At 41.8% G+C, this 72089-nt stretch overlaps 3 protein-coding genes and 1 long non-coding RNA gene across 7 annotated transcripts in view; 2 read left to right on the top strand and 2 right to left on the bottom strand.

Moving 5' to 3' along the window:
* Positions 1-1758: 1758 nt before the first annotated feature.
* On the bottom strand, positions 1759-35869 carry trit1 (tRNA isopentenyltransferase 1). Of its 3 annotated transcripts, none has more exons than XM_051389463.1 (11): positions 35667-35869; positions 22650-22793; positions 19784-19879; positions 19299-19453; positions 17442-17584; positions 17153-17264; positions 13412-13524; positions 13185-13262; positions 4397-4506; positions 3493-3610; positions 1759-2579 (listed from the first exon to the last, which is right to left on the bottom strand). In XM_051389463.1, the coding sequence occupies exons 1-11, from the start codon at positions 35823-35825 to the stop codon at positions 2350-2352; spliced, it is 1458 nt and encodes a 485-aa protein (XP_051245423.1). In that variant the 5' UTR covers positions 35826-35869; the 3' UTR covers positions 1759-2349. The 3 variants fall into 3 exon arrangements, with proteins under 3 accessions (XP_051245423.1, XP_051245422.1, XP_051245424.1); XM_051389462.1 differs by having other exon boundaries at positions 19299-19456; XM_051389464.1 differs by lacking the exons at positions 19784-19879; positions 22650-22793 and having other exon boundaries at positions 19299-19456.
* Positions 35870-36539: 670 nt separating this feature from the next.
* On the bottom strand, positions 36540-43370 carry myclb (MYCL proto-oncogene, bHLH transcription factor b). Its single transcript, XM_051389466.1, has 3 exons — positions 43064-43370; positions 41610-42307; positions 36540-39910 (listed from the first exon to the last, which is right to left on the bottom strand). The coding sequence occupies exons 2-3, from the start codon at positions 42259-42261 to the stop codon at positions 39114-39116; spliced, it is 1449 nt and encodes a 482-aa protein (XP_051245426.1). The 5' UTR covers positions 42262-42307; positions 43064-43370; the 3' UTR covers positions 36540-39113.
* A 21182-nt stretch (positions 43371-64552) lies between these two features.
* Positions 64553-65677, top strand: LOC127357344 (uncharacterized). The gene is made up of 2 exons (XR_007882238.1): positions 64553-64618; positions 65574-65677. It is a non-coding gene; the product is annotated as an uncharacterized LOC127357344 (long non-coding RNA).
* A 6149-nt stretch (positions 65678-71826) lies between these two features.
* The window catches only part of mfsd2ab (MFSD2 lysolipid transporter A, lysophospholipid b), a 16838-nt gene continuing 16575 nt past the window's right edge, over positions 71827-72089 (top strand). For both annotated transcript variants that reach the window (XM_051390467.1, XM_051390468.1), the window contains exon 1: positions 71827-72063. In XM_051390467.1, the coding sequence (XP_051246427.1) occupies positions 71974-72063 (90 nt within the window). In that variant the 5' untranslated portion in view covers positions 71827-71973. The remainder of the gene's footprint in view (positions 72064-72089) is intronic.

Below are 72089 nucleotides of genomic sequence, written 5' to 3' on the forward strand. Positions count from 1 at the left end.
ACTCCATAGCAAACAGGCCAGAAAAAGACAACAAGCATCTATAGGCTGCAGCATGTGTTACATAAGTCAGCCGGCAATCCCCCCACAGAGGGCCTCCTGTATAGGACAGTGGGTGCTCTGTGAACATACACAGCTTACCGAGCTGCTACATAGCAGCAATGGACTGAGAGGGAGAGACAGAAATGGAACACTAAAACTGGGTGAATTATTTTGCGGCTCACTGACTGATGCAGCTATACATATAAACACATACACACACATATATACATGAATACAAAGGAGAGCTTTAAGCAATCATCAAATCAAATACTCAAGAACGCTGAAAACTCCATTTTCAGAGCACTTATTATTGTGTGTGTGTGTGTGTGTGTGTGTGTGTGTGTGGGAGGCCACAGTTGCAGGTTTCCCATTTCAAAGCTGGTTTGGTGTGTTGATTCTTTGTGCTCATTGTCTGCAGCTAATGAGTTCACTCTGTGCATGTATGCGCGCGTGTCCATAGATGATCCACTGCATCGCTGTGCGTAAATCACTAATTAGCCTTGTGACCGTGGATGCTGCCCTAGTTCTCCACTTCTAAGAGTGTGTGTATGCGTGGTTCAAGAGGCTGAAGCCTTATGTCATTCTGTTGCGCAAGCTTCCTTCTTTAAAATCAGAATGATTCAGCAGTGCCTGGAGGTACCAGACCAGACTCACTGTGGCACTCAAGATAAGAACACAACACACCTAAAGTTTCCAAAGACAATGTATAAGATGACTGATTATATTTTTTTCATATTCACAGATCCTCTCGTTGTTTCTGTTTGTTTAATTACAGAGACAACAGAGATGAAAAAAAAATCACCCGAAGGGAAAAGAAAACATTAGTAAGTCTGATATAAAAAATGTGCAACAGAAGGAAAGAAAAACAATCCATCCAAACACAGAAAGGGTTATAAAAACCAGACACCAGTTGCAGAGTGACCTTTACTATCAGTGTGACTCTTATACTGTATGGTAAGCCCCCAGTGAGCTAGAGGCCTGACCCAGTTTGGAAAGAGAGAACGTGGGACACTTGCACACACATACACACACACATACACACACACATTTCCAGCTATTATATGGCTGGAAATATTTTTAGTCATGTGGATGAGGTCAAACACTGGGAGCCTGTGAACTGAACTTGCACTGAAAGAATACGTCTTTGACTCGGACTGAAAGCTTAAAGAAAGAGATGATGGAGTGTTAGCCGAGAATGCGGAACAATTGTCCAATTCTTAGGAACAGGGGTGAGAAAAAAAAGTGGCAGGTAAGGAGAGGGAAAGGGAGCGCCAAAAGAGGCCTTTGGAGCGACGCCAGGTATTGTGTAAGTGGTTTTACAGCAGGCAGGCACACCTTGGTTGGAAAGGGGTACGACACGCCGCTGGATAAACAAAGAGCTGCAATCACTGCTGTGAAAACACACTCTCTCCTCACAGCCTGAGCCGGTGGTTTATACCACTGTCAGAGCAGAAATGAGCTCAGCTAAGCTCCACTGAAAGACAACAGCACAAATCAAGTGACTAGTCATTATCAAACAAAGAGCTGGGAAAAACGTATTTATGACAGTAAAACAAGGTGGCAGCAGGCAAACAGTGCACAATACTCTGTGCTGTGTAAGCATGCCAGCGAGATCGGTTAGATAAAGGTAAAACTAGCGCTAATGATGTCATGTGAAAACCTCTCAAATCCAATTTTTTTTTTTTTTACTTTTTCACTTCAGTGACACAAAACACATCATTCTCTATTGTTTGAGAAACTTTAAGATCCTTTGGTTTATTGAACATTTTTAAAACTAGTTGGATGAAGTTAAAAGTACATTCTGGTTAAGCTAAAGACGAGGCAAATAAAGTTAAATCCTGAAATGCTAACAGTATGACGGACTTAATTTAAGGCATATTCTGCAAAAACAGAAAAAAAAAAAAAACCTCTCTCAGTTTAATTTCAGGCAGCTGCACGCGCCATGAAAATTACTATAAAATTACTACAAAAATGAGTCTCTTCAAGGATACATACTCGGAGCACATTAACAACTGCGAATGAGAATAAAAAAATATTTTGCCTGTCCTTTGTTATCCACATTCGGCAAGGATCGTTGTTATTAAATCCTCTATCTACAGGGCTGAGAAGGTCATCCCATTCAAAACAGGTGCTCCAACAAACAACAAATAAGACGACTGAACAGCAGGATCAAGGAGAAAATATAGTTCAGTTCGACTCTATGGGAAGGAAGACAGTAGCCCTATAAGGACTGTAAGGAGACATTCAGCTGTTAGTGCAGAACAGTGGTGGACATCTGAATGAAGATTTATGTAGTCCAGAGTCTGCCTCTTAAAATGTCACAGGTACTTTCTTGTGTGTTGTCCTGGTGTCTGGGGATGACTCCAGAGAGGTTTCACTGCAGCCCGGGGCAACGGCAGCACAAGAGTCCTTTGAGAGGTTCTCCTCTATCACTGCAGCAGAAGCAGGAGGTGCAGTGGTTACCTGGGATTGGTCACAGGCTGGATCAGACTTCCTCTTCTTCCTCACGTTATAGTGATGCTTTTTGGACTTCAGGTGAGCTGCAGGTGAAGAAAATAGGGAAACTGATGGATACAGTTGGTGTGAGAAAAAGCTCTTTTCTCTCAGTGAAACTAGAATTATCGCCCCGTGGCTTCATGCCTCCACCAACCAGTCAGTGTAGTTTACATCCATGTCTTACCAGACTTATATAACATATGTATTGAAGACTTTGGATGATTTTAATAATAGGTATTAAGTGTATTTTTTGGCTAAATAGAAGATATTACATCATATTGATGGTAAATATGTAGGATTTCAGTGAATATACATTTTTTAACTGACAAATGAAGTCTTATCATAGATGTATTGGCTAAACAGGTAAGTAAGTGACAAGGGCAGAACGGATGAGATGGAGAGATATAAGCCTGGACAATGCTACTTATTGTTTACTCAGTGTGTCATCCCAGTCAACATGTATTTGGAATCTCTCAATTCATTCCTAAATTATGACTAAATACCTATTTTTAGGTCACAATGATGTTTGACCTTTGAGCCAAAAGTGTCACAAATTCAGTGTCCATCCAACTGTGAAATAAGCTCACAATCTCCCCTTCTGTTCCTGAGTTATGGTGTTGAATAATGTTTAAAAAAAGTGTTTATCAAGGACATTATGAGTTAAGTTCACAAGAAGAAGTCATGCACAAGAAAAAATAAGTAGAAACTCGGTGTCAGAGCCGACGCCAGAGGTGAGCAGGTTTGTCATCACACCTCAAGGCAGTAAGGCTTTTGAAGTAGTTTGGATGGCCTCTATTCAGGTAATAACAATTGTGTACTGTCACTGAGAGATTTTAGTGTATACTAAAGACCGATTTTATAGTGTATATATTCTTATGGCTAAATATAAGCACAAACGAATTGCAAGTGATTCTGTGTGTCGTTATCATATTGCACACTGTGGGTGGACAGACTCACCTGTCCACTCCAGGTCCCCGATGATCACTTTGTCACACAGATCACATGAGTGGCGGCTCCGTTTGTTTCTCTGCTCTGTGCCCTGTACTCTGATTGGTGCAATAGCTGGCTCCTCACCCTGATTGAATGAGCAAAACAGGTTTAAGTTTCAGGGTTTGGTGCTTAAAGTTTCCCTGTAGAGTTTTCAACAATGTCTTTTTACACTCAGTGTTATTCATCAAAAGATATTGTACTTGAGGCCTGACAAACGTGTTTCATGCATTCCTTTCCTCAAAACTTTCACAAAGCTGACAAAAAAAATCAATTGTGCATTCTTTATATTGTTCATTGCTGCCTTTGTTGGCATGTAACTGCCACAAACGGTCCATCGGCAAATTAGTGTGAACAACACAAACAAAACAGAAACCCAATTGTAAAAGCACTGCTCCTACAAGTGGTCCAATACTCAACAGGGTTCCTTCAAGTGTTTATGAAATTCTGGATCTAACTATTTAGTAATAGAGCAGGGCATAAAAGCAAGATGACGCGAAGCGAGGGTAAGGAAGGACAGAAAAGAAGGAGGGGGGTGGATGAAGCAACAAAGTAAAAGAGAAAGAACAGAGAGAGATTAAGATGGAAAAATGATGAAAAGGAAGGAAGAGTTGGTCAGGTCGTAAGGGGCTGAGATAGGAAAGGGAGAAAAATGAAAGAAAGGAAGGAATGCAAAAGAGTGGAGGAAGGAAAATTGCAAGTAAGTAACACATGGAGGTAAAAGAGGCAAGTAAAGTGATGGAAAAGGATGAAAGAAATGGAGAAAGCAACAAAGGCTTGAAAAATAGAGGGTAAAGGAACAAAACAGAGTAAAGAAGGAAGCAGACGTATGGTTGTGTCCCAACAGCAGGTGAAAGCTGCTGACAGGCCCCACCTTGCTCAGACTGTCCAGTATCTGCAGTGCAGGGTTCAGCACCATCTCCTCCCACCTTGACACGTCCGTTACGTCCAGGCCATACACCACCGGCACGTTGTCTCCCGGTCCTACACGCACACACACGTCAAACACAGCACGCATTATGCATTTTACAAGGCCAGCACAGGCTGCTAATAAATGTAATTAAGGTTGTTTTTTTTTAAAGCAAATATTTTGATTCAGTGTTTCCACTATTTATTTTTAATGGACCTGTGGAAAAGCCTCTGACAACAACACTTCAACCAACAGCTACTACGATTACTAAGTTGTGTTAGTCACAATAATTCTTTAGTGTGTTTGAGATAAGGTTTTCTCATAGACAGCCAGTGTGCTGATACATTTTACACTCAAAACCATCATCCATGATATCAAAGAAGTTTGACGCTGACATTGAGTCTTAATATGGTGAGATATATTGACTGGCTAATTATATAGCTGATTATTACCTCTAATAATAAACCAAAATGAGTGGCATTATTTTAGGGAGGCTGAGGTAGAAACTCGTACAGACGGGGAAATATACAGTAGCAGTGATGTGCTGGAGCCGCACCCTGAAGCTCTGTCAACCTGCTGACTCACACTGGCTCGATAATGTCTCTCCCTCTCTCCCTTCTTCCTCCCACCCTTCTCTCTTGCGCACCATCTCTCTCTCCCTGTCTTGCCATCAGTCTCGCTTCAGCTTTCACTCACTCTCTCATTCTCTCTCCCTCCCTCTAACTGTTCCACCCCCGTGTTTCTATTTTGCATCAGTCAGCAGTCTCCAGGCCAGGCCTCAGCACTAAACAGCAGCACCAGACCCTGCCCTGCTTGCCTGCTTGCCTGTCTGTCTATCTGTCTGTCTGTCTGTCTGCCAATCTGCACCAAGAGCCACTGCCCTGCATTGATTGAAGACACACAGACGCACAGGGAATGAAGGTGTCTGTACATTGTAGAGAAAGTGACTTCAAACAACTGCATCTGTATGCAAACAAAGTCAAATTTTAGGCACACATAAATACATTTATACCTAGTAGAGTTACAAATTAAGACTTATACAATAACAGACTAAATATGTAACCAGAAAATACAAGATAAATAAAGAAGAGTCAAATTTAAAGGGCATATACACAAAATAATTTTAATGAAAACAAGCAAGGTGTGCTTCAACGTGACTTACGCTGCTTAAGATTAATACTGTTGAGTTATGCCGTACCTATAGCGGCCATGTGTGTAGGCTCTGAAGCAACGGCATATCATATCATGTATGATACACTTCTTTAGTGTTGCGGTGGTGATACAAACGAATGAAATACAGGGCTGAGCTATAAATCAAAACCCGCGCCGTCGATATCTACATTAAGCCTGTCGTCAACCCCTCGAGTCAAGCATAAATCTGCCACAAGAGTTTACAGCCAAGCTAGCGACTCCCCGAGGCTGTACTCCAGCACAGTGGTGCTTTGAGATAAATGCTAATGTAAGCATGCTAACATGCTCTCAATGTTACCCTAGCAGGTATGATGTTAACCATCCTTTTTTTATTGTTAGTATAGTAACATTTGCATGTTCGCACTAAAAAACTAAAAGCAGGGATTTTGTCATAAACCACAGTATTGGAGACATTATAATGTTGACCTGATGATGGCGCTAGAGGAAAAATCAGTGGATCACTTTAGTCAGTAGGATTCATCCTGTGGGGAACATCAATGTCTGTACAAAATATCAAGGGAATCCATCCAATAGTTGTTGAGATATTTCAGTCATGGCCACAGTAGTGAGTCACTGCCAGCATGGCTAACTATGTAAAAAAAAGACACAAGGCTGGATAAAGTCAGGTGAATCTTTCTCATAAAATACCAGCATAGAAAGCACACACACACTTATGTAAATGAATCCCATTAACCTGTAAGACACAGTTAGCCAACTCAATTATTTCTTAATCCTTTCCACACACAGACTGAACTGTGGCGTTGAGGGCAGCAGACACCCTATAGACTGAAGTTACTAAGTCTGCTGGGAACTGTCTGGGACTCCATTATTACAGAGGAGTACAGAGTGGTAACTGTGCAACTGGTCATCTGTACAACAAACTGCATTGACTCTGTCAGAGGAATGAGTGTGTGTGGGAAACAATGGGAGTCTTCACACAGCCCCGCCTGAAAGCTCTAAACTTTGGCCTGGTCCTTGGCACACGCAACATTTCAACTCCTTCTGGTCTACATTTGCATACTGTTGTTGGTTTAATGTGCCGTCAGCCACTTAAACATTTGATGTATTTCACTCATTTCCTGTCGAGGCCGGCTTTGCCTTAATTGAATAGCTGACAAAGGGGCGTAAAAGCAAAGTAAACACAGAGATCCTTAATGGCACCGTCTCAGCACCCCTGCACCTGCATCATTTGGCTTCTCAGTGTGTGTTTTCTCCGCTTTATCTGCGCACACTACTAATCCCAAAACTCTGCCCAGCATGTGTGTTCATACAGATGGACAGTAGGTCAGTTTGTCAGTGTGTGTGTGTTTTTCTTTTTTAAAAACAGCAGTGACTGTTAATCAAAGCCTCAGGTTTCACTGGTGTGGTTACTGTGTGTGTTTCTGTGTTAGAGGGGGAAGTCTTTTGTGTTTGTGGCACAATAGCAGGCAGGTGGTGGCGGACAGCGTCACCTGGCATACCTATACCAGATGCAGAGTTGGAGCACCCTCCCTTAGGTGCTCTAATAAATACTCCCCCTCGCCAGCCGCCCTCCTGTGCCCTGCTGTTGCCACTATCTCTCTCCTTACTTTGTTCTTTTATCTCTCTCAACATCACCCCCCCAACCATTCAACTACGAACCTCCCACTGGGCAGAGTGGAGTGGTGGTAAATAAAAGGGAGATAGTGTATGGTAGGTTGCCAGATGCTGGATGGAAACCCCCCCCTCCACCCAACACCCCACCAGCATTCTTGTTTGGGATCTGGTGAAATTTAACTCTGCTAATCCACTCTGTAGTGAATGAGGGTGGATAAGAAATGCTGAGGGGACAAAGAGCAGGGTGGTCGACACGCACGCACGCACACGCACGCGCACGCACACACACACGCACACACACACACACACACACACACACACACACACACACACACACACACACACACACACACACACACACACACACACACGCATCGTACACCACACACTGTGAGCGTTGCCTTTCAAGCACACAGGGGAGCCTTGCCAACAAGAAAGAGCATCTCCTGTCGCTGGGCAGCTGCTTGCCAGTGTTGAGTGTGTGTGTTGAAACAGTAGTCCACCTGTTGCAACAAACGGGCCAGCAGTCATTTGCTGCGTTATCCCTGTGTTTGCTGAGTGAGGATGTGCGTCCGTGTATGCTTTGCTATAAAAACTCCACTACGGTAGTCTCAGTGCAGCGGCCCCCCGGCCCAGCTGTGCTTCTTTGGCTGTTGTCCACACTGGAACACGACAGCTGCCTCTATTCACTCAACAGCCTCCTTCCTCTTTCCTATAGTTCCTTTTCCACTTTTTGTCTCCCTTACCTTCTTCTGTTGTTCATGACATATCTGCAGTAGGTCAGGTATAGGTCAAGGATATTTCTGTAGATTCGGCCAAACTGATAACAAAAATATGGATTCATTTTATCTGGCTGTTTGGTGGGATACAACAGAAGGAATCTAATCCGCATATCCATTATCTGTACTTTCACTCCCCCCTCCATTATGGGGTTTCTTCTCCTTCACTCTAGCTCTATTAAAGCCGCTATAATCAATATGTCTATGTTAACAGTAGCCATGTTTCCATGAGCCTGATTTGATGAGCATTTTGAAGTATCGCATTAGAAAAGGTTGATGGAAATGGAAACGTCCTCAAAAAAGTTTTTGCCATTTAAAGAAAAGTTACATGTACTTAATGGGAGATGGAAACACAGTCCAAATAGGTTCTGATGTAGTGAACATTTCAGTCACATGACTGATTAGCTTGCTTCCACTCTGACAGTCTCATCACTCCCATGGTTCTATAATATGGCTATAAACTGATCTAACCTTCCTCACGTTAATACATGAAACTAGCAGAAATTTAATTTTTCCACCCTGTTTTCTGAATAGTTTTTCTCCATTTGTGGTTCGACTGGCACTCTTATAATTACACCATCTTCTTGGGGCCTCTTCTTGGGGTTTTTCCCGCTGAAGAAGTGGCGCCACCTACTGCTTATTTTAATGAGCCCACTCATAACAATGGCATAACGGTAATGGATGGAAACAATTCATCAGCATTCATTCACATTTCCTTTTACCGATTTACTTGAAATTAGTTTAAAATTTGTGAATGGCAGTTCCTTTAATCTCTAATTCAGCATTTAAGCGTCTTTTAGCTCATTGTTTTGGTTTTGTGGTCCGCAACTTTACTGTCTGGGATCATTCTCACCACTTCCATAGCGCTGGTTTCGGACACAACGGGCCGCTGCTTTTAGACAAGAAGTTCTGGATATGCTATATACCTAGCACCAAAAGTCCATCAGACACAGTAGCTAGCTGGTGAACATAATGGAGAATTTAGCTTGAGTTCGTGGAGACTGAAAAAAAACTAAAGAGCTAAAAGATGAGGTGGACGGAAACTTGACTCAAAATGAATGCTAATGTCGCTGCAGAACTGCTGGATGTGTAAATAAACAATTTGCTAACAATAAACCCATATTTATTTAAAAGGTCATTTGTCAATGTTACGTTCAAACCTTTTTTGTGCTGCCCCCAAGTGGCCAAAAAAGTCAGTAATTGCAGGTGTAAGTTTCCATTAAAATGCTGCTGAAGTTTTAGGCAAATGTCATACCTTTGTATGAAAATATCCAAGAGAATGTGACGAGATTGCATAATTAATGCAGCAACAGTACAATACGTCAAGCTGCTTTTCACCTGCGATGACAGATGTGTTTTTTAATGAATGACTTTGTCTCTTCGATTCACATCTACCCTGGGGTGTTTTTATGAACCGCTATGGTGATAGAGAGGGGGGAGATATGCAACAAGGGACCCTTTCGAGACTCGAACCAAGGAGGTTGCAGTTCCATACCCTTATGACTGCTATTTTTATTTTTATTTACAGGTTTAGTTTTATTTTTATGGTTTCTCTTGGAATGGTGGACTTTCTTCTCTCTCTCTCTCAATTTGCCAACTTTTCCAGCTCAGCCAACCACAAGCTTTTTTGCAATATATATATATTTTCAATTTCTTGTTTTTTCACTCAATGCACTGATGGATTTGTACCTACTACTGTATCTCCTCTAACCCCCATGTGTCATTCTCATCTTCTCCAGCCCTCTCTCCACCAAGTGGATGTGACAGGGAGGTCTTTGTGGCAACAACAACCCTGGCGCGAATCCACGGGAGGAGGTTGCATTTGTGTGTGTGCGTACATGAAAGCTTCGCACTTGCTCAAAGACAAGGGTGTAAACTCGCCCCACACCTGTTCCCGCGGCTGGATCAGATTACCTTCACTTTCCATCCACCCAGCTACCCATGTGTTGTTCCTGCCTCTCCCTCTCTGTCTCCCTCCATCCATCCTTCACTCACTCATACATTCACTCTCTTTCTCATGTGACTAAAAGATACCTACACCCCTGTTACTTAACACTCACAGGACCTCAGTCAAACTACACCTGCGTATCCTGGTTACAGGTAAAGCGTGTGTGCTTGTTTGCATGTCTTTGGGGAATAAAAAAAAAACTCTAAGGGCATCCTCCGCATAAAATGTGGCACTTATTAAAATTAGTATAACCTCAAATTACCATTTTCTTTATGGGTAATTAAATCGACTAATTAAACATTCCCCTATAACCACACAGACACACAAGCGTCCTATAAGCGTACTCCCACATACGCACACACTTAAAGACAAGACAAATTAAGCTTGATTTAATTTGAGCTGGCTGACCTGGTGTTTAAATCCCCACAGCAACAAAAGTTGAGTGCACCAAGAACTGCGTATCCTGCTGAAAAGTATTTAAGACACTGAACGCCCACCTGCTCCCTCACTGACAGTCGCTGTTTAAATCTGTGAACTATAAAACTGGGTTAAACTTGTGTCTTCGAGGCATGTGATTCTGTGTCTCTCTCTGTATATTTACATGAACGTTCACCAATCAGGTCATTTTCTAGCTTCTATAACCTACTTCATTCTCTGACTGAGGCTCTCTGTCATGTCCAATTTGTCTTTCCCTTTGACCCACTAGTCTCCGTGTGCTCGGGTAGGTCTGCATAGCCCCCAGTGACCCTGTTGCCCGAGTTTGTGTGGTCGGGGCAAATTCCCGGCAGCTCTGTAATGCTTCAAGAGATTAGCCTGCTCAGCTGAGGCCTGCCGGCATCTGTGTGTGTGTGTGTGTGTGGGGCTCAGACGAAACAGAAAAGAGGTCAGCAGTCACAGCAAGAGAGCAAGGAGAATAGAGACAATACAGACCGAAAGGTGGGAAGAGCGGGGTTAAAGAGCAAGGCCCTGGGTTAGGACATTGCCAGCCAGGGCTGGACACAAAGACAAGGTTGTCCTATAGGTAAATACGGCAAGGCTCTGACACTAAAAAAACATCTGAAATAGATATTAACATCAGGGACTATAATCCTGGTAAGATATTTTTACAGGAAAATTACGGCATTTAGAGGTTTGGGAAACATGGACTCCAGTAAGGATAATGTCTGTTGAGGCAAAGGAGCCGAGCCTCTTACTGCTTTCCAAAACATTGAATACAGTGGCTACATGGATTTTCAGGGGACTACTTTCTTAGTTTACTTTTAGTCAGACTCAAGACTAAGTGTTTGAGAAGATTACTGCAAGTCTGAAGCTTTTTTTCATGCTTCTTGGCCAGATCAACACCATTCTTACTAAAGTCTGCAATTACCGAACAGCCCGCAGGGTGAAACCCAGGGTGGTCGGGCAAAGAAACTCAACCAGACTTACTTTTTACTGCAGCGCAACGCAATGACATCTGGTGGGACACTGTGTTGGCAAACAAATATATGCAAGCACACGCTCCTACAAGATAACCTACAAACCTGTTGCCTGTAAAATGAACCCAGTATTTATATGGTCAGGAGACCACAATAGCAACAGGTATTTCAGGGGACAACATGATTTCTGTTCAATTGAAATGTTTGGAGAACTGTATGAGCCCTGGTTGATGTTGTTTACCAGAGGTGGTAAATAAAACGTATTATCATCAGCAGTGGTCATAAAAAAAATGGAAACTAAAAAAAAAGTTAATACAATCCAGGTTTACAAATATCAGAATTTCCCTTTAAGGCCAATAGACTGATTTTTGTGTGTGTCTAGACATAACATATCATAACCAACAGCCAAATCAGACTCAACTGTCTTGCAAATTGTTCTGAATGGAGTCTAAGCAGGGTCTTCGGGAGGGGTGCACATGCATGAGCAAAAGCACAGACAACTTCAGACAGATTATATATCATATGTAAAAGCGCAGGAACACAAATACACACACATGTGATGACGACCATATGGTGTGTGCAGCGGGGAAGGCAGGCGGTCAGAAAGAGGGGTATTGAGGTTTAGGGCCTGGCGTGGCCTAAGCCACTCGGACCTAACAGGATTAGGAGGTTGGGTTACTGCAGGGCATGCTACTGGTGGGACACAGAGGCCAGGTTTCTGTTGGGGACAGGGAAACACACTGAGCCTTCACATATGTATTAAAACACGTCTGACTTCCAGCAGTTGCGACCAGGGTGGGAAATCACCACCTGCCAGACACTGGTTGATGTTGGCTGTGGTGGGTACATTTATCCACTCTGCAGTGCCAGAAGCAACTGCTGCAGTTCACTTATATGCATTTGCTGCCACAAGGGACTTACTGCTGGGAAAAAAGCATTCAAGGGTCTTAGCTGCAGGTGTATACTGAGGATGTATCTTGAAATATTAGACCCTTTATAACGTCACAGCAGCTAACACACGCTGCATAAAATCAAATGTGCCAGTGAATAAAGTAACCTGGTGATTTTCAAATATATACTGCTTCTAAATGCTCTTGTATTTCTGAAGAAACATGGACATACTTTCATACAACATGTCATTTTGAACGTGGAAGTTCCTGCTGCAAAAAAACTAACGAGAGAGGCGTCAATCTTCACATTTAACTCTTGGCAAGAAAACAAAAAAAAGCACATTTCCCAAAATGTTGAACTATTTACTTTTTATGATATGAATATATTATTACGGAAATAAATCTTTTGTAGAAAATGACTCCTTGGAAAAGAAAAACAATTACCGGTTTCATTTTGAAGTTAAAATTGTACATTTAAATGTGCCTTACAAAAAAGGCTAAACTAAAATAGGCATGATGAGTAACTTAAAAATACACTATTTACTACAAAACTGTGCTGATGTTTTTTATTTTTTAGCAAATTATACAAAGAAAATCACCACATGTAATGATTGTTGACATCACCTCAATCCTGCTGTACACACAGACTGATGAACACACACACACACACACACACACACACACACACACACACACACACACACACACACACACACACACACACACACACACACACACACACACACACACACACACACACACACACACACACACACACACACACACACACACACAACCCTGGAACACAATACGGTGTCTGAGAGGCTTATTGTGTGTCTAATGGAGTGCATGAATCTCATCTTGTTAAAGAGAGTGCTGATTGCTATAGAACTCGACTGTGGAGGACAAAAACACAGGAACACATACTGCGTGAAGCGGGTGAAGGGTACTCACTTTTAAGGAAGCGGCTTCTGACCCATTTATTCTGTTTGCGTGCGTAACGTCTGGTAGCAATCTTCAACGCTTCTATACCTGCACAGAGTTTAAAAGGAGGCTGTTACAGATGAAAGGGGAGGAAGAGAACAATCTTTAAATAGATTCTTCTGGTTGATCGGTCAACCAGTCGGCCAACGGGAGAATCTTTATCCATCTTTGTGACTGTGATCGAGTATTCCTCTGACCTTTGTCTCGTAGTGTGTCTTTCTCCTGCTTGGTGCTGCTTTCAGGAGCGGTCAGGTAGTCATGAAACTCCTTAAAACCGATCGACTGGAAAATCCCATGTTGATAGTCCTGACTGTAGAAGAGAAGAGAGGAGAGGAGAGGAGAGGAGAGGAGAGGAGAGGAAACATTATCCATCAATTAAAAAGAAAGTTGCCGTCTCCTACTTGACATTTCAAGACACCCGGTGGTGACTCATTTCACCTTCTCCTCCTCCTCTATCTCTCCTTCCCTGTACAAAGAATATCAGTATGAGCAGATGGAAGGCCCTTCGGGGTACAAAGTGACAGAATAACATTAAAAAAACTGAATGGCACTGGCAGAGGGACCCACGGGTGCCGGGACTCAGTTGCCTGACCGGAGTGACATCAGGTTGGGGCAAAAGCCCAATGGTTAGCTTGCCAGACAGTAGAGACAGAACATTTCCATCACTGTCAGACCATATCACCCCAATCTAACCATTGCTGCCTGTTCTAGTCCGAGCTGTACCTTTCTCAGATCTTAGTAATAGCTCCACAATTTACGCGTGTCCAGTTCAATCACCTGAACATTTTCTGAATTTAGAGTGATTGCATAAAGAGTAGAGGTCAGCTGTGGTGGCATTTTTCTTTCTACCACTACAAGAAAAGTTTATTTTTTTTATCTTAACAGATGACTTGACAGTTGAGAAATCATGTCTGCACCTATTTAATGGAATACAGTAGCGCTGTTTACAGTATGTGTAATGGACAATATCGTGTACTCAAAAATATGTGTCTACTATTTGTATCTGTTCATTTTGGCTTGTACCTGCCAGGCTTAGACTGCGTCATTCTCTGTGTTTAGTTGTTTTCTGACCTACAAAAAAATGTATTTCATTGCCTTTACTTCCTCTGTGCTCATTGGCCCTATTCCCATTGTACCAGCCTTGTCTGGTTTAATTTTATTTGTAAAGCACTTTGTAACATTGTTCAAAGTACTACATAAATAAAGTGTATTGTTATGATTATTGTTATTATTATGATTATAAATCAGAGGTATTACTGGAAACATTTGGATGCTGCATGTATATGTTCCGAGTATATTCTCTGTTAGTATCCAAATACTGTATTCATATTTGCTTATAGCTCTAATAAATACTAAAAGTTTAATTAATCTGCAATTTTAGAGCTTTCTGCCATGTTCCCAGAGGTCTGATTAAAAGAAAATAGCACTGTTGAAAATTGTAGTTGAATTGCTCTTCTTCAGATGATATCATCCCATTCACCACTGCACAATGATCTGTACAGTTTGATAATTCTTAGTTGTTAGTGATTTTTATTATGGGCGGGATGCAGTTTTTGCAGATGACTTGTATTCTGTTAATGCTAACGTCATCACACTTGAAATCTTTAAAAACTTTTCTTTGAACTGACTTTGATTTATAGACTTATTTATCTTTTATCTATTCTATTGTTTTTATCTTCTCTGGTTCACCTTTTACCTATAATGCATTGTTCTTGCTGTCAATTTTGTCTCTTTGAAGATCATTTTAATTTTCTTTTTAAGACACTGTTTAACAAACATTATAATAATTTAAAAAAAAGACTATTTTTGGTCCATAACTTACACTTGTAACTGAAACAAGGAGAGGAAATAACAAAAATAAATCTGGCTAGACGGGCAGAGACAGAAATTTGAGAATAGCGACAGAGCACAGGAAATGTAGAGTCAATGGAGGGAGAAAAAAGAAAGACAGAGGAAGAGAGGGAGGGAGGAAGAGAGGGAGGGATTTGACCTTGATGTCTGGCCGCAGCAGCCAGTCGGGGATAGAGACATGAGGGTAAAGGAGAGAAAGACAGACGGACAAAGGAGGGGGGAGTAAAGTGCTCGGGTGATCAGATTGCTGAGAGGGCAATAGTGGCTGAGATGGAGGGAGACAGTGAGAGAGGGGGGATAGAGAGAGAGAGAAAGAGAGAGACAGAAGAGGAGGAGGCTGCTGGTTGATGAGGTTGGATGGGGTGATGGGGTGATGAAAGAAAGGAGGGACGGAAGAAGGGAATTGGCAGCTTCCTGGGCATCGTTCCACCAATGCATCAACTCCCCCCGCAGCCACACCCCATCACACACTTACAATATCAATATCTGCTGCCAACAAAGGCCCAACAGCAGTGTTCACATATCTGTTTCAGCTATTAGTGAAGGACACATACACGTTTATACACATTTCATGTTGCATACGGAAATCACTGTAAATTTGGTCCTGTAGTTGTAATTATTAACACAAAAAACTGCTCAATTTTATGCATCATGGTAACCCAGAGACATGACTCAGAACAGGAAACAGTGGATCCATACCACTGACAGTGTGACATTGCTCCAGTATGCTACCGGTCATGTGGTTACTGTTAAGGAAATGTCAGGGACAACTTGGTAATTGTAAGAAAGACAATATATCAGTCTTGAACACATTAACAATATCTTCAAATAGCATCTTTACAGACAACATAGCGCTGTAAGTAATTTGTTCCAGGGCCACCAGGATGTCCATTCATTGTGGGATAAAATTCCTGAGGCCCTGAGGTAATAAGCACCAATCACCAGACTCCCCTGGTAGTGCTAATGTCCTACAGAGGGGGCTTATCTCTGCAATTATTAATAATCACTGGACATTGTAAAGAAATATCAGTCCCATCTGAACTAAACTCGCAACAGTGTGGGCTGTATCTAAATTGGTCTCCAGGCCATTGGGAAACAACAGCATACAGAACAGAGTGACCTGTCAAGACAAGGAAATAGGAATAAATAACTGCTTGACCGAGTTCACTTCACTCTTATTGCCCTGGTTACATGGAAGAGAGGACTTAAGTCTGGATCCAGACTGAATGTCTGGATCATTAATTAAGATAGCAGGATGAGAATGTGCTTTTGAACTTGTTACAGAGACACTGCACCCTCAGACCAACCTTGTTGCGTTCAATAGCAGTGACGACAGGGCCAAAACCAAGAATGACATATGTTTTTGGCCCACAAAAGATTCATTATTCACTTCTGTATCTTTTAGGTGGAGTTTGGTTGATTTTTCATTAAAAAAAAGAAGTGCTAGGAACACAAGCCACATGTAGCCAGCATGTCTTTGCTTTGTGAAGGGAGGATAACCCATCATTTCCCATGGGTGTTGTACACACAGATCTATTTATTGTAAATATTATTCCAATTTTATCTTATTCCATTTTATTCTTGAACTACATTCCCTTGTGCTGCTGTGTCAAATAAAATGTTCCCTGCGGGGGATCAATACAGGTACATCTTATCTTATCTTAAAGGGGAAATGTGCTGATTTTACACATCAAAGTCTGTTTACTGCTCCAGATGTGAAACGAGTTGTATAAAATCTTTTGTGGCTCCAGAGAGAGTTGTGCATAGTCTGATAAATTGCCTCAAGCGATGTCACTTGATTCAGCATCAGTTGAAGATGTTTGAGAATGAAAATCAATCTGGAGGTTTGTAGTTAGAAAGAAGTGAGCTTAGCAGACCTCTGTAGCCCTCATCTCTGTTTGAGGCTAATGACTTGAGGCTATATTAGCGTTACTAGCATAACACACCTGAATTTCTGCAAAAAAAAAGCCAAAGCAAAAACGAAATTCCAGACAGAATGTGAAAAGAAAGTTAATTCAGGATGAACAGGATCTGGTTGATTGTGTTCCTTCAAGAGGGTGCACGTGTTTTGCTGCTTATTTTGCTACCTGTCATCCTGGACCTTCTGCTGATTGTAGCGCACATGGAAGTCTCTGAGCTCCTCTATCAGTCCAGCAGACAACATCTCATCTACACGAGCATCCAACCGCCTGTCGAGAGCTGGAGGGGAACAGACAGGGAGAAAATAGAACAATTGTATCAGCAAAATAAGACGGACGCATGTAAACAGTTATTTCGTGCCAGCACTGAAGCTCCCGTATCAACATGTCCCGTTGTGTTGTTTTGATAAATAGCAATAACAGCCAAATGAAAATCCATACAATGCTCCCTCCGTACCGTCCATGTTGGCGTGCAGCCAGAAGATGCATGGGTCTGGGTACCTCAGCGGCCCCCCCAGCCCGTCGCCTCCCTCCTGGCCCCTCTGCTCCTCCAGCCAGTGACTATGGGGGACGCCTGTCTCCTCATGGATTTGAAGACTCCTTGAGACAACAAACAGGCAGATGCATTGTGGTTAAATAAAACACATGTTTTTCACACAACCAACAAATCATTTTCTAATTTTTTCAGTTTAGTTCAAACTGCTCCACTATACTATGAGTTTACATCCCACTCCCTGTATGTCAGGCCTCGGGGGGGAAACTGAGATTAGATGAGTCAACCATCCACTCATCCGTTAAATCCAATGTAAATGAAGGTCTCAAACCCCCCTTCTGAGGCACAAATTCAGTTAGAGTTTGAGTGTAGTCTAAATGATTAACACACCAGCAACAATTATTTCAAAAGACAAGACAGGAGTAAAAACAAGGAGGAATATAAATCATGAAATGAGATACAAAACTGTATGAAATCACACTTTTTCTCACCAGCACACAGTAAACATTCAGCCAGGGTTAAACAGAGATTTGAGGTGTTGCGATTCAAATCTGAACGTGACTCTTTAGCCGTGCCTCACTGCAGTCTGAGGTTATGAAGAAAATATGATTCCTGTCGTCTCCTGTCATCGGGAAGAGCAGGGTAACCTAACCTGCTAACACAAAAGACCAGAGTGCACTGACTGCTACTCATCAAGCCGTGTGTGCGTGTATGTGTGTGTGTGTGTGTGTGTGTGTGTAAACAGACACTGGTCCTGTCAGCGTAGATTGGGTGGAGGCCATATACTGTGACTGTCAACCTGAGACAGAGCAGGAGCCCTTCAGGACCTCACACAAAACATGAGGAAACTAGAAAATATTGGGAGCCACCCACAAACAATATACCCCACATTATCCCAAAGGTTTCCCATTCTTTTCCTATTAAATGTTTTTCTAAATATGTGACAAAATAGTTTTATATTAGACACTAGAGCCAATATACATGTTTTAATTTTGGCAAAATTCGTTTTTTGTTGTTGTTTTTTGGCTATAACACAGTTGGTGGCCGCCCTCACTGTTACATTGGTGTGTTTGGATGTTGGGAGGGACAATGTATTTAGTTACAAACGTTATTGCATTATAAAGTGAATTTAAGATCTGCAAGGTTGTGCTAAAGTTTAAAAATCAATCACATCGAGCAGCAGGAAAGAAAGAAACAAACCAAGAACAAGGACAAACATGAAGACATTAACTTGCCACAGCGCTAGCGGTCACTTGGCTAGCTTTGGCTAGCAGCTAACCCTTGCACTTTTTTGTTGTTCATTAGGAACCACAATATGTATTTTAAGGGACTGAAAAACCACAATGTATTTTAAGGGACTGAAAAATCCCCCGCTGCATTTTCCACTAATGTTATTGTAGTTTTTCTTTTGCTATTAGCTGTCTAACCAGCTAGCAAGGGCGACAAAGAAGCAACTCAAAACATGGCTAACACGGACCAATAACAGTGTCGCAGCAAAGGCTTATTATTAATTCTTGAATGGTAACTAAAGATAAATAAATAATGGCCATTATTTCATGTCGGTAACTTTTCCTAAACATGCTTGTGCTGTTTTAACATAAGTTACACGTTACAAGTACAAGTAAAAGATATTTTCTTTCTTATTGTTATAAATGTAGCCATTCAACATATATGATATATGATAGCTGCGTTATCATGTAATGAGTTTAATTTTAAAGCTATGTCAGTTTTCTAGAAATACACATCACAAAAGCTGATTAATGTGTGACTGGATATCCAGTGTGAAACATACACCGATGAAGACATGACCAGCTGTATCACCTGGCTATCTTGCGTTTGTCATTGGGGTGTAACATGGCAGCCATTTTGGGGTCCACCTCCACCAGTCGTTTATGTAACTCAGCTCCTTCTAGTTTCTCCAGCTCCAACTTCCTGTCTGGAGACCCATCGCCTCCGTCCCCCGACTCCTTGTTCTCCTGCTGTGAGAAACAACCAAATACCCCTCTTCTTAAAGTACAAATTTCAAATCCGTAATATATTTATAAGTCCTGTTATTAATATCAGTTTCAGGTCAGATATAATGTGCAATAATCAATAATCACGCAGCGTGAAGACACAACCCTTAAAAGTCATGCATTGACAACTGAGAAATGAAACCATTCACACATTTTTTTTTAAATCACAAAGCACTGAAAGGGTGCTTGTTTTCGCATGCATAAAAGTGGGTGAAGATAAATAAGAAATGCGAGATAAACAGTGTCAGAGGGGCACATGAAGGGAGGTGTATTTGAGTTGTACTCGCTCACCCCAGTATCCAGCAGGACTTTCCACAGCAGAGACTCAATGTAGTAGTTTGTTCCACCTACAATGACTGGCAGTTTGTTTCTGCCGTGCATGTCATCTATGTTGGAGCATGTTAAGGAGGAACCTGATCTGTGCACACTTTATGTCCATGAACAATTCCAGTACGACTTCACCTGTTGCTAATTTTGACAGTTTTTGCTTGAATGCACAACAATTAAACCCCGTTTGAAACGACCTGTTGAGCTCATTTAATGGCTTTCACACATTAATGGCATAAAAAAAAAAAAAAACAGCTCCAGCTCGTTCTAATTCAATCAGTGACTGTGAAAGGCTGACAGGCGCATTTAGCTAAATTGCATACAACTCCTCGGCCTATTAAGGTTTACTGTTGAAAGAATTTCTGTTGAATGGTTTAATATTATATGCACATTCAAGAATACAGTAATAATCCAGAGTGTTCCAGCTTAAAAATTCAAACAGTATAAAAAAATTCAAGTGAACAGATGCACAGAACAAGACAGTTCTGCAAATGTTAGTTACACAGAAAATAAATAGAAGCCTGATCTCAATGTGGCAGTCTCATCTTCAGTGCGAGTCTGTTTCTGAATATCTAGCTTGCAAAACAATGTTAAAAAACAGAAAATTCAATTATATCTTTATATATCAGTTGTGAAAAAAGTCAGCAGTGAACAGGGATCAAACAAAAAGGAAATGCAGAAAATCACCAAGAACCTCAACATATTAAAACTGTCCTTTTAATAATTTCACGCATCGACGCAGCATGTGCCCCATAAAAGAAAAGCCTCAGCAGAATACTTAATAAACAAGAAAAAGCCACTTAAAGCCAGCAACAGACTGTAACATTATAAAGAGGATATACTGGCTGTGAGTGAATTTCTTCTTCTTGTCAGCATTAACAGTAACCGAGAGCAGTGCGGCTGACACAATGATACACTCTTATAGAGGTCATTTAATATAACGTGTGTATGAGGTAAATACTAAGCCGCAGACTGGGCGTCGGACCAACACTTTGAGTCAAACGGCGCTAAAACAATTAGTCGATTGATTGGTTAATCGACTGACAGAAACTTGAGGAAAAGCATCAAAGTTACTCTCAAATGTGAAGATTTGCCGCATTCCTTTGTCATCTGTAAAAGTGGCTCTCAACCTTTTTTGGCTTGTGACCTAATAAATCATGAAATAAATAAATCACTGTCTACTTGTGAGCTCTTGTTACAAGTGTGAAAGTCTTCACTTCACTTCTCAGATTGTGTCATTCGAATAAATCTAAAGAAACAAAGCAAAGACAAGGGCAAAATAATTTAAATATGTGTTGCTGAACTGTGCTTTTTGTTCTTTCCTGCCTCATTAATCATCTCACGACCCCTCTGATTTACCCTTCCACCCACAGGCAGGGAATCACTGCTTTATGGTAGTAAACTGAACTGTTGGTCACACAAAACACACAATTTTAAGGTGTCAGCTTAGGCATCTGGGAAATTTAGTTTTCTAACATTTTACAGAACACATTAGTAATTGATTTATTGATGTTTAATACTGTCCTTCTATCACAAACTCAATATGAGCCACTCAGTTCAAACAAACATGAATTATTGAATTTTAGACCTTACTGGTCACACAGACAGAGCCACGCCTTATTTCCCTCGCCCTCTCCTTTTCTGTCGCATCTTCTCTCATCTTGCACCTTTTCTTTTCCCTCCTCCTCCCCTGCCCACCTTCTCTACTCAGGGATAATCAAATAACCACTGAAACAAGATAAAGGCTCATCAGCCATCGTCACTCACCTCCCCCCCCCTCGCTCTCTCTCTCTCTCTCTCACACACACACGCACGCACGCACGCCAGACAGGGCTGCATCTCTGTGTTTGCAGATGAGAAACAGGAGGAGGGGATGGAAAAGAGAGCGAGGGTGATCGCTGACAAACTGCAAGGAAAATCAAGGGAGGGAAAACAGTAATAGGGCTGGAAGATTGAAAGCAATAAAAGGAGAGAAAGAGGAGGGGAAGCAAGGAGGGGTTTGGAGAGAGTGGGTTGATGTGAGTGGCATGTTGACTGAAGGGTTGAAAGCTGATGATGCGTCTTTAAGTCCTGCGTCTTTGAACTTCTCCAGCCTGTCAACCTTCTCCAACTATCACACACACCCCTTCCTCTTTTCCCCCTCCATCGTCTCTTTTTCCCACTTTACAGTTGAAAATCCTCCAAGCAGCTTCTATCCCTTCTGATTTGTATTGTATCTGTGCTCCTACTTTCCATTTCTCCCTCTTCCCAACAGCAGGCTCACGCTGCACTGAGCCTATTCTTGGAGCTACCGCATCCCCTCGCCGCACTGGTGTGTGTATGTGAGTGAGACTGTGTGTGTGTGTGTGTGTGTGTGTGCATGCCTTCCTGATCTATAAATACCGTCTCTAGTTATCGCCTCCTCTCTCCACATCTGTGTGATGGCCAGGGTCTGCGAGAGGGTGTGACTGCCCAGAGTGTGTGTGTATGTGTGTGTGTGTGTGTGTGTGTGTGCATAGACGCATTAAAGACACAGACTCCTCTATAAATATCATCTCTAGTGATCGCTCTCTTCTCATTTTCAGTGCAACATCTGCAGCGAGACACACTGACAAAACGAGGACATAGCAGATCTTCTTCTTCTCCCCACACACACACACGCACTCCGCACGCACGCACGCACGCACACAGACCTCCAGACCAATTACCAAAAGTCAAATGGACAGAATTCTTTCCCTGCAGTTACCACTTAATGATCTGGCGGGGAAGATGTGATAGGGGTGATAACAATATGTGGAGAGGTGTGAAGGAAAATATGGTTCCTCTGCCTTAAAATGTTTGCAGGAAAGGATATTAGAGCCAAGGCTTTGTTCCTGAAGTCCACGACCGTGTAGCTGCTAACTAACGGATCCACGCAGCTGATCATGTGATGTCTGCACTGGGCGCACTCCTCAGCCGTCACCTTATTGGTAATGATGTCCAGGCCATGGTACACCTGAAGGGAATGCAAATGAACCACAAAAACAAAATAAAGAAAATGAAAACGTTCACAAAAAATGAAAACAAGAACACTCATGGAGGAGCTAAAAATAGAAACTGCATAAAATTGCCCAATAATGAACTCTAAGAATGGAAGTTCTTTGTCCTAGAAAGCATAACACCCTGGACAACACTGGAAAAAAAGAAGTGTCTATAAAACAAATAGGGCAGGAGACTGAAATCCATGCTAGTGGCGGGGTGTGTGTGAGTGTATCTGTCAATGTCAGAAGCTGGAAGCAGGCTGTTACGGAGGAAGGAATGAGGAGCACTGCCCGTCGTCCATGTGAAATGGCTCTGACCGTTCCTGCAAATTATGATACACACCTCCTCTGTCCATTTTACATCACCCAGCGAGGGGGCTCCCTCGTGGAATCTGACAGCTGGGTGTCATACAGTAGTCCGTCATGATTTTCAACACAGACACAGCCAAGAGTGGAGAGATTTAAAAGGGATATGCAGAGCTTTCTACCAGGGCTTGTCTTTTTAGAGGCATTTTTCCACGCAAACAAAATCTTGATGTCCTTTGTTTCATGTCATTGATTATTCTGAAACTCTAACTCTGATCAGGTTCCATTTATGTACTGCATTTGTTATATGAATTGGAGACACATTTTCCCCCCTAATGTGGTCAACTATGTTCTGCACATTTTGGTTTGGAAAGTCACAATATGATTGTATCTTGAGTGTATGTACATATTTATGCTTTCCAATTACAGTCCAGTATATGTTACACCAGGCATTAGAAGACAAAAGATCTAGTATTTTTTGGATAACAGTGTATAAACTGAACAGTCAATGGTAGAAAAAAGCAAATCTTGGATTCTCATTAGTTTTAGTGAAACTACCAGTATATTTGGTTATACTGTGAAGATTTATTTTGGTTACATGGTACTGCTTAGTGGCCTCTGAAAGGTGACTGTCTTAGACTTAGTTATCCACTGGCAAACCACTATAAGGCTTGTACTATGAAGCAGCTGACAGAGGCGGTAACTGCAGTTGTAACCTCAAACTTGTGATCATAGTAATGACCGGGCCTTCTCATTTCTCTATTTTCTGCTTCCTCGTCTCCTCTCTCCTCCGTCCTCCTGCCTGCAACCCAGAAACTGATCTCAGCGCACGATTGTGAAGGACATCTTAATTCCTAAAATGCATCTCAAGAGGAGAGAGGAGGTTTGCCAGAGGATCTATGAGTTTATCCTTCGCAGAAGTCTTTTCAAATGTTTTGCTACCCGTGACTTATAAAAGAGGCATGCCACACAGCTGGAATATACAAACCATGGCGGTTAGTTGTGTTAGTTATTTAAGATGATCAAATGTGCAATCGTTTCAGTAGCGACTCGTAGGGCGCTGTTCTAAACACACTGCATTCCTCTGTGACATTTCACCTTGATACAAGCAGTCACTTTGGTAACAGCCAAAAAAAACCCTCCTCAGATACCGACACACACATAAGAGATTTCTCAAAGGGAGTTTGGCTTAATATCTTCCCTGAAAGTACAGAACACAATGAAAAACTAATATTGTTATCAATAACAGTGCAATATAAACTGAGCTTTATAGTGAAAGAGCAGTTTTATTGGTCATGACTGAAGGTAAATGGCTCTTTCGGGTGTTAATGAAATTTCTTTTATTTATAACTACTATACCTATTTGTGTGAGGATATGTTTGTATAGAGTATGGTGTGTGTTTTAAATTAGAAGGATGTCTCATTTTGTTAAATGCCTTTCTTCTCGTGTTTCTTCCTCACCTCTTCCACGCACATCTCGAGTGGGAGGGACTAAGACACGAGGAGAGGAGGTGGGGAAGGAATCAAGAATGTACAAATTGACAAACTATGTCATATAATATATGCCCTGCTAGCATAAGCTGCATGGCTTCTGATCTCATGGCACAAGACAACAAAGGTATAGAATCTAACCTTCCATAAGGGGCCACAGTAAGCTTTGCTTAAATATAGGTGAAGCTACAATACATACCAGCAACTGACTGAGGTTGATATAAGTCCCGTTTAACTTTTTCAACTCTCAGCCCTTGTTGGGGGGCTTAAAATGAACAATGGAGACACACTGCCCCAAGGATCATTGACCAGTGGATCATTGGTCAAAAGTAAAGTTTAGAAAAAACACAGTTGGTAGTTTTACTGTACTGTTACGTAACAAACACAAGAGGAAATGTACTGCAGTGTCGGTCCATCCCTCAATTGCTGGCTTCAAAACCACTTTGGTGTAGTTGGGTACTGTAGATGGAGCAGCATTAATTCTACAACATGCTAGCACAACAACATTTGGACAGTAAAGAAATTGGAATCTTGTATCATTATGCAGTTTACGGGCCTAATAATCAAGTTGCAGACGGCAAAATATATGTATCATGTAAATATACCTCTATAGCCCCGTCCTCTGCACAGCATCTGTGTATAGTCTACCATCAACCATTCAAAGTATGTCTGTGTGGCTCTGAAAGTGAATCAGCCTGAAGTTGCCAGGAAAACCTTATGAAAACCCTTTTGAGTCAAAAAGTTCCCAAACAATTTTACCGGTAGGCTGAAACTTCTGGTTGGAGTCATCCTTGATTTGAGTAAAAAAAAATAAAATAAAAAAAGCTTGGTGAAGTGCTCTATTGTTCAATAATTCAGTGTAGGAAAAGCACAGTCCCAAATGAACACATAAGTATTATTTTTACAGCGTGAAAGAATGGATGAATGAAGTCACTCATGTCTAAACACGTGATCTTATTTTTCCCCTCTGTGGAAATACTAAAAAATTCAAGACAAATGATGCATTGTAAGTTACAATTTTTTACTATTTCTCTGAGACGAATCTCTGTGAAGTTAGGTCAGCAAAGACTCGATGAAGTCAGTAGTAGTGCAAAGATGAGAGAGGGGTGTGGGGCCATTATTGTAGCAAAAGTATTTAAAAATGTGAGTGGAGAGTGCCTGTATCTCAATCCATGTGTGTGTAGGCAGATTTGTGAATGTGTCAGAGTCTCTAAATACATACCGAGATTTGTGAATGTGTACAGGAATCTGCATATGTGCAGTCAGAATTTGTGTGTGTATAAATCTGTATTCAGATCTTCTAGTGTATTAAAATTTCTTATGTGCAGACAAATCTGTAAATGCTTATATATTAATGGCTTTTTACAGGGGACTTTTGCTACTTCTGCCGCAGCAGAGATCTGTAAATGCGTGTGCCTCTGTAAGAACCAAGCAACAGTCCAATCTTACAATTTAACTTGTCAACATCATATTATGTATGTAGTTAGGAGGTTACATTAACGAATTAAGTCAACATTATCTAGCAACTGATAAAAAATCTGCCAGCGATGGTTGCAACTAGATTTGAGAAACCTGCTTTTGTCTATGTCTGTCTGAAATCACAAACCGTAGCATAAACTGCGTGAACTATATTTTTGAGTTTATTACTCCAAGATTATCATAGTTTTTCCTTCTTTAGTTTCGTTAATCTTCCCAGTTTTAGTATTTTGGTTTTAAATTTCTTAAAATGCTAATGTGTCCGTTTTACTTTTTTAATTTAGGTCAGATAGTGGCAAGACATTAGTTTGTGTCAAATGTCCTTTTTAAACATACGTTTGCGTAATCTTTGTCCTGTTGGTGAAAGGTAGAACATGTAAGCAAGAACCAAAATATATAATTTACTTGTGTCTCTACTTTCTGTTTAGGAAGAGTTTTGTAGTGCAAGGCATGCCCACATCCCCTTGAATACCTCCTAACTTTGTTACCATGCATCTCCCAGTAGGCAAAATACTAAATTTCAAGGCAACAACATCACAGACTGTTTAACCAAACATACAGGCACTGAGTAATCAATAAAGCTGTGCAGGTTATTGATCATATCCTTGGTGAAAGTGCGTGTGTGGGTTGCGTGTACTTCACCAAATGTTCTTCAGCACCAAGGCAAGCCAAAAGTGGGGAGCAGGGCAGGGCAGAACAACCCAGCCTGATAAATTATTTAAAGCTTCTCTGCACGACACGGCTGCCAGCCAAGGGAGAGATGGATGCATGGATGGACAGATGAAGGAGATGGAGAGCAAATGAAGGAGGGTGAAGGTTTGAAGGGGTTTTTGGAAAGTAAGAGTGTTGGAGATGACGAGAGAGAACAGGAGATGAACAGACATAAGAGGAGACAGAAGTGCGCTGCGTACTTGTTACAGAGAACAGGATGCTCCCTGACAAATTTGCACACATTATCCACCATCACCCCTCCTTTGCCTTCACTGCTCTTCCTCTCTTCCTCTCTCTCGCTCTCTCACACACATACACACACTCACGCAGAGTGAAGACAGAATGATAGGTAGCAGAGGGATGGTGAGAGAAAGACAGAGAGAGATGCTTGGAGATATAGGTTGGCATCAGGTTGGCGTGAGTGTGTGTAATAAAGAGAAAGAGATACACTTAGTAGGGGTCATGTGTCTCATTTTGAGCCAGATTAATGCACTTTTGTTCCCCACATTTGAAAAAACAAAAAACTTTTCTTTAAAGTTTACATTTCATGACAATTGATAGCTACAGAACAGCTACTAAATGGACCTTATGGCGAGATTTTGTCATGTATTGTTTTCAAAGCTAAGGTTGAAAGTTACTTCTACCACCATTCAAGTAGATTTACAGCATTTTGCAGCAAAAAGTATTCTACTATCTTTCATTTTGCTCTTTTTTTATGAAGTTATTTCCTGTTTTTTTCACTCTTTCACTTCCATCCTCCCTTCTACATTATGGCTAACAGCCCCCCTGGTTCTTCTAAAACTCACTTTTCTTTCTCTTCAGCAGCAGTAAAGTTTCCCCCCTTCCATCTGTCCTCCTCCTCCTCCTCTTTCTCCTCCTCCCAATCCCTCCTTTTCGTCCGTTCTTACCTGCCACCGACAACACAGCTAATCATTATATAAACACTCCTCAATGTATATTTATGTGTGCTTGTGTGTTGCAAAAGCAGGCTGTGATGATTTTAATTTTGCCTTAACGAGAACAAGGAGACCCGAGAGGAAAAGCAGGCAGAAGAAGAGCGGAGTGTAAAGCAGAAAAACACAAAGAGCCACTTGAGTGGAAGATATGAGCAGAAAAATGCTTTGAGGGGGAGCTTCAAATTAAAGAGAAAATGAGAAAGAAATGAAGAAATGAAGTCGAGGCGGGGGAAATGAGCTACAAATTGCAGCAATGTTTGAGCCGAGAGTCGAAAAAGGAATCACAGATAAAAATCAACACAGCTAACCGTGTTTACACGTCTTCTGGAGGAAAGAGAAAGATGTCACAATAAAACGAAGCGATTGAGTCACTGTCGAGCGTTCTTTCAAATAAAAAGTGATGCAATAAATAAAACGTGAAGGTGTATTATTGTCTGGCTTGGATGGAAGATGCAGAGCACCATTATTTAGAGACAAAAAGATGACAAAAAGTGGAGGAAGAATTGATTACTGCTGCTAAGCAAGTTGCTGTTCTTTGGTTTCCGCATATTCTGATCATATTTCATTCCATCTCAGAACCAAACAACAAAATGCACTTAGCAGTTTTGTATTAATGATCAGCGTATTCATGGAAATGCCAGCATGCATGCCGTTTCTAGGAGGTGGACAGATATTTGAAGCCAACTCTGAATTGCAAAGAGATGAATCAGTCTGATAAACTGTGCTGTTTGTTTTCCATTAATGTTCTGGTCTTAATGTATTGTGTTATTTCTTTATCAATGAAAAAACATCCAGGAAGTCTAAGAGGTGTTTTCTGGGAAGCTGCTGAGGAAACATTTCAGAGATACGCTCGTCACATTCAGCTTTTCTAATTCCAAACGTCATAATTCACACTGATATACTTCAATGGAAAGTCAGCTAATGTGGGCCCAGCTGCCTACTCCTTCCTGTCTCCCTTTTAAATGGATGTGAATGGATGTGACCGTGTGGCTTGTGTGCTAGTAAGGGAGGAATGTGTGTGTGTGTGTGTGTGTGTGTGTGTGTGTGTGTGTGTGTGTGTGTGTGTGTGTGTGTGTGTGTGTGTGTGTGTGAGACAATGAGCGCAGTGTTCGAGCTCTGCAGAGCCTGCAGCCAGCCTGCCTGGCCAACCTTACGCCCTGCACGAGACAGCTGTTCCTCTGCCACATAAATAAGGGGAGAGCATGGCCAAATGAAAGAAAGAGGGCAAGAGAGACAGAGCGGGGTGAGGGAAAAAGAAAGAGACGGAGAGAACAAACACTCATTGAGACATGAAATACGATTCAGAGCCAGCCAAAAGAGGATAAAGGGGAATAAAGCAGACCTTTCAGAGCATGTTTCGGTTTGTCAATATTGGTATTTTATCAATGTTCTTGCAAAATGTTGCTTTCTTACCAGATATGACCATAACAGACCATGTCAAATATCTTGAAAGTTAGCTTTATGCTTTTATGTGATGCACACACAGATACTGACCTGACTGAGCAGATCGTGTATCGGCAAGACGTTACGAATGCACATACAGATTTCTGTTTGAAGCAACATTTTGGGAAATACGCTCATTTGCTTTCTTCCGTTGGTCAACTGAGCAAATCTGTGGTTCAAAGTTCATCAAATTCAACTCCAAGCGAAACATTTGGGCAGATGTGTTCCTCACTTGTGAGCCAAGCCAGTAAAAGCAGTGTTTACATTGGAGTGAATTCATTTCACCTTAGAATCTTGCTGTTTTAAAAGCTGCTATGACAGGATGAGCGTGCTGGTGTGTCTGTTGCTGATGCAGAGTAGTTTCAAAAAGAGACACAAATCTGCACACGCCTACATAGAGCGCTTGTGCATGAATGTCTTCACACGTTTATTATACACACGGAGGAATGATTTGAATCAGTTTCACAAACCTGGCTGAGTCTGGAGGCGAAAAAGTCAATCAGTGCATACCTATAATTATTCAATAATACGAGTCAGTTCTTCACTAAAGGCCTTTTATGTGCTACAATTTGAATTTTAATAGTAGTTTTGGTTTCAGTGATGCTGTGAGGATCTAAATTACATTTCAGTTTCAGTTTTTTTTTTTCCCCCAAAAGAACAAACCAAACAAAATATATTTGTTTGGCATTAAAACTGTAACTAAATTACTGATCAAGAGCAATAGCTGAGTCAGCTGTAATCAGTCAAGAGAGGGAGAGAGGAAGACGGTACAATTCGTCCTTATTCTGACCCCTGGACATGGCACTATAGACATTCAACAGCCTAACTGTAAACTGCATTGCTTTATTTTCATCCTTCTGTCTGAATCCTTTCCTCCATTACACTTACAACAGAATATCTCCCCATTTTCTCTTTTTACCCCTTCTCTCCTTCCCCCTCAAGGCACCATCCTTCAACAATTTATCCCTCCATCTTCCTCTCCTCTCTCTCTGTCTCTCTGTGGGGAATGGCCCAGTAATGCCAGACTAATAAATCATTCATGGCGTTGCCTCCCCTCCTCCCTCCTCCTCTTCCTCCTCCTCCATCCTGCCATCCTCCTCTCCCTCGCTGCTTTACTGTAGCGGTGACCGCATCACCACACCCGCGGACAATTGCAATTCACACAGACACACAAGCACACAACAAAAATAAGAGTTAATCAGCTCTCTTTTTTTGGGATTGCTCCTACACAGGCTTAGATTACTTAAAAAGATGCATCATAAATCAGATGTGGGAGGCAGCATCGGCTGAGTAACAATACAAACAGATACGTCAAAGCCCAGACAGGTCATAGCCACACCAGACAGATAGAGAGACAGTAGGAGGGAGGGAGAGGGGGAGAGAGAGGGAGAGAGAGAGAGAGAGAGAGAGAGAGAGAGAGAGAGAGAGAGAGAGAGAGAGAGAGAGAGAGATGCACAGAGAAAGAGAGGAGGAGGGGAGGGTGACTGCAAGCAAATTACAGGGATATAACACATAGCTACACAGTTTTTGAGTGTAGGATGTGTTTAATGCGTAGATAGGCAGTTGGTGTTGGTGTATGTGTGTGTGTGTGTGTGTGTGTGTGTGTACGTGCATAACAACCTCTGGCTAATGACAAGCATAACCTTTGAAAGAATGAGCGCCCCTCACAGCGGTCAAATCAGTTGACTACATGACCATCACATTTCCAAATTTACGACTAAAAAGGCCAATGAGCCCTCTGAGTTTTTAACCAAGAAAGACCTCCTTCATTCCACTTTTATGGGACTAGGAGGGCCAAGATGACACATGACAGCTTTCCTGACGTTCAGGCTCATTTCTCACATTCAACAGAAAACCACAAGCTTGACAAATTGTCTTCCTTTGTGGAAATTTTCACCGCTCATTTTGTCTTTGATAGAATAAGGCAGCTCCTTCTTTCATACATGCATAAAGCAAAGGGTCACCGGCCACCAATACTTCCAATAGTCCCAAACACTAAAGTGATGGTGCATGCATGTGCATGACCTGTTAAATTGCCCCTTAGGACCTCTGATGGCCCTTTAGTAAGACAGCCCCACCCACACAAACACCCTTTTCTTTTCTTTTTTTTTAACACCCTGCAGTGGAACAATGGATTTTGTGGTCACAATGTGTTATAGTTAATGCACTGAACAGTTGGCTGAGTAAGCATGAGAAATACGCACAAAAATCACAACATGTGCAAGACTTGAAAGTGTTGAGTAATTCAGATTATGGGATGCACCGATTGGGACATTCAGGGCCGATACCAATTTTTGCATCTCTGCCCTGTTACAGCTCTGCCATTTTATCTGCTGATGTCAGTCAACTGGGCGAATATGTTCAGCCGATGAATCGGAGCATTCCTAATTCGGATCTTTCATGTCAAACTATACTGTTTTCCATTTATTTCACCAGATAGGAAATCCATGACAGTGAACGATAAGCATTCTCAATTTTTTTTGTCAAACTTAAGTAAAAGTTACATAGCAGCTCCAAGCAGAGACTCCTCCTTTCTGGTGTGTTCAACTAACTAAAAATTAGAACTTAAACCGAGAGTAAAACTTTGCACCACAATGTCACAGAATCCAATACATACTTCGTCAGCATTGTAAGAATTGCATTGTACTGTATCATGAAGTATCCTGAGCTAAATCACGCAAAAACATCAGAACGGTCTTTTCAGATCCTTCAGATTACTGAGGAGTGGTTACAAAGTGCAAGAAGCACCAGACAAGACGATGAGTAAAATCATGGCCAGTCTGCACACCGACAGTACCGTAGCCCAGCAGCTGCCAATATCCTTAAAATCCGGAGTGAGACAGGGAACTCCATAGTATATTTGACTGATGTAATGTGCAGCAGAGCATAAACAAGGCAGCGTTTGAACGATGGGCACAGCTCGGAGTAAACTGGTCTAATGTTTCAGTCTGAGCACTCCTCACATGAATCACCACCTGAAGTGCACTCACTCTATCCCGTTACCGTCACTGTCCATGTCAAATGTTTCTTATTACCAATAATGCTTTGCAGAGTGTTGTCAGTCGGCGGTGCCTGGATAAATCATCCTCTCCCCTGAGGTGACACTTGATTAACAAATGCCTATCCATTACAGCTCATCAAAAGCCCGACTCGTCCAATTAAATCCTACAACTTGTGCATATCAAACAATCAGTGCAACGGTAACCTTGATGTTGTATTATTATATATGTACGGGAATACATTTCTCGAGCTTGGGCTGCAAACACACCACCAGTACATCTCACCCACTGTCCTACACTCCTGGATGAGCAACCGTACATGGCTTGAACATGTTTTGATGTCAAGGAATCCAATCGCATTACACACCCCAGATATTAATTTAAAATCTTTTCCCAAGAGTATCCCCTGGATACAGGTTATTACTACTACTACAGTGTGGGTGCTTGAGAGTTCAAATTTAAGCCTCTCAACACCTGTTGTCTGTATATTAATTACACTAATTTAATGTAAACAGCAAAAAAAAGAGAGAAAATGGGAAAACAAATCATTTTATAGGCTAGAAATGGCAAGCGCAGGGTAGGAAAGGGAACTTAAATGTGAAAGGGCAAAAGAGTCGAGTTAAATTTAGTAAAGCGTGTAATGGGTTGTACTACTAACTCAGTTCTGGATTCATCTAATTGTGAATATGGTGCACAGAAACCTCTTATTATCTGCGTGAAATAAAATGGCTAATGACTGGCTAATAAAAGACTTCTCACACTCACAAGATACCCATTGAGACAGTTTTGCTATATATAAAAGGAGGCGACAGGTACAGTGAGGGCTGTAAAACCTAAAATCACACTCACACATTTTCCCATTACTCCAACTTTTAGGGAGAGAGAGAGAGAGAACAGTGACAGTTTTGCCTGGAAGCCTTTGAAGGACCCCCGCTGGTCCCCTGGACCCCCACTTTGGGAACCACGGGTTTAACACTTGGCAGAGGCTCATCCACTGACAGTACAGCCAGCGTTTGTGTGTGTGTGTGTGTGTGTGCCATAGATAGCATGTTCATTTAATGAGTGAATAATATCCCCCTGCATGTCCAATGAACTGTGGGGCTGGGGGCATGGGCCACGGACGGGAGGGGGGTGATAATAACACAATGGGAGTGTTAGGGAGTGTGGGAACCAATTCTCCCCGGGACAATAGACACTTCCCAGTGGCCACAGCGTGCCCATTCACTATCTGCTGCTGGGCCAGCGTAGCACGGTGCTGAATATGCACCAGCTCAGCACAATGCTGCTTTCTCCCAAACAAGACCAGACTGTTTCCTATCCCAAAGACAACACAGGGCCGGCTCTAGCCTATACACAGCCTCATTCTCACATAAGCAGTCTCTCTCTCACTCTCACTCCATGTCTGCATCTCTCTCTCTCTCTCTCTCTCTGTCTCTCTCTCTCTCTCTCTCTCTCTCGCTTTCCCCTCGCTGTCACACACACCAACAACGGGAGGGTAGCAACAAGGCCAGGGATTGTGGAGATAGGCTGGGGCTGCCGTGCTAGAAAACTAGGCCACTGTTTCTCTCCACCAGAGCTGCTGGTCGCCGAGATATTCTGGGCTGAAATGTTATTAGCGTAACCCAGTTTACCCAGTACCAGGTGACTGCTGGAAGAGGCGCTCCCCGCAGGGACACACGCACAGTCTCAAGGACAATGAGGCAGGAAGGAGGGGGAAGTACGGTGGTGCTAAAAAAGGAGAGAGGTGATGAAAGAGTGCATTCTGCTGTCAGGGGAGTCACTGCTGGACAGATTTGGATAAAGCGGAGTGTGTGTTTCAGTGTGTGTGTGTGTGTGTGTGTGTGTGTGTGTGTGTGTGTGTGTGTGTGTGTGTGTGTGTGTGTTTGTGTGTGTGTGTCCACGCTGTGCTCTGTTGTGACCCAGACTCAAACCTGTACCCAACCTTTTCTTTTGTGTCTGCGCCCTCCGGTTGCTGCGGCAACGGAGCCTGAGAACCACGAGGGAGGGCGGGACTGAGAGCGAGAGGAGCAGCTTTGACACAAACATAAAACACACACACACACACACACACACACACACACACACACACACACACACACACACACACACACACACACAGATTATCCTGTCATTTCAATACAGTCATCTGTCGTCTCTGAGATCTTACTGCTTGTCATATAAACCTTTAACTACTTCCTGTTTAATATTATTCTTTTTACTGCAACTGCATTAGCAATAAAAGACACAGTCATGAATGAGCCATTAGGTATTTTTACGACAAGCTTTCAGTGTTACAGCATATACTCACTCATGGCTGAGCTCCATTCATTTTTAGTTTGCTTTAATTAGCCCATAGCCATGTCACCATATTACAGTATCTGAACAAAACACTGTTACAATACAACATTTTATCTACATCTAATCATCAAACATCTAAATAGTATGTTTAATGAATCACAGAGCAATCACATTTATCCTCCAGAGTGGCCCTTCTTTTGAAGTTGCCACAATTTCCAGTTTATGGAGCTAATTTGGCCTACATCCTCTCTTAAATAGTTTGAACATCTGTCCCTGTGTTTCACCTTACCTGCCTGATTCCATTCATAAAAGTGCAATGTTTGAGTTCAGTTACTTATTTCCTCACTCCCTCGCCTTTTGCTGTGGTGACAATTCAGTCTAAAGTTCAAATTATTTTCTCTTTTTCTTACTTTCTCTTTTTACCAGGATTTCACTGTGCTAACTTCCATGCTGATTTTACACTAATATGTACCAATGATGTTGTTCAAATGGATTCATTCATGTATAGGTTTACACATCTCATTCTCTCACTCAAACTTAATAAAACAAGCTTGTTATCATCGATGCAAGAAGCAGAACCTCATCTGTTGTTGTCAGGGTGTTAAAGTGGAGCCTTTACCATGACCAAGAGATATAAGATAGGAGGACAGTGCAGCTGTCATACATACACTGATGTGAGTTGTTTTATATCGACCCTCTCTCATTCTCTTGTGTGTGTCCTTTGAATGTCTTCGGTGCATGTATACGGGCCCTTGTGAAGTGTCCAGCTGCTGGAGCCCTGCAGGGTCCTCCAGGCCCCTCAGACAGATGCAGATGTGGATTGGACACGTTCACCACGGACTCCTCTGCTGTCCCAGTATATGTGAGGTGGACTTTAGTGCTGGGAACAGACCTTCAGCTCTTAGTGGCAGAGGAAACGTCGGATTATAATTCCTCCTTCGTGTTCATACTCTGATCTAGTTTGCTAATGCCGCTAAACCTGCGCAGTAGCATTTAGCTCCTTTATACAAAGTCCACATTGAGAAATACGAGTTAGACGACAAGCTAGCTCGTATCCGGATTGATTTGTGTGGACAGAAGTTGTTTTATTCTGCTTTACCCGAGCATTATGGCTGCCATGTCAAGGACTCCCTGTCTGCGCCTTTCCTCGTGTTAACACTCTTCCTACCTGCATGGAGTCGGCGCTGATTATTTCTCCCTGAAGCCGTTTTCCGATCTCGATCGCCAGTTTGGACTTTCCGGTGCCGGTAGCTCCCAAAATCACCACAAGCGACGGGACCATCGCTCTCCGTAAGGCACACCGCACGCTGCGAGCGGACGCCGCCATGATGCTGCTTCCTCGGTGCCCAGCTGACAGCCGCGCGCATGCGCAGCGGACGCAGCGATGAGAGGTGGGCTCTGTTACCAGGCAACGGGCAGCCGTTACTGTGGTAACATTGATTGATGAGGGATCATGTGGAGAGTCTTTTCGTCTTCGGATGCTAAATGAATGTAGTTATTTTATCATTTTAGTCTTACTGGTGTAAATGAAGCGTTCTGATTGGTTCCTGCAGCTGTGATTAAACTGGTTTAAAACCAGTTCAGTTTAAAAATAATCTCCACTCAATAAGGTGTCTGAACGGACTTATCTCTCCTTGTTGGTGCATTTGTGAATAGATCACAGTGCTGATGACATTTACAATGTTTATGATATGCATTTACGGGAAGGGTAGCAGAATAGTTATTGTTTCTATGGAAACTGTCAGAGCTCTGCAGCCATGAGCAAAGATGCTTGTTGCCATGGCAAAGATGCCAGGATGGGTTACCCTGGAGACTGCTCAGAATAAATGGTGGATGGGGAGAGGGAGTTGTGTGTTCACTCATACAGGTGGTTTTAATGGAAAACAAATGTGTGCAATACTCTAGTCCAGAATAAGGTGCTGGCTTTAAATTGAGCTATATCCAGCTAAGAATTAGAACAAACGTATGCACCTAAATTATCATTACTATCGTTTGTGTGTGTGTGTGTGTGTGAAAGAGACAAACCGATAAGACAAACAGGTCATTTATGATGTCAAACCATGAGTTTATTATTTTTCTGACTTACTCTTCATACACAGAGGCTTATGAGGTACAGAAAAAAACAAAGTGCTGAGACAAGGCTCCAAAATCACCATAGTTGAACTCCCAAAGTAAGTAAGCAACATCCACTGCTACCATGACTGTGCCAACAGCAGAGACCAGTGACCAATACAAGTCAAATTAATTTTTTATTATTTTTTTTGTTAATGGGGCAAACCACTGCTGTGGGTGCACCCTATTGAAAAAAAATTAAATAAACAGGGGCTAAATGGTGGTTTGTGCTGAATTAATTAGCAGATAAACATATCCCGGCTAATTCAGAAGACATAATGGACAAAAAAAGGGGGGGAAACATTAATGATATCCTGAAGTACTTGTTCTACCAAGTACATCATGATTCCTCTGATCTACTGCTCCCTTTCTGTCTTGTGTGGGTCTGGTGTTATATAGCATATTACAGCAGGGGGTGTTTTCCTGAGTGCTGGTGAGAGCAGGGCTTGCTACTCGTCATGATCGAGTCATTTACAGTACTAGTGGACAGGGCTACAGTGTTCTCTGTTCCATGGCTATGGGACAATAGGGAGCACCAGGCTTGGGGGGGAAGCAGAGAGAAAGCAGTAACATTAAGGTCACTAAAGGCTACACACAGCCAGAAGTTTAATCGGTAGATCCTCTTAAGTCCCCCCCCCACCACCCACACCAGATTTAACAGAGTGCTACAGCTAGAGTGATTGGATTGAATACAGGAGGGAGCGTTCAGGTGCTTTTCACTCCCAGAGAGAAAGCAGAGCATACATGCCAATTTTCAGCACATAGCCACCAATAAAGCCCTGCCAGCTACAATAACAAAAACAGTCATTAGCTCACACTGAAACACAACTCGGTAGGAAAATATAGTATAAAACTTTTGTCAACTCTGACTTGTACAAATAAAAGAAACCCCAGAGACAGAAAAAGTAATGAACATTAAAGAAAACAAGTAGGCATTGCAAAAAAAATGTGGTGACAAAGTGGCTAGTGTGATCAATGTTCAGTAAGTGTTTTATTTAGACTCTTTTTCATAATCATTTTATTAACAAAAATAGAAGCTTTGAGTTATCTTTGAAAAGCCAGCAAGCTTGGCCCCAGTTTAGGACGCAGGGCCGAACAAAAACTAGGATGAGTATAGTAGACAGCTCTGGTTTTGGTTTGGAAGGGACTGTACAATATGGGTACTATATACATAACATCCAACAGGATAGTCTACATACATCGAAAGGCTTCTATAGGCATTACATCAAATGCAAAAAAAAAAAAAAAAAACAAACCCAAAAAACATACAAATATATCAGACAGCAAGATGAAAGAAATGTACAGTTGGAACTCAGTGGGCTTCATCTCCGAGCAAGACTTGGCATTGTTGATGTTGCTTAAACATACAGATTCAATTTAAGCCATTCTCTAAGAGTTTCTTTTGGTTGATCATTTGAAGCCACCCATTCACCTCTTGGCTGGTCTCCATGGCACAACAATAATAGAGATAGAGTGAAATCTTGATAATGATCTTCATAGTGTTTTTTGTTTTGCAGATGTTGACTGAAAAATCTGATCAATCTTACACACTGCCTGCGTGGCAACATATTTTCTCATTTTCTCCAAATAATGCTACAGAAACAGGCTGTTATTGTGGGCTTGGTTCTGTGGTGTGATGTAAGAAGAAAACACTGAATGGAAACCTGCAGGCACAGAAGTTAGGACTTAACCTGAGCTATTCCAGAGGTGCAGAACATATTGTATCCGTCCAGTTGTAGCGTTATTGTTGCATGGCTCAGTTCAGTCCCACTACAGCCCCCCCTAACCCCCACCTGCATTCCCATTATCAGCAAGCATAAAGCTAGAAACTTTAACTGCTGACAAGGAAAAAGAGTGAATAAACGCAGAGGAAAGAGAGAACGAGAGAAAAGTAAGGGAAATGGAAAAGACCACGGAGCGAAAAAAGGGCACAACTTGGTATGAAAATGTTCAAGTTGTATGCCAAGCGCTAAGGAGCAGGGGACTGTAGAGGAGTTGAAATTTGAAGGAGACTGCAGAGAAACTTCAGTGGGCCCTTCCGTGATAGAAAGGGGAGACATCACTGCTGTGCAAGCACACTGAGCCCTATCACAATCAAGGAGGCGTCTGACCAGACCATGCAGCAGTTTAACAACACAGCTGTAGCACTTTTTTTCAACTAGGAGCTGCTGCATTCACAACAAGCCTTCCTGTAGCAAGCAACAGTTTTTAGCAAGGGGAAATATAATAGTTTGACAAACTTATACTGAGTAACCATGGACATATTAATCTGCCCGTAAGATGCCCCATAAGATCAGTCCCTAGCTTGCTGTCCTGACCGGCTTACGGCCTCGTCAATCACTCAGAAGCTAATGTGCAAACCACAAAAAAAAAAAAAAAGAAAATCCACCCGCACTATTCCAACGTGACCAATTCAAAGTGAACATTAGTGTCTTTACTCCTTCATGTAGTCCCGTTCAGTTCTGTGAGTGTGCGTGTGTGTGGTGACAGCCGACCCCGTCGCTCAGGATCGTTTGAGGTGCGCCAGCTTCTGCAGCAGCTGCAGCTGCCTGGCTTTCAGCTGCTTCCTCTCCTGAGCCTTCTGCCTCTCGCTGACGTGCAGCTGCTGCAGGTACTCCGTGGCTCGCGTTAGGATCGCCACCTTCGGCGTCTTGGGGCAGTCCGCTAAGCCCGGGATCTCGTCCCGCAGCGACAGGAAGCGCGAGCGCAGGTCGTTCCTCCGCTTGCGTTCCAGGAAGTTGTGCGCCTTGCGTTTGTCTGTGTCCTCGCAGTCTGAGGACTGGGGGCTGGAGAGGTGGGAGAAGAAGTGGGACTTTGAGGGGAAGCTGTGGGGGTGGGAGTTTGAGCTGGAGGAAGAGGAAGAGGAGGGAGGCGATGAAGGTGACGTGGAGGAGGTAGGAGAAGAGGCGCTGAGGTTAGGTGACTCTGACCTGACCCCAGCCACGGTCACGTGAGACTTCCTGCTGTCTAAGTTCAGAGGGGCGTGGCCGGGCCGGGGTTGGTGGTAGTGAGAGTTCTGGTGCGGCTGGGTGGCCTGGGTGGAGGCCTCTTGCCGGACCCTCTTCCGAGGCGGCTCAACTGGAGGAGGGAGCGTGTCCGGGGAGGGCGCAGCATAATTGTGCTGCTGTTGGTGGATGGAGATGTGGAAACGCTTCATGCCGGGGTCGAGGGGGTCCGCTCGCACCGTTATTGTCACCGGTTTACGAGCGTTGACCAGTCGACGAGGTTTGCGTTGCTGCTTGTGCTCCACCGTCACCACGTCAATCTCCTCTTCATCCTCGTCTTTGTCATCTTCATCATCTGAAAGAGGGAAGAGGGAAGGTATTGATTATACAGAGTGCCTGGTGCTGACTGCAAGGGGACAGCTGAAGTTGGAAAGATGAGTCACCTCACTGGACATACAAATAAACAAAAATAGACATAAAAATCTACTTCACACAACCCTTACAAAATCTACATAATCTCGCACGCACATGCACACACACAAACTACAGAACACATGATGATTCACATTGGAAACTGGCTCTCTTCACTCATGTGGACTGAGTGAGGATGAGAGGCAGAGAGAGGTTAGGCGAAGAAGCAGATTAGAAACTCTTCAACTTGCTAAAATAAGCCGGCTGATATTCAACGCCGCTCACGTTTAAAATCATTTGCTGCTCTATTTACTGGAGTGGAAGCGGGGTATTAAACATGAGGAAAGGTCTTATCGACTTGATTCCCACCAACTGACTATACTCTTGGGAGATTTTCAATGCTCTTGTAAATTGAACCACACTTTTAAAGTAATTGCACCTCCGTGTATTTGACTGCTCAGAAAGTAGTAATCTCTATATGAATAACACATAAAGAGAACCTGGACAAAGAGCTTTGGAGGGGAGGGGTGCATGCCTATTATTCCCAACAACATTTATATGACAAAAGATGACATCTCATATTACAAGGTACATGGAATGAAGTAGCCCTATAATGGCTCTTTATTCTAGCTTAAGCATATATTTATTCCCTCTGATTGCTCATTCTCCCCTTCTTTGAGCGCATATTATCTCCTAAAATGGTGTGAAAGACTGCCTCAAACTCTGAATTCTGCAGCCATGGCCGACCTCCTAAATGGCTAATCCTGCTCTATTCACAGCCAAAGCTGGCTCCAACCAAATCCACCCACTGACACAATTGGCGCTGCAGCCTGTTGAGTGGAGGAATGCAGCAACAAGTTCCCTTTGTGACATTCCACACACCATTATGCATGGTCCAAGCTCAACATCACATGCCAGCCTACATACCAGTCCCAATCATATGGGTTGAAAATGGTTAAAAAGTAGGTCTCCAGTCAGGGAAAATTATGGTTAGACGTAACTTTAAAAAAAAGAAAAGATTTTCCTTCTCCCTTCCTGTTAGATAAAGTTCTAATAATAATGGACACTCCAATTGAATTCTTGTCAAATCCGAGCCCTGGAGTGTGGAGAGGATATTGTTATCATAAGTCAGACTGGAGGAGCAGGGAGAGGTAGCAGCTGGTCTGCTGGAGCATGGCCAAGCAGCAGATGTTTCAATGGGCGTGTCACTCTCTGGGCTCCAAGCATGTGTTGCATGCACCAAGGTAACGCAATGCAGTCATCATGTGCCATGCCAACCCTTATGACCCGATAATGGCTAGTCAAAGCTAAATATTAATTGAATGAGAGATGGAAGAGTGACATTAAGAGGACAAATTAACATCAAATCAACCCCCTTATAAAGAAATGACTTGAGTGAAATATATGTGGGCAGGTAAATAGAGAATTTTGGGGAAATTAAGAAATATTATTTAAATACTACAAGAAACCTACCATACAGTGTGATTATAGTCACTGAACTACCTACAGAGCAGTATATGTTTAATAAAGTATGAGCTATACCCATAAAGCTATTTTCACCATGAACTATAAGTCAAAGAAAAGCAAGATTTCTGTCAATAAAGAGAGAGTCCACCACGTTGCATATTCCATCCGTTACTGACCTGATGAGTCGGTGTGAGACTCTGAACCAGAGGACACTTGTTTCTTGCATCCACCGGTTAACGGGAAAGTGAGCACCGCAGCCGGGTCCACGCAATCCGCCGCCAGTCCGCTGAGAGCCGACACGTCGGCGGGGGCACTCTGCGCTCTCCCCGGGGATGTAACCGCGGACCCGGCTGCGACTTTGGCAGCGACCCCCGTCCCGGGACAGGAGGCGCAGCGCTCCCCTACAACTCTCTCCAGCTGCTGTCCGGCCGAGAAGCCGCTCCACATACAGTCCTGGATGATGATGGAGCTCAGGTTCCCGAAGGAGTCACTGGCCGTGGTCAGCTTGCAGGGCAGGTCCTGCTGCTGCTGCTGCTGCTGCTGCTGCTCGTCCTCCTGCCCTAAGAACTGAGAGACCCACTCCAACTTGTCCCCCAGGGACGGGTGCAGCAGCCCGACCCTGCCCGACTCTTCCACCGCCCGGATAGGGGACATGGGCGGGGTCGGTACCAGCTCGAATTTCTTCCATATGTCCTCGCTGGGCGCCGTGGACTTGAAGAAATCCTCGTCCGGGTCGTGGTGGTCGTCGTAGAAATAATGTTGGTAGTGGTCGAGTTGGTCCATGTCCCAGTTTTCATAACGAGGCGCGGTTGAGCTAATGCCCGGCATGGGGGCTGCCGGCAGGGGGGGGTGAATCACTCCCTGTTCCCTGTGTCTGCAGAGAGATAGAGCCAACAGTTGTGTGAGGACTGAGCCTTATTCTCATCAAAATAATCACAGCCCTGTCCGTAGACATGTTGCCCTCTGGGGGGGGGCTATTTTGGATGTATCATACTGTTCTGATTATGTTGTTTGTTACAGCCAAATAGGCTACTGTCCTACCTTTAATGGATGTGATAATTAAGAGTCCTTATGTCAGAGAGAACCATAGACTGAAATACAACTATTGGGATTTTCTTTTTATTTATTTTTTTTAGGCATAAATACAAAAAGTATCCTGCGCTTAAATGCCGCAAAGTTAAAAGTTAAACTACTCCGCACTGCCGCTGAGAAGTTCAAGTTTCGCAACAGTGTTTCATTACATAACACTGTTTTAGTAGTATACTGTGACAGAGCGAGGGAGAGGAGGGCAGGGGGTTCTATCAACTGCTGACTGCTCGGCAAAACAGAGATTAAATTAGATTAATTGGATAGACAGGTACCCGTCCTGCCTGCCAATGAACCTGGCCAGTCGTATGTAAAGTAGTTTACCGACTCCTCCTCGGTTCAGCTCCTTATCAAGCTCAAAGAATTCAGCTGCGACTTAAAAAAACAAAACAAGAAACGCCGATCAGTTAATTAAGCAGCAGGCGCGCTGGAAAGCTGCAAACCCCACAACTTCAAGCCTGAAACCTCTGTCCCTGCGCATGTGTGTGTGTGTGTGTTAACATCCTCACAATAGGAGTTGCTGTAAAGCCAGAAAGAGTTTTACCTGGTGTTGTGAGTGAAAAACCTGCCTGCGTCTTCATAGATCCGCCGTGCGCAATTTTAAGTGTCAAAAAAAAAAAAAAAAAACCAAGAAGCAGCAGCCACAGTGATTCCTTATGCGCACAATCTGGCTCAAATGTGAGCTTCCCCACGGATCCGCTCGGTGTCTGTGTTTTTTTTTTTTTTCAGGTTGTAAACAGTCGTTGAGGCAAATGAGTCCGTTTGGTCGCAGTCCCGCCGCTCAGAGGGCTGGAAAAGCGTTTGGCTGTGGTCACTTTTTCTTTGCCGACTACTGCACTATGATCCGGGGGAAGGAGAGTTGGCTATTATGCATAAAAGGCGGGTCGTAGTAGGAGAGCCACGCCCACCGTTTAAAGGCGCAGCACGCTCAAAACACCCTCAGGATGCGCTGCAGAGGGAATGTTATGAGAGCAGAGAGGTTATATGACACTGATTTCATAAGATGACACTTGAAATTATTATGCTAACATAATAACAACGTGTGTGTGTGTGTGTGTGTGTGTGTGTGTGTGTGAATAGCTACTTGCCAACAAATGCATGAGCACCTGTGTGTAATCATCACACTGCATCAAACGGGTTTAATAAGGAGGGCATCTTCTACAACAAGCAGTCATTCGTATTGTGTGTGTGTGTGTGTGTGTGTGTGTGTGTGACGGTCACACTGATTTCATGTGGACATATGGCTGCAGTATCCGATGTCATCCACGCATCTGATAGTCTCTGTAATCAATATCGAGCTTATGATGTAGAGCCCTCCCTCTGAGAGAGTCAATATGGAAGCAACGCCCTGTGTCTGCCATGTCGTGTGTGTGACAGCTGCACAGCTACACACACACACACACACACACACACACACACACACACACACACACACACAAACACACAGACCAACAACTGCTGACACTTGTGTTTCTTGCCATATGAAACCTTCTCAGTCTTGCCTTTTTTTTTATAACTATGCCGCAATAAACTTTGGCACACTGGCTCTTGAGGATGACGATTGAGAAACATCCTTCCTATAACTGCTCCTCTGAAGTTCCCCCTCCAGCACAGCGGGCGAAGCAGACAGCGTGAAATCCTTGTCTGTCCACCTCATCTTCCCATCAAACCATCAGACACCACCCCCCCTCCCCTCCCCGCTCTTTCCCTCAAACCCCATCTTCTGTCACTCATCCTCTATTCTTCTCTCCTCAGTTGTACTCTTGCCTACTTGTCTCCCACCCATCCCCTGCCCCCCTCTTGCGCTTTTATCCCCAGTCACCCCTGATCAAAAAGATCTTGACCCTACATGAAACGGGGAGACTTTGGAGGGTTATATCCTCCGTTTCCCAGGAGAGAGCCTACAAAGACACAGAACTAACAGACTGAAGAAACAGAAGCAGCAATCTTTCAATTTCCCCCGTCTGTATCACTTTCTGTCTCTCAGCTCATCCTACTCCTGATCCCTCTTCCTCTTGGCGCTTTTATCTCGTTCCTCTCTGTCTTCTGCCTTGTTACATACTTTGAAATTCTTAATCTGCCTCCCCGCTTTGAATTAATCATCAAAAGTGAACGGGTGCAAGGACTTGCTCCTTAAAATGAATAGGAAAGAAATTATCTTTTTGGATAAAATAAGTAGATTAAGTGAGTTTAGCCACCCTCCCCCCGCTCTTTAAATCATTTATATGTACAAAGATATGCACTTTCCTGTTTAAAGGCAACATTTCATTGATATGTAAATGTAAATATGATTATGGAAAATCTTTCCATGCAGATTTGTGCATGGATGTGTTGTGGTGGGGCTCAGAGGGAAATAGCTAATTTACAGTAATTCCCCAATGGATTAGGGAGCCTTGTTTGTATGAAAGTAGGAGGGGTACTTTGTGATGTGCGCTGAACCTCTGATCTGTCTCCCTCTTCTATACAGTACAGACATGCAAGAGACAAGATTAGTGAAACATCACTCATGAGGTACCATTTAAGTGGTATCTGCTTCCAAAATAGACAAGGTGATAGTGTTGATGTGAACTATGCATGTTAAATTATAACATTTTAGTGCTGGCTGTGCTGCACCTTAAATTAAAAACACACTGAGGCTGACACAAACCTCAAACACTGATATAGGTCAACATTTTTAGAAATATGCTAATGTGTTGTCTTGCTGAGAGTCAGATGAGAAGATTGATACCACTCTCATGTTTGTATGGTATATATGAATCTACACTACAGCCAGTGGATTATCTTAGCATAAAGGCTGTAAACAACCACCCTGGCACCATCTGATGGTAAGAAAATCTGGATACCAGCACTTTTAAAGCTCACTAATTAACAAGTTACATCTCCCCTGTTTGATTTAAATAATAACATAAGTGGCCTAATTTTCATTTTTCCTCATCCATCATCATTACTGTCACTGCTCTCAACTTTCTTTTTCACAAACTTACACACAATCTTAGAGCAATTAAAGATGTGGCAGCTCAGTCAGTCAGAAAAAAGTCTGAAGATTTTTCTCAAAATCCAAAATGATAACACTGACATACAACAGTTACTGTTTTCCTTCCACTCTTTCCCTGTAGCCTTTGGTATAACATACTGTCCATTAATGTGGTCGCTTAAATTAAAATAAATGAAGCTGTAATGATCCCCATGGGGCTGTTGCAGCAGCAGCAAAGTGCAGGATATGACTTTACCTTACAGAATACTAAATATAATAAAAATGATCACACTTATTATGCAAAGACAGAGAAAAGCAATGCAGAAGGAAATTAACAAAGAAATGCAGGTTTACTTCAATAAACCTGTGTGTGTGTGTGTGTGTGTGTGTGTGTGTGTGTGTGTGTGTGTGTGTGTGTGTATGCATGTACTGATCTGATTTACATATTGATTTACACCAGATGTTCAGAAATAGTTGAGCATGGAAACGTGTTAAAATGTTAGCTCTCACCATATCATTCAGATTATAAAAGAAAACTCTAATACACGTAGAAATGTAGATATGATTTGTTCACTTATTAAATAGAAATACGAAAACCTCCTTCTGACAGGAATATGAATATTTACATAACATCCTTTTTATAATGTGTGTAAAAGGATGATTTATTGCACTAAGGAAAGCAAGAGCCAAAGAAGGGATGAATCTGGAGTGAGGAGTGATGGGCGGAGACATAGGTGGAGAAAAGAGACGACAAGGGCCGACCCCTGCCTCTTGCTGGGTCACCCTTCACGTCATTCCTCCAACCGCCCCCGCTCCACCCGACTCTGACCTTCCAGACTGATCAATGAATACCTAGTCTGGGACCCACCCATCAGTGTGTCTGGGCCGCCACAGGTTCACTTCATGTAATCTGGGAGACTGGAGAGGAAAAGTGACAGCTGCTACCCACTGCATGGTGATGACCTCCTTCTGACACACTAACCACACACACGTTAAGGGAGAGGATTGCCTTTCAGTCCAGATGCTCATTACATCAAGCTATCACACACTGAGCTGCACACACACATACAGTTCTCTCTCTAACCCTCCACCTCAACCTATGCTTATTTTTTCACCCAAAATACAAAAAAAAAAAAAAAAATGCCCACTCCCCTCTTGTGATATTTGGCCATGAAGATGCAATTTGAGATACTGTCTCTCACCTTCCTGCCTACACTACATGGAGGTGAATGGGAATGTGTGTTCCTCTCAGAGTTAAAAAAAACTTTTGTTTGAAAAATACAAGAGTATTACATCATTTCTTTCCAAAAACAGCATCCTTGTTACTTTGGATGATGACAAAAGTCCCAGGGATAACTGTTCACAGGTGGATGTACATGGGGACTGTGACACTTATGTTGCTGGTGACACTTTTTAATGTATTGTTTACAGGGAACGCCACAAATGAAATTCCATGTCCTGTTTTAAATTAGTTAAATGCAGATATTGTAGGGCTTTCAGAATTTGGACAAATAAAACCAAAACTACATATAAGCATTTTTATTTTGTGATTTGGTTAAATTTAGTCTTTAAAGGCCTTGAAAACACAATATGCAGCTGATTGTAAGTGGCGGGGTCCGACATGCACACACAAATTTCTGCCAAAGTTAGAAAACGTTAAATTTCTTTATTTGTGTCTCTTCTCAAGTGTTGGGCAAGTTAATTTCTTCTAGATAGCTCCTAGGCAAAGAAATGTTTGGGTTACTTTTAAATGTCTGCTTCAGTTCTTTTATAAATGTACACAGCCCTCTGATGGTACTCGGGACCACAAGAGGGCAGGAAAGACCACACGGATGTAAACATTAACCAAGCTTTGCTAGAGTAGTTAGTTGATAAATAATTATTTGATGGCCAGACTGAACTGTCTTGAGCCACTGTAAGGTCGGGTGACGTTAGATCTTAAAACATAAAATCAAGGGGGATATGCTTGGATGCGCTACGCTTGTCTGCTGTTTTCCACCATTTCCTGGTAAGACAGAAGTAATGAGTAACGAACCTGTATACATTTCACTAACTGCAATTGCTTTATATAATTTGAAAATGTAATTTGTGACATTAGTAGCCACTAAAAGAAGTGGAATTACAGTAACATGTTTATATCACGCTACTCCCAACACTGCTCTTCTCACTCGTCTAAAGGAGGCGGGGCTCAGCTGGAAAAAGCTGATGTCACACAGTCCCATACACCAATCAGAGTTTAGAAAGACTACAATCACAATCTGAACACAGTTGTGGGGATGCCCGCTTGTCAATGAACTCAAACTACACCCCCACAGTCCTGATGTCAGATTAGCTGACATTTTTGCGTGTTAAACTCTGAATAAATAACACCTAAAGATGTTTTTTCCAACCTTTAATTGCTGCGTGTTTAATCATGAACATTTAATATTATGCAAAAACATTTAAAATCAAGCTATAAAAATGTGTGTTTCCAGTAATGTGTGGGAGAATATTTTCTATTTAACTAAAAAATCAAAGCAGGAAATACAACACCCCATCACTTTTGACTCCCTCTGACTCGGCTCTATAATCTGTGTATATCTTTCTGTGTCACCGAGTGTCATGTTTCCATAACTATCTGCATATAACCACATCTGTGCAAAAACAACAGCTGTGTAAAATCAAATGAGGAATTGATTTCAATCAAATGGCAGCCCAGCTAATGATTTGCAGTTATAGAAAAAGCATCAAGGTGGCAGGAAATCCATTTGGGCTGATGAGGATACGACTTGAACACTGAATACCATCAGTGAGCAAACCTCATCGCTTTCACATGTTACGCACACTTCAACTTTTTATCTTGCGTGTGTGTGTGTGTGTGTGTGTGTGTGTGTGTGTGTGTGTGTGTGTGTGTGTGTGCACGAGCACATAGAACAGCCCAACCCAAATTACACACTCACATCAGCAACACTGATTGACAAGCTGTTGTTACTCAGTTGCTCCTCTTCTTTCTTCAGTGACTTTTATTGCATTCTGGGTAGAAATCAATTCAGGAGGAACAGGCTGTCAGCACAGACTGTACCCTGGAGAGACGAGAGAGAGAGAGAGAGAGAGAGAGAGAGAGAGAGAGGGTAAAGAGAGAGGGTGTGAGTGTGAAAAAGAAAGGGGTATGTGTGTATGTGTGTCAGTGTGTGTGTGTGTCAGAAAGCAAGGGAATAACAAGTGTCTGCAGGAGGAGAGAAGAAGAGGGGAGAATGGAGAGGAAAGCTGCTGTGCAAAATAATGAATTAGAGGAGGATGTGAAGAATCTAGAGACAACTGGGGAAGGGAGGGAATATCAAGGGAGTGGGGGGAGAGACACAGGGGGGAGAGAAAAAAGAAAGCATGATGGAGATTTAGGGAGGTGAAGAAATAGCAGTTCACAGGAACAGACTTGAAGAAAACGATGCAATTACATAACTGATATTTGGCAGGGCAGCGTTATTGAGCATTCTTGAAGCATTGCACATTCTGACACATGCACACACTGATAGACAAACTCTCACACACACTCAGTCAACAAAGAGTACAGATAATCCCACATGTTTGCATACAAACTGTAGTAAATAAACACAGCCAAATAGTAGACTACTACCATTTCCCCAGATAAATTAGATTAAGTGTTTGGGAAGTTTTTAGAGTGTGTGTGCATGTCTCTGTGCGTTATAACTGACTGAGCTGACTGTTTTGAATACAGAGTCAGGTTGCACTTGTGCTCTGGTGGCCATGACTGCTGTGTGTTGTTTTTCTATCATATCACAGCTTCTCTGTGCCACAGACAGGTCAGCTGTTCTGAAGAGCACTACTTATATGAATATTTTTAAATTTTCCACTTAAATATGAAGTCTTTATCTAATTAGTGCCTCATATTCTAAACATAATTCAACATATTCGTCAGCTGCGGAAAAAAAGGGTTTCCTTTTGGTCATCAGGACTGCAATGTCAGTAATTATCTCTGATGCAATGATAAATATAAAAAGTGGGTTAAGCACATGTGGCCTCCAGCTGGTGATGGTGAAAACACATTATAAGCAGACAAGCATTCACTAATGTTATTGTGGTGGAAATGGGCTGTTTCCTTAATGTTGGTTCGTACTAGTAGCCAAATTATACGAAAAACAAAACATTTATATTTCTTCTTCATTAAACTTTTAAAGCTGCATTAACTTTTTTTTCACCAACTGGGGGCAGCAAAAACAAGCTGTGAAGACAATATTGACATATTATTCCCTCATAAAGTTGTAATGGTGTGTCTGTTAGCTAACAATTGCACATTTACACATCCGTAGCAAGTAGCATTCATCCACATTCACATTCATCATGAATTTGGTTTTGTTTGGTGCTGGGCAGGTAGCTACAGATATTTGTGTGTGTGTGTGTGTGTGTGTGTGTGTGTGTGTGTGTGTGTGTGTGTGCTGGATGGGGGGTGGGGGGGTGAGGGTTGGCAACAGTAGATGACAACTGTGAGAGTGAATCAGTACAGCAAAGTTCAGGGCCACAAAATCAAAACAATGGGCTGAAAGATGCTGCAAAGAGATGCTCCCTAGAGCTGAGAGGAACCACAGTGATGATCATTTTGTGGGTTCGTCGCCATGAGCAACCCTTTCAATTACACCTAAAATTTCATCCGGTGTTAATATAAAAATATTGATTAGGGCAGCTTTAAGTAGTACGAGTGTAATTTGTAATCCATACATTAAATACATCCATCATAACTTCAAATATGGTGGCGTCACCTCAAAAGCAAGCATCTCTGTGTCCCTGTGCTGTTTTGGTTCATTGCATGAATCCCTCACCCACTGTGTCCTCTCTGCAGTAGATCAGAACATACTGTTCAGTAGTGAGACATCTAGTGGTCAGAACTGATGCTCTGACTCCTGACTACTTGACTGGCACACTGGCCTTGAAGCTGAAAAAGCCCAGAGACAGCAGTCCTAGTTTTTCTGCACTTCTCCATTTTTTAATTCATGCATTCAACTGCATTATGAATAAAATTCTATTGCTCTGTGTTTTGTACATGATGTAGAAAATGTGGACTGCGCTAACCATAGTTGTCAAGGCAGCAACATCGAAAATATAATATTTCTCTATGTACATTGGAGCCATGGCGCTGTACTAATTCATCCAAGCATACAGACAAAGGAGTATAAACTGCTGCAGCCTTGAATCTGCTGTTCGCCTACAAAGACTGAAGACCTCAGTTGGCTTTTGAACACAGTGGAGATGTAACCTTGACGAGCTGATACAGAACTATGTATGTGCCGACAACAACTTCTTGGCAAACACTTTGATTCAGAGCAGATGTCAAAACAACAGCTTGCAGCACAAACAAAACCAACACCAAAAATAAAATAAACACCACAATTGCAGTCGTGATAATGTAATTAGTTGTCTACTTTTGGTACTCTGTTTTAAGAATCTGGGACCTGACTGTCTCTCAGATATCCGTATGTAGAGCTGCTTTAACAATTATTGGGTTTGCAAGTTAGATTGGCTTTACTTAACCAAAAAACCCTGTCAAAGAAAGTCAACATTTCCTGGAAGATGTTTTTAGCCATATCAGGGTCACAGGAGGCAGAATCAGGTAGCCACTTGGGAAACACCCTGGACTCCTCAGTCCATTACAGTCTAAACACATGCAGACAAGCCCTCTGTGTCTCCTCTGATCAATCAATGTTCTTATGTATAAAGCAGGTCAAGTGTCATCTCATAATATGAAAGGGGTTGCTTGTAGTGACAAGCTCATAGAGAACTATCACCTGATTCTGCAGCTAGATGTAGCATTTTAGCATTTTTCAGGTCATTGTTTGGGGGTTTACATCGCCTTAGGTGTTGTTTTTTAGCTGCATCAGGCTTTTCTTTTGTGACAAATGCTCCGATGAACCCATTGTTCACATACCAGCCCAGCACCTAACGAGATGGTGAACATAGTGAAGCATTTAGCCGCTAAAGAGACAGATATTTCCCTCAGGAGTTGGTGGTGGAAACCAAAAACAATTTATTGGAATATTGAACTTTATGTTCGCTAGATGGTCAGGAGCACAATTTCAAACGAATGCTATTTCTCTGCATCTGCTGGATGTGTATAGACAACTGTTAGTTAATACATTCACCATATCCCTTTGTTGGGGAGACAAGACACAGGATTTTCCAGCATGTGTACATCAGACAACAAAAAATAGTAATGTATGTATCTCAGGATGAGGCCTTTTCTTTGTCACAGCTCCACTTTCTGATTCAGGATAATAAGATTGTGTATTTTTATTTAAAGATCTCCTCTCATGCAGCTTTAAAGGAAGGATGGGGGTGCAGTGGCTGCTGAATACTGGTCCTGAGCTGGTCTTGTAGCCTGAGGGCAGGAGAGGCAGGGATGTGTGGTAACCTACAGATGGGCGCCCAGAACAGATGGGCACAGGCACACACACACACACACACACACACACACACACACACACACACACACACACACACACACACACACACACACACACACACACAAAGGGCCATGCAGTGAGATCAAAAGAGGGAGTTTGGCTTTGGGTTGTCAACAGTGAAGACTGATAGACGGAGGCATCTGTGTTGGTTGGAGAGTGGAGGAAGTTGAAAGAGGAAGAAGAGAGAAGAAGAAGAGTGCATTATTTCCACACTATTATCATATTCACTACATGCAAAACAATATCTGGATTTGCTAGGAATTTGCGATGGACCGACTCATTTATTATAGAACTAAAATGTATAACTGACATTAAGCAAACTCTCTGCACATGCGCGTTGTTTCCTATGTGAAAATTAGGTAAAACTGATGATGTAGGCTGACTGAAGTCTAATTTGCATTGTGACAGCCTTGAGACATGCTATTTGAAATTCAAATGATCTAACCCTGTCACTGCAGATGAGATGGGAAAACCACATCTGTTTTCTTTCTCCATAGGCTCTTGTCAAAAATGTACAAGCTATAAACATAGTTGCCCACACAACAGAGGAGGATAAGTGGAGATGAAAGGACCACCTCGCCTCATCATTATTCCTAATTAAGATTAATTGCCTTTTGGTCCTGTGGGTGTGATTTCCCACACGAGGATGATTCAAAACAAAACAAGACTGTAGACACAGTCCATCTCAGTAGTTTACATTGTCTCATAGTACAGTGCCTAATTTATTTCAGTACATTGGTACATTCATCTCAGTACCATTTAAGAGCTGAGAGAACATTTATTTAGCGACCAAATACTGGAAGCATGTTTGCGGAGTGATCACGTAAACCACACAAAACAGCACCTTTCAGCTCATTTGGATTGGTTTTTCTGCTTAGCAACTTTAACGTTTTGGTTCACTCTGACCGCTCTCATCAACCTGTTTTCAGTGGTTGTGTTCTGAGTTTTTTCTGCTTTCCTCAAGTGGCGCAAAAAAAACCCCATATAGCATCAAACAACTCTTTGCTATGTGAGGATAAAGTGGAGTCACGGTGTCGTTGGTGATTGTTGGTTGGGTTTTTTTTTGTTTCTGTCCAGTTTTAAGTGTGTTTTATGATAATCTGCTGGGTGAAATTATTTTTATCCATTGTTTTGATCTGAGATGTTGGCGCTCTTGTGCGACATCTAGAGGCAAGTGAATTTAGTACATTTAACCTTTAAGTACTAATTCATGTTTTTTCCCTCAAAACATCTCCAACACTACACACTTCACCTCAGTATGATACACTAGCAAGTTGAGGAAGAAAGATTAATGTCAGACTTAAAGGGACACTGCAGCAATATGGTATTGCACTTCCATAAGGTTGTAAGACAAGACTTAAGTATGCATCTGAAATATTAACAGGTGAAGTATTAAGTATTATTAGTTGAAGATGGTTTTCCCTTTTTCATACACCAGAAGGCGATAGACCTGCTCCAATCACAGATCCAATCTCTTGTGTGGTGGAATGAGAGGGAAAATCCCATTTTCTTTTTGCATAATGGCAGGTGATCGCTAAGAGAGAGAGCACTTATCTCCTCTGTCTCCCCTACAAAGTAACAGTGCTGTGAGTATGATAATGCTCCCATAGTCAGTATGAGAGCATCTACAGAGGGAGAGAACACTGATGTTGAAGTAGTAGCACATATAATGGGCTTTGGCCTTAAATGCGGCTGCATCACTTTTGATGAAATAACTAAACTGCCAGGCATGACCCAGAAGAATTGTGGGAGTTTCTCATCATTGTCCAGCATTTGACGTAAGGTGCCCTCCAAAGGACACATTGTGAGTGCTCAGTGCCCACACCAATCTGCTGCTGAAGACCATATATTCATTGGGTGTCTTTGGGTCCTTACTTTGCTACAAAGACTCTCCGTTCACCCCTCGCAAACTCCTTACCTCCCCCTCCACAACCACAGAAACACTCAGCAATTGTCTCTCACCGTCCCTGCTGAGGGAGACACAATGGTTAACTTTTAACAATACCTCCTCCAGCTCCTCCTCATATGTAGCCAGTCACTGTGTGTGTGAATGTGTGTGTATCTGCTCCTTATTGTCTGCGAGCATATGGCCTTCTGACATGGCAGGCAGAAGGTCACTGGGTAAAGGAATTCAAGTCATTCTGGGAATCGTTCTGCCTCCCTTCCTCTTTCACAAACTCAGTTATAAGGTCACTCATGCTTGAAAGTGCAGGCGCACAAAGACACACATGCAGGCATCCACATGCCCACACACACGGCCACCGTATGAAACAGAACATATCGTATGCTACACCCCTGTGAACTTCGTAATTGCAGTCTTCTTAGCCTATTACAGTCTAATTACAGTCTATGTATTGCCACAGTATACCTATATGGAACCCTTCATATGCAGTGGTGGAAAGTAATTCAGTACCTTTACTCAAATAATGTACTCAAACCTACATTCATTGTATTTGGGCATATTCTTTTGACATATTATCACCTTTTAAGTTGATGTGATGAACCTGTTAGCAAAAAGTTGCTTATTTACTCATCCAGCAGCAACATTAGCCTTCATTTATTTCTGGCCACCGAGAATTTAAGTCCAATATTCTATCTGCTGTTTATGGTCCTGACCAACTCCCATGGGAAATATCTGGCTCTTGAGCTGCTAAATGCTCCACCAGCTAAATATTGTATTCTTTCCTCCACTACATTTATTTGACAGTTATATACACTAGCTACTTTGCAGATTTTACGTTCAGAACATGGTCGTTTTATAAAACCGTTTTTATGGAGTAAATTATGGAGCAGCGTCAATATTAAAATGCTGCTTACATGTTGATCCATCAGTGATAACTGTCCAATAATGTCATGTATATATAATATTATAACACTCTTACTCTGAAATTACTTTTGATCCTTACTGTACTTACAGCTTGAGGACCCTCTCCAATCAGGAGCATTATGATTTACCAGTAAAGGAAACGATGAAAACTTTCCTCACATCCTTCTCATACTTTTTTAATGAAGTTGGAGCAATATTGACATGTCGCCTTTTGTTCTTTGTTGCCTTTTGTTCTCTTCCCATTTTTCAACCGTATGAAAATGTTTGAGCAAGATTTTCAAAGTAAATGGAAAGAAATATCATCTTTTGTCTGCTGCACTGTGTACTTGTGCACCTGTGAATTTGGTGTACCATTACACACCTAACACACACACACACACACACACACACACACAGACACACACACACACACACACACACACACACACACACACACACACACACACACACACACACACACAGACAATCAGACTAGCCAGATGTTATCAGGACAGATATCAATGAGGAGCATCTTGTTACATCTTAAGTATGGGGAGGGAGGGACACTGAGTGATACACACTACCCCTATTGTAATGCTGCTACCTTGGGGGAAGGGATGAGGGGTAAAAGGTGGGGGTGGGATGAAGATAGAAAAATGCAAATGTTTCTATAATCTTGGCCCATTGTATGTCTAAGAAACACAGAAAGTAGGGAGCGAAGAAAGGACAAAGAGGTGAAGAAAATACAGGGAAAGAGCAGACATTTAGACCAAAACTGGCTGTTGAATGTGGTGGTGGGGTTGGTGGTGGGGCTGGACAAAGAGATGGTGTGTGTGGGGGTGAGGTGATCAGACCCCAGGGAAAGGCTCTGATGGTGGGCTGTGGTCTCTCAGGTCGGCTGCCCCCCTTTCCTCAGGGCTCTGAAAGGGCTTCCAAATGTCCGCCCCGGCTAGTGACAGATGTCTCTCTTTCGGAAACAGCAATAATTCACCGCAAATCAGCAGATGATGCTGTAAAAGAAGCAGGGGGTGGATGGGGGGGGGTGTGTGAATATTCATTTAGTTTCCTTGAAAATGTGAGATGCAGGACTTTTCTGTGTACTGCTCTTCTGAGTATCTGTGCACATGTAAATCTAACACTGCACTGTATATCTCTGTCCCTGACTCTACTCTCGCTCTCCTTCCACTCCTCTTCTCTCTAGATACAGTGACCATGATGAGAATGTGTCACTGACATGAGTAGATGGTGATGATTACTGACTCTGTGTGTGCAAGTGTGTGAGTGTGTGTCCCAATCACAGCAGTAAATCCATCTGTACTGAGGTTATTATCCAACCTGTATCTGGGTGTATTTCTCCTATGCTGACACATACTTCACCCATGGGTGGGTAGTGCTGTGATGGCAATGTGAGTGCATGTGTTTATGCACACGTACTGTATGTGTTTGTGCGTCTATGTGTCCATTTGTGTGTCTCTGCGTATTGCATGTGTGTGCACATGTGCATTTTTGTGTGTTTGACTCTGGTGATGTAGCGTCCTCCAGGGATGCTGATCCTCAGATCATCGAGCCTGTCAATCAGTGTGATTGATCAGTCTTCTGCCCCTCCCTCCTTCATTCCAATCCGATCCCCCTCGCCCTCTCCTCCCAGTCCGAGCCCCCCGGTGATTAATCACTCAGTCAATCAGACAGGTAGCAGTGACATCATCCAATACCCTACCCCCCACCTCATCCATCCCACTTAAAGACACACAGAGAATTGGTGGGCAGCTAAGTGATGACGCGTCATAATCATATTATGAGCAGTGTAAAAAAGAAAATGACTTTATTACTAATGAAAAAGGAGCTAACTTGTCTAACATTGTAAGCATTTTGCATGTATTCTTAATATTGTCCATCAGCAAAAGCAATTAGGCCTATTCCAGTGAAAGTATTTTCCATTTTTTTCCAATAGAAAGATAACAACACTTTGTTTTAATTATTGTAATCAGACCAGATCTTACTTACAAATGGAGAAAAGTTGCAGCTCAGTTATTATCATTGGGAAATTATTTTTAAGTACCAATATATTGTGTTGCTGTGTAGTCCAAACATCCTTACAGTTTGATATGTTTTACTGCTGGAGGCTTGGGGGTGGCGTTCTTTCATTTAGTGTCATCATACTGGTGTGTTTACTAAATAAGCACAGAAAACGTGAATGCATCAATCATAGAATTGCTTTTTATGGCTGAATGTATTTCCATTTTTGTCTCAAGCTGTCATCATTACATAATAACATAAATATTCATAATCCATTACGGTGATTTACTGGTAATATCTCCTCACATGTATAATGAGAGAATGACTAATATCTGTTCCATATAGATATATAAGACCATATCCAACAATATACAGCCCTGTCTCAGACCACATATTAGAATAGTTAGATAATGAATATAATTAGTTTTTCCATTTGTGACCAATCTGTGAGAATGCTTAAATCAATTTCATGACAAAAACAAAACAAAACAACAAACAAAAAACACCACTGAAGCAGTGAAGAGAATCAGAGTCAGACAATAAAGTAACAGACCTTTATCTCACAACCTTGATGTGTTCCTTTGTCTTTCCAACTCTAGTTCAGCGTCAGAGAGCACAGTTTCAGTTCACGGACCAGGAAAAAGAACAATATTAGTGAGTGCCATGCTTCTTTGAAGAGAGGTGTGCTGATCACTCCTTGTGTTCACACAAACAGTGTGCACTTAGAGAGACAGTGTGGACATTATTACTGACCTCTACCAATAGTCAATCCCCACTGCTCTTGTTTGTGCCATAATTGCTTTGTGGGTAGTATATAGGTCATGTTTCTTCAGTAAAGGTCAGGGGCTCTGTGACCTTTCACCTGCTGCTTTCTGTTCATAACTACTGGACTATCTGCTCAGTCATGTTATTCAACGTGTGGAAGAAAATATATGTAAAAACATTTAGAGCTTGTGTTGTGTAGAGGAAACAGTTCCTTGAATATCTCAAGGAAGCTAAAATAAGGAGGAAATGTTTTACTTTCCTTGGAAGAACTGCATTGCACTTGAACGATCCCAACCCTGGTCCCCATGGCGGGAGCATTGACTTTTACTGCTCCCTGCTGGACATGATGTTTTCCTGCACACAAAATCAATCATCCCCATCCCCCTTTGCTAACATCTAAATTAAGTGTAATAGTTTTTTCAAATTCAGCAAATACTTTGAGTCATTTTATTTTAATTTTTACAATTAGTTGCACACATTTTTTTTTCTCCAATGCTACCAAAATCTCAGGATTAACTCTTGTACATAACACTATCAGTGTTTGTTTATACAAGGGCACGTCTTTATTGCATGGATTGTGCAACATTGTAGTAAATATGTTACAGAACTGCATTAGTAGGTTTTATTTTCCTTAAATAATTTACTAACTAACTAAAGTAATTCCAGTTATGCAATACAAATCTCTGTAAACCAGTACATTCACTTTATACACATGTATTGGATAGCTACAGATATAGATATATACAGTAGTGGTAGGCAACCCTTGTTCTGCAGATATGTCCAAGCATCCAGGAGAGATGTGATCATCATATTCAACGGTGACAATAACAGTACAGAACAACTGATAAAGTGTACAATGAAGCCAAATAGTGAACACAATAACTGCAGAAAGTCTGTGTAATATGAGAGATTTGGGTGAATTCTGAGGAGATTATTTCCAATTATTTTGCAGATATTTTTTGGAACTTTATATGCAATCTGTATTATGTTTTATTTTTGAACAATCATACATACTTAATATGCTTCCTTTTTTGGACAAATTCATTGTTTTCTTCTCATTGTCCTGTTAGCTCTTTGGTTGTTTGAACTTTTCTAATGCAGGGAGATGCTGTTTATCAGAGAGTGAAGGCTCTGTGAATATAGCTTGTGTCCAGGTCTCCAAAGTTTACATCTTAACCTCCTAAAACCCGAGCTCTTTTTTGGTATGCATTTTTAATTTCTCTTTGCTATTCCAAGTATAAAAACTAAGCATCATCTTTTGACATGATGTAGTTTTTGAGAAAAATGATGTCCACATATGGGGACACTCAGTCTGAATTTCCATAGAACATAATAAAGTCACCATTGTGTAATAAAGTGCAAAACTCTTTATTTCCAACCTGAACACAGCAGTATTTTTCCTGACTGTTTTTGCATTTATTCATAACACATATGAACATGTTTTTGAACGTGTTTTGAACATCACAGTGCAAATATATATTATTTGTCTGTAACAAGGTATAAAACATTTAAAACATTTTGCATTGTCACTGTTCCATCTAACATAAAAGTCATGACAGTGTGTGAATGTATCACTTCACTCTCATATCTTTTGCATAAAGAAAATAAAAGCAGTTTAATAACCAGGAACACTGCAAACAAGCTACTTTTAAGTCGATTCATGTCAGATCAGTCTATGAAAATGACTGTTTTCCCCCTTGCAGTTCCAGGCAAAAGAAACAAGGAAACATTTGACATATCCAAATGCCCTTTTTTTCTGTAGGAACATGTTCACACTTATGTGTGAAAGGCTGCGTAACAGTTGCGATCCGCTTGTAAGCACAGGAACACCTTGCATACACTGCACTCGAGTTTTCCCAGAGCAGCCTGTCGCTCTGCATTCTTCAGGTTGACCACCTCTGGAAGATGTGCATGAACCTTCCTGCGGACTGAGACATGGGGCACTGCCTTCACTGGACATTTTTTCCCCTGTTCCAAAAGGTCTGCGTCGTCTCCATTGTCATGCCGGGCCAAGAACATCTCAGCCACTTCCATACGAAACTCAAGGAATTGCATGATGCTCTTCTTTGGTAAACCACATACAATAAGGTCTTTGCGGTACAGTAGCCAGCTTTTGGCTAAAGCCAGATCCGTGAAGTGCATTAGCATCCGCAGTGTCCACTTCCTAGTACGGACTTGCATGCGATAATAGCTCATCATCCTGTCTACCAAGTCAATCCCACCCATCTTGGAGTTGTATTCACAGATAATACTTGGTCGCAAGATAGTCACATATTGTTTCAGTTTCTTGTCCCATCGTTCCACACCTTGGATGGTTGTGAAGAACTGATCACAGTATACTTTTGTTCCTGGATGCAGAGTTTGAGACAGACGATCGATGACCAAGCTTGCCAAACCCAGGCCCTCTGGTTCTTCGACCTGCTCAAGCAGTGCATCTGCACCTTAATATATGTCAAAGTCCAGCACAATGCCATCTGCTGTAGCGCAAACAAAGTTCTTCATGCCAACTGGGTTTGGCTTCATTGGCAGATATTGTCGACATGGACATGCTCCTGTAAATGGGATCATCTGCTCATCAATAGATACGCATTCGGAGCGAGCCTGAGACCTGCAGCCTTTCCGAATGCGATCCAGAAAAGGCCTCACCTTCCAGAATATGTCACACTCCCTCAGGTCTTCTGGAAAATCATCATCAATGAGTGATCGCCTCAGTCTGAAAAATCTGTCGCGTGTGAATCTTTCAGTGATGGCAGGGAAATCGTAAGGCTTTGGACCAGTACATCCTGATTCGTGGGTACTGCACACAGGACATCAAAACACAGGCACCAAAAAAATTATAAATCTCATCTTAACAGATGTTTTGAGTAGGTTCCAACTTCTAGCCAGTGTTGTAGCATTAGAGCAATCTGCAATCAATTTCATCAAGTGCTCAGTGGGCTGTGGAATGGGGTCCTAATCTCCACTACTGTCCTCCTCACTGCTGCTCGGCTCCTGTGGTGGGGGTTGATAACCAGCATCCCCCATGGGATCATCGATGTCAGACAAATCTCTGAGTTGTCTCTAACAATTGACAACTCCATCTCAACTGCTTTTGACAGAGAAATAGGCTCTGGAAATAAAATCATATTTATAAAACATGCTATATCTGTTTGTACTGTTGTAAACTATTGTTTTCTACCAAAATCTACCCAAACTACATTTTCATACTCACATTTTGTTGCTAACATTTTCGCTAACATATTAACATTTTCAACAAAACTAAGTCTGTCTTCATGTTTAGCGGCATAGTATATCGTAACAGTTGCTAACTTTTGTCAAATTTGCATGGCATGGCAAACATATAACACTTTTATACATATCTGAACAAGAATCAGCCATGAAATTGTATTGATATTTTTACCTGGTCGACGTTTGGGTAGGGAGTGGACATCGATTTTTTCCAGTGTGTTCTCCGCCATCTTGAATTTAACCTGTAGTGTTAGTGGGTAGTGTCTTCTGACACCACTAGATGACAGTGTAAGTGTTAATGTATGTGGACATCGGGCCTCCAGAAATAAGTATTGTGGTATACACAACCCAAAATGTGATGTCCACGCACGTGAACAATTTCATTTAGTTTTCTTTCTGTACATTTTTTGTGGAGGTACAGGCCTAAAGTTTTCTTACACCCCTTAAAATCAAGAAGGCTTTGCAACCCCCCTTTGGCGACCTGTGGTGGGTGTCCCTACCCCCAGGTTGTGAACCACTGCTTTAATTTACAGTAATTTTGTGTTGTGTCCACATAAATTTGTATGTAAAGATGTGCAAAATGGACTGCAAATACAGAGTTTTGGCAGCGGTTGAGTTTGAGTAAGATAACAGTTAAAGAAATGCCATAGTTGTGGTCACTGAATGCATTTTGTGTCAAAGCAATGGAAAGTTGCCGCAGTTTAGTCCACAATGACTTCTGTTGTGTTAAGTTTTGAAGTGAACGCAGTTTTGAGGAATGCATGAAACCAGCTGAAAAAAACAACAACCTGTTATTACATGGATTACTTTTTGTTTGCATGTGCAATGTCCTCTCTTCATCACACAGACACTGTAATTCTACAAATATTCCAGTAGGTGGAGGCAAAGTTGCAAAAATGTAACATCAGAGGGGAAAGAAAGTGCCTAGTGTAAAGGGTAACTTTGCTTACTTCACCCTGACAGTGTTTATTGTTCTATAATATTTAGCTGATTTTAAACAGTAGCTGTCAGATGAGTCATATTGGAGTCACTCCACATTAATGGAGCAGCTCCAGCCTTGCAGGATATTCCAAAATGAAACTTAATTAAACAGCACTGGAGACGGTGTCCATTGTTAACAGTTTGCTATACTAATTTATAGACCTGTATACTTTTCATACCATCCCACAACTGCCTTTCCGAGGAAATAAAACTTCCCTGCACTCTCTAACTGATATTACACACTTAAGATGCTCTCCCTTTACAGAGGCGTTGAGAGGAGATATGATAGGTCACAGATAGCAGGAAGCAATAACCGGAATATCTCTGGAGAGGTAATAAAGATAATGGCTAATGATTCTAGATAATGGTTTACTCTTGGAGATAAGTAACCAGAGAGTGTGTTTATTTTATTGGAAAGTAAGTGTGTTGGGGATTTGTACTTTAGAACGCCTCTTTAACTTAAAGGAATCAAGTTTTGGTCTCTTTCTATAGAGCAACATGTACTGCTCTGTACTGTTTATGCTGTAAATACTTAGATATTACACTCAGACACACAATCTATATTAAATGAAGAGAAATGTACTGACATAAATGATAGAAACATAGCAGGAGCAGCAGAGAGGCACAAATCTGATCACAGCTTGGCAGTAAACTTGTGAACTCCAGTTTCCTTTGACTGTCCTTGTCTATTTTCTCCCAAGGGACAGGCATGCCAGTGGGTGGGTGCACTACACACACACACACACACACACACACACACACACACACACACTCACAGAGATAGACTCATGCACACTCATGCCTACGTCACAGTTTCCATTCTAAACAGGAATAAACCCTGCTGAGAGCATAACCATACACAGTCAGCTGTATGGTGTCTATTATGACACCCCAGCTGCTCTTCTTTATGTGTTGTACAGCGTCACATGATGAGCGAGTTTGAATATTTGAATGTCCGTGCTCTTCATCGGCTAATACCAACACAACAACATCTGATGGATCACCAGAAACAATGCAAGTTACTCATTCACCAATCAATCGATGTGCTGAAAGATACTGACTGATAGAAAGTGGATGTCAATATGTTGACCTGCGACAGTACTTGAGAGTTAACATGACCTTCGGCAGCCTGAGGTAACCTCCGGCTAAATCATCACACAGTCACATCATAATGACCTCCCACGTGGCACTGAGCACATGATCCACTGTAAAGACAGGACAGCCAAAACATAATAGAGAGTTTAGTCTGAAGTCTAATTAGCTGTAGTGATATGTTTATGAAGTGTTTATAGAGGATGTATATGGCTCCATTTTCTTACCTGATGACTGTAATAAAAGGTGAAGTGATAATGGACTCAATGTTTAACCTGGATTTTAGAAGGAAAACACAGTGGAATTCTCCATTTGACTCCCACGCAACTGGTGTGTGTGTGTGTGTGTGTGTGTGTGTGTGTGTGTGTGTGTGTGTGTGTGTGTGTGTGTGTATGTGAGTGTGTGTAGTTGCCCTTTACTCTACCTAAGATTTCCACATTACCTGCCGCCGCCTACATTGTCCGTACACACTGTTCAGCATGTCAGGACATACAGTAGCCTATGTTATTGATCTGGCCCCTCTGCCAACTCTGCATACAGTCTGCAGAGAATTCACAGCGAACTATGATATTCATAACACACAACGGTCTTAATTGCCAGCCTCAGCTGTAGGCGCCAATGTCCAAATACCGAGTTTAGCAGTTTCCCCAAGTCTTTACGCTTATTATAAAGAACTAAACCCATCTGGTCAGAGCTGAAATTGATACCAGTCTTCTGATTTGATGATTTGAGGGCAAAGAAACGTCTTACTGCAAGTTTGAGATTTGGCAAATATACTTATTTGCATTCTTGCCAAGGGTAAGATGAGAAGACTGATAGCACTTTCATGAACAAACATGAATCTACAGCCAACTGCCTGTTAGCTTAGCTTAGCACAGAGACTGGAAACAGGGGGGACAGCTAGCCTGGCTTGGTCCAAAGTTAAAGGTTAAAACTCACTAATTAACATGTTATATCTTGTTTGTCTATCCGAGGGCTGCCCAAAGCTGGGTTCGTCCACAGTAAGGTTAGATTTGGCCCACCAGATGTATGTATATTATAAATCACTGTATATGCTGTTTTATCTTTTGTGAGGTAAAATTGATTTCCTTTTCATAATCTGAGCATGGACACCAGTGACACGTTACGGAAGTCAGTCAATTAAGGGAACTTTTGCATCTTAAGAAAAAACAATACAATCCAGTAGGTGTTTGCACTATGTAGAGCACTGACAAATAAGAGAACACAAGTGTTTAACGAAGAGGCTACATCAGCCTACAGCTGACCTAGCGTAGGACTGCGTACATTGAATCAGTAGATCTGTGTTTCTTTATCTCTGCTATGCGCAGTGTATAGTTTCAAAATAGTTTGTTTCACTTTATTTTCAGCTGTGTGATAGATGGATGGTTTAAAGGTCCAGTGTGTAACATTTAGGAGGATCTACAGGCACAAATGTAATATAATATTCATAGGTATATTTTCATTTGTCTGTAATCACCTGAAAATAAGAAAAGTTGTGTTTTCGTTACCTCGGGTCCTCTTTCTCGGAGGCCACCATGTTGAAGTTTTCTACAGTAGCCCAAATTGGACAAACCAAACATTGGCTCTAGATAGTCCTTTTCAGTTTTTGCCACTGTAGTTTCTCTGGCATGCTTGGAAGGCTGATGCCATGAAATCCCACACACTGGTCCTTTAAGTGCATCCCCCCCCCAAAAAAAAAAACAAGTCTTAGTGTTCATGGGGTTATGTGCCTATTTCTTAGCAGTGATTTCCTGGAGTCTCTGCTGGATACCTGGCAACCTCAAGGTATGGGGTATTTCGTTACATTTACAGGCTTACTGTGTCCCCTGCTTTCATTCTTTATCATAGGTTAAGCTTCATGCTTCCGGCCGTAGCTTCTATTTAGCGTACAGTCGTATCACTCTTCTCATGTAACTCCTGACAAGAAAACGAATATGTATTTCACAAAATGTCAAAATATTCCTTTAAATAATCTTGTGTTCATTCTTAAGCTTTGCAAAGCAGGACCTGGTGGTTAACTTTCTAATTTATAAGCTGACACTGTGCGCTGCAGGTCAATCTGTTTCAGATATGAGGAGTCATGAGTCGAGTGTGAAACTAAGTGTGAAACTTTAGACGGTCTTTTCTTACTGACATCCTTGAATATTCTCAGTGTCATAGATTTACATATATGCTCTTTCTACTGATGTCATTTCGTGCTTTTATACCACAAAAAGTGTCAGATCTTAACTCACAACCTGTCGAGTACATTTATTTCAATATATGTGATTTAGAAAGACACATTTTAAAGGTTCAAACCATAATTGAAATGTGAGGCCTAAGGAGAAGTCCCACCAACGAAATTCAGGACAAGACTGGAAACGGCCATCATTCCGAATCTTATAGGCACAACCTTTAATATAAAACTGAAACCACTGCCAGTCTGTTAGCTACTCTAATTCTGATTGGACCTTTAACCAAACAAACTTGAAGTGGTTTTCTCTTAATTTTAAGTGAATTAGGTGAGAAGGGTGTGGTGCAGTAAGCAGGAGTTTAGATTGAGACATTTTATTGTTGTTAGTTATTAGTCAGTTATTACGTGTGCATTTACCTGTGTATTTGTGTTGATCTTACCATCACTAAGCCAACTGCGGCACATTGTATAGTATTTCCTGTGAGATCGTTTTGTCTTGTTTGGTGCATGTCAACATTATGTTCTTCTCTTTCTCACAAATCTCCTGTTCTCATTCTATCCCCTCAGAAGTGCCTGAAATTCCCTGGAGCTTCTCTGATATCTGCATCATCTCGTCGAGCTACAGTGTACAGACAGGCAGCACTGTTGACATTAAAAACACATTAAAAATCTCTGTCAGTGTGAGGTCTTTATTATTATTCTATAATCTTGGTAACATCTTGGTCTTTTTCTTCTTTTCCTGCCCACATTATGTACCTTGCTGTGCAGAGAAAGTACAAACTCTCCGATCACAGCCCCCTGCTGTAGGGGGATGAGACTCCCATTTTTCATCTTTCTTGACCCTTTGACTCTGAAGTTTCCTCTGATCACTGACAGTTTGCATCTAAAGCTGCAGCATGTGTGGACACGTGATGTTTCCCAGTATTTAAGATCCTTTATATTCCCCTTATTCACCACTCCTAAGCGACTGCAAGAAGATTCAGTTTATTAGCATGACATCATATGATTTCTGGGAACTGAATGTCCCTTGCGGTGCTTTACGCTCAACCTCCTATACAGCCTAAAGATGTGAAAGGTGACAGACAGCCAACGTAAACATAGTGACATCACCAGTCTGGGTGAAATCATGATGCTAAAGCGGTCAGTCCATCCCGATAACAACAAGGTTCAATGTTCTGCCGCTGCGAGCCACACTGTCAAGAAATATGGACTTTGAAACAATTGCCTCAGTTTTCTCAACATGGTGTGGTTGTGGGTTGCTTTCCGCAGCAGACAGATACTATCAGATAGTTTACACTGTTGAATGTCAATTTGGGATTTTCAGTGCCCCTTTTTTGTACCAAGGTTTCCTCTTAAGCTGCCTTGTCCGTTTTGACAACCAACATGAAGGAGGAACCTCTCAGTGGCCTTCTTTCGTAGGAGAGCAATACAGCAGGAGTGAGACATAAAGTTTTCCAGTCAAGAAAAAGTGTCCTTACTAAAAACATAGCATGCAGAGCACTGTGGTCTGCTACGGTATATTGATGGAAATTACCTAATGTGACATCATCTTATCATTTGACGCTGTTTTTGCAGAAATAAGAGTGGGATTCCACTAAATGTGCTAATTTATCAAAGAGGCTATTTAGGGTAGGAATATCTTACAGACACACTATCCTGTAAGTAGAGCGTGACATTGCTTTTTCTTTATAAAATTAAAAAGATTAATGGAAAATGAAACCTGATTTTACACAATAATGGCATGAAATTGTCTAGATGGGCCTACCTTGTAATATACATACAAAAAAGTACTAAGGAGAAGAAGCAGCATGACTTAAGCAGCAAAACAATCTACAGCAACACAAAACAATAAGAAAATACCAGTGTAAATATGAATCTTGTGTTCTTTAACTCTTATTTTATATAATATTATTTTGCAGGGCTCTTGCCAACAACTAAAAGCCTGTGCAAGATTTTCTTTCAGCAGCTCCTTGCTTTGTCACTCTCTTTTTCTCCTCTTAGCTTCCTCCGTCAACATCAAAGCACCAAAGTTACAAAGTGCGTACGATGCGCATAGTGGGAATGACAGAGGCCCTGTGCACCCTATTACAAGTCAGTGCACCATCAAAATGATTCTGAAGCTGTTATTTTGAGGTAGACAAGTTACATCATGTTGCTTTAAAGCCAACGCTGGCTAAGACAACCAAAGCCACTGACATATTTTTATTGTGCCTACTGGGAATCCTTAAATTTAACTCTACAGAATAATAATGAGGACTGTATGAATTTTTATCATTAAATGTGTTTCTCTTTAAGTCTTTTAACTTTAACTCTCTTTAACAATGACTTTCTAAAGTCAAACTGCATCCAAACTACACCACAGCAAAAGCCTTCCCCGATTTGATTTCCATGTTAAATATTCCTATTATATTATTACTTCTCCTCCAAAAGCAATACATTTGTATCACTGTGTATAACTGCATTCAGTTTAAAACACTGACTGGCCAATGCCCATCCTATTCTTTCCATTCTCACTCTCTGTACATAGACTACAAACATAAACCTTTACAAGTGATCACTTGGCAGGACAGACAACATTCTGATGTGGATTTAGGGTGCAGCTAGAAGCATCAAGATGACATTGAACAGTCAACATAAGATATGCAGTAAGACAGGACGTGGCTGCTTACATTTGTGTGTTTAATGACAACCGGGGATCTGAGCTTTTTAGGATGAATATGCTTACAATTTGAGAAAGACCATGTAAACATGAGGTTATTTCCTTTGTTTTGACAAAACTAACTATTAGATATCGACTAGATCTCCAATAAACTCAATCCTTTTTAGTGTTAAGTATGTGGCTACTTCAATTCAGTGAACTTGGCTTTCTGCAGAAAATGTGCGTATAATGACGGCAATGAAATCCACCCTCCATCAGTAAACTCTATGTACCAAAGTGTTTCCTTCATTTAGCTAGTTACCTGTACTTTTAGTGCACATCGTCTGTATGCACTGTCTGAGCTCAGAAATGGCAATTTATTGACAATTCCTGCATCAGTTTCAAAACTGACATAAGTAAGAATGTTTAATTTTACGTGAACAAACATTCTGATGCAAGTCACAACAGGCAGAAAACACAGTTAAAACCTCGTCCATTTTCAACAGTACGATCTTTTTACGCCCTGAGGATTAGCTGGGATCATACAATCACAAAAGACTTGTTAAGTCAGCTGCCATGCCAAGCTGGCTGAGGTCTGGATGTAGGTCACAAGTCTTACACAAATTATGGATTTGAATGCATCATTTTTATGAAAAACCAAAGAAATATTTTTAACTGGTTTAAACCTGATTGACACATAGCGTATAAGAAAGGGAACAACTGCTTCTCAGCTGATCTAATGTCTTCTCTGAAACTCACATGTGGGAAAATACCTGACACGAGGCACATGACAACACCCCCTGACCCTTCAAATCCCCTCGCAGTTTCATGTGTGTGTATTGCCCTCCCTTCTGAGTTTCCACCCCACCTGTAGCTGTATGTATACCCTGCTGCTTGGCTGACGCACACAAAGCTCGACCTATTGGACAGCCTCTGCATTCACTGCATTGCACTGCTGTCCGACTTTCACACACACACACTGTGTTTGGTAACAAATGCACGCAGTCATGAGGCTTTACTCGCAGACACACTGCACACACACACACACACACACACACACACAAATACACACACAGTAAATATATCCACTTGTACACAGTACAGTCGTCACAGGTGCCACATGTGATGTCTATCAACAAGTGTGACTTTAACAACAGTGGTGTCACCTTATACGTTGAGGTAGCACAAAGTAAACACACACCAACTCACAAACTCATGCCAACCGAGTTAGGCTTTGTTGTGCCCATGCCTGGATCAAGCTTTTCCAGTGCAACTGTGTCCCTGATTTTTCCAACACCAAATCCAAGACATTATTTTAGCAATTTAAATAGGGTCACAGCAGCTCCTCTGGTGCAACTAATTCGGGTGCGTTTTCAGTGGCCAAACCAAAAGAAATGGGACAAGTAAGGTGATCCATGGGAAAGTACCTTGGTGGATTAGGGTCAGGTCTCTCAGGATGCAGGGTGCAGTGTACAGTCTTTATCTTCTTGCAAGAAAATGCAGGCGAGTTTGATTTCCAATCAGTTAAGACAAGTCCCCCTTGGTTTAGATGAGCTTTGGGAAGAACAGTGCTTTCATTAGCCATTAGCCCACAGTGTGTATTTCCTTACAAGCAATAAAATGTTTGTCCCTGGCTAAGACGCTCAAACAAATACTATGGTAATAACTGCGTGAAAATGGGGTTACAATTACAGGATGAGGCTAAATGATCAAATATAGCATATTGCACAAGTGGAGAAAAGTCATACAGTCAGTAATCTGACTCAGTAATGTCTGAATTTATCTAAAGTTAGCTAAAAGAGCTAACGTCAGCCCCTATGAGCTACCGACCAAGATGGACGATAGCCTAGCTGCTAAATATGTAGTGGAGTGTATTCAACCGAGCGTGTTTCATTGCTATTGAATTCAGCTTTTCATTTGTGAGAGAAATATTGCTCATTTTAAAAGTTAAATTGTAGAGCTGTGTGAAAATGGTGTAATTTGTGTTAATGACAAATGCTAGTGTAACAGTAGCACAAGAGTTAGCAAACAGACAAGTATCGTCACTTGTACAGTAATATCTATTTAAAGTTAGCTAAGATTAGCTAAGACTGGCTAAGCTACTGTTCACATTATGTTATTTCTTAATTTAAAAGTTACACAATACATGCTAGTTTAACAGCAGTTAGTCCAAAGGTCCATTAAATGTTAAATGTTGCACAGTTTCACTTTAAATAGTAGAACTGTGAGGGTTAACTTTCACCATTATTCAGTAAGTCACTCTAAATTTATTTGTACAAATTATTTTCTTCCCCCTGGAAACTGACATCAACCTCTGACCATCAGTATTGCAATATTAGCATTCATGTCTCAAATCTTCCTTCCTCCTGTGTGAAATTAGCCTTGCAGACAGACAGTATTTTTATTGGCTGATGATATTTCAACACTTTGTAACAGAGCAGTTACTCTTTGCTCCAGAGCTATTACAACAAATTATTTACCAATATTGAAATTTGTTCAGAGGTGAGCAGACAAATGTCAACAGTGTGGAGACTTTCACTGATGAGTTATATTTTTCAATCTGAAGCAGTCAGACAGTATTTTGATACCGACCAGAGTATTTAATCTCTGGATGTAGCTTAAAGTTGATCGGTGCTGTTTTTTTTCTTTGTGTGTGTTCAGAAGCTGTACACTTTGGGGCTATTATGGTGGAAAATAATTTCCTTGTTGACTACAAATAACAATATCTATCTATATATTTGTATTCCACAGGGTTACTGTCACCTAAATTTACCAACACAACTTCAGCCGGGCAATAACCTGCTATCTAATCTGCAGTATGTTGACACACATCGATTCGTCTGTATAACAGATTCACAACACGTGTGCGTAAGGTCTGAACTTGACTGTACAGTTGGCAAGGTCATAGTTCAACAATTATAAGAGGTTTAATAATGCAGCTGAGAAAGCCCCTATTAGAAGAGTGTGTTAATATTGGGTTTGTGCAAACAAATAGGTGTATAGTTCTCAGATAAACCTGCATTGTAAATGTGTGTTTGAACTAGGGGAGGCGGCAGGTGTGTGCGCTCGTACCTGAGATGTGTTTCAGAGTGTGTGAGGGTGGATAACTATGTGCATGCATGGCCATGAGTAAACATTGCAAATATCTATACGTCTCCTATCCAGGGGTTCCTACCAGACACACAGATGCGTATTCAAACTCAGCATCAGTGGTGGTATGTGTATACTGTATAATTATGTATACTGTAGGTTTCATGGTATGTGTGCCCAGCTAAAATGGGAACATATACCTCTCGCCAGAGCAGAACACGCTCTGCCAATAAAGACCTCAGTAAGAGAGTTTGACTCAGGCAGCAAGTAGACAACCTCCGACTAGCCGCATGAGTAAAGACGTTGTTTGTTCTACCACACATGAGGGATCTTGTGTGTATGCTCCTATTGAGCAGCAATGCTATATGCGTGCCCGTATTAAAAGATGGCCGCTTTGAAGAGTCTACATCGATGGTCAGTACAGAGGAAGGTGGTCACTTTGAGTTGACAAACAAAATAAATAAATAAGTAAATAAATTCAAATAAAATGATTTGACAAAAATAATATCAGCTGAATTGAGAAAAAGAACAAGATTGTAATATATATTTGGATTTGAAGATCTCTCTCAATCAACAAATCTCAGGACCATAGTCAAAATTTTATTTATTTATTTAATTAACCACTGACTTCTGATTTCTACAGGTCTTGTCTCACAACATGAACGTCTAAAAGCTTTATTGTGAAATTAACTACATTTTTTTACTTTTGAGGTCCAAAAGTAGTCAAATTGAAATGAGCCTAAGACACATAATACACCCACCACATGTAAACTTACAACGGCATGACCTCAGCTTCTGCCCTGACATTATAGGCACATTGGAGCAGTGTGTTTGTTAGTAGATATGCCACATGTGACATTTTCACGGCTACTTCTTATTTTACAACGTAGATGTAAAATCAATATTTTTTACACAGAATTTCTCCTCCATGTCTTCAGTAAGAGTTGAATGTCTTATCTCTTCATGGTGGCAGCTGTGGCCTGATGATATAGGATATAAAAGCCTGAGTGACCCGCCTTTAGAGAGGCGTGGTCAAACATGGGGTGAATGGCACGTTGGAAGGGGGCGGGGAGCTCTAAAAATTACTACATCCACCCTTTCTGCCACCGCACAAGTATTCAAACAGATTGTAGACCTCGACGATACGAATTGGACGCGTTTTCTTTTCACACCTTATCGGAAGATTGATATTTTCTACATTTTTCTATCAAGTCCAACCAAGAGAACAGCTGTTCTGCTATGGCAAAAGGAGAGGGAGGTGAACAATACTCCAACGCCAGTTTATTGAATAAACCGGTCAGCTCGGATGGTATCACACTCGCCAGGAAGGTGAGTTTATGCATTGATTCAAAATG

The sequence above is a fragment of the Dicentrarchus labrax genome, unplaced genomic scaffold (genome assembly GCF_905237075.1).
Source record: "Dicentrarchus labrax unplaced genomic scaffold, dlabrax2021, whole genome shotgun sequence".
Classification (NCBI taxonomy): domain Eukaryota; kingdom Metazoa; phylum Chordata; class Actinopteri; family Moronidae; genus Dicentrarchus; species Dicentrarchus labrax.

What these genes read in the sequence shown, in the direction of transcription:
- myclb (XM_051389466.1), bottom strand. Translation starts at nt 42,261, where the DNA reads ATGCCGGGCATTAGCTCAACCGCGCCTCGTTATGAAAACTGGGACATG. An exon ending in GTCTCACACCGACTCATCAG is followed by an intron (nt 39,911 to 41,609) that starts GTCAGTAACGGA and finishes TCCCTCTTTCAG; the next exon opens with ATGATGAAGATGACAAAGAC.
- trit1 (XM_051389462.1), bottom strand. Translation starts at nt 35,825, where the DNA reads ATGGCGGCGTCCGCTCGCAGCGTGCGGTGTGCCTTACGGAGAGCGATG. An exon ending in ACAAAGCCTTGGCTCTAATA is followed by an intron (nt 19,880 to 22,649) that starts TCCTTTCCTGCA and finishes TGCTCCAACATA; the next exon opens with GATGACATGCACGGCAGAAA. An exon ending in GACAAACGCAAGATAGCCAG is followed by an intron (nt 17,585 to 19,298) that starts GTGATACAGCTG and finishes TGTTGTCTCAAG; the next exon opens with GAGTCTTCAAATCCATGAGG.